At 40.3% G+C, this 72,089-nt stretch overlaps 6 non-coding genes across 6 annotated transcripts; 5 read left to right on the top strand and 1 right to left on the bottom strand.

Annotated features, from left to right (window-relative positions):
• Nucleotides 1–5,226: 5,226 nt before the first annotated feature.
• TRNAV-UAC (transfer RNA valine (anticodon UAC)) lies at nt 5,227–5,299 on the top strand. Its single transcript has one exon. It is a non-coding gene; the product is annotated as a tRNA-Val (tRNA).
• A 7,314-nt stretch (nt 5,300–12,613) lies between these two features.
• On the top strand, nt 12,614–12,687 carry TRNAI-AAU (transfer RNA isoleucine (anticodon AAU)). The gene has a single exon. It is a non-coding gene; the product is annotated as a tRNA-Ile (tRNA).
• A 15,866-nt stretch (nt 12,688–28,553) lies between these two features.
• On the top strand, nt 28,554–28,627 carry TRNAL-AAG (transfer RNA leucine (anticodon AAG)). Its single transcript has one exon. It is a non-coding gene; the product is annotated as a tRNA-Leu (tRNA).
• Nucleotides 28,628–32,067: 3,440 nt separating this feature from the next.
• On the bottom strand, nt 32,068–32,140 carry TRNAI-AAU (transfer RNA isoleucine (anticodon AAU)). Its single transcript has one exon. It is a non-coding gene; the product is annotated as a tRNA-Ile (tRNA).
• Nucleotides 32,141–41,309: 9,169 nt separating this feature from the next.
• Nucleotides 41,310–41,382, top strand: TRNAV-UAC (transfer RNA valine (anticodon UAC)). The gene has a single exon. It is a non-coding gene; the product is annotated as a tRNA-Val (tRNA).
• Nucleotides 41,383–48,498: 7,116 nt separating this feature from the next.
• Nucleotides 48,499–48,572, top strand: TRNAI-AAU (transfer RNA isoleucine (anticodon AAU)). Its single transcript has one exon. It is a non-coding gene; the product is annotated as a tRNA-Ile (tRNA).
• Nucleotides 48,573–72,089: the final 23,517 nt, after the last annotated feature.

The following is a 72,089-nucleotide window of genomic DNA, read 5'->3' as shown; positions in this document are numbered from 1 at the left end:
TACTTATTTTGAAGAAACTGTTGAGCAGCACAATCTCATGCTGGTAAATAGAAGTACCAGATGTCCTTAGGAAAATGAAATGCTAGAAGGAGGAAAGGGGCACCTAAAGTGATCATTATGAGAAATGTTCCCATAGTAATTTAGTTACATTAAAATTGGTGAGTAGAACAACCGATAAAAATCACAGGGTTTTCTCAGAGGAGCACAGAAAAGGGGCATCACCCCCAGTCCTAATGATCAAGAAATTGGTGGCTAAACAACACTTCAGTTAATTAAAAACAAAACAAAACAAAACAATTGAGTTGGTTGAAGAGCAGTTGAATGGAGGGGGGATTCTGATCTTGGGTGAACAGGATAGAGACTAAGTGGAGTAGGAGAGCTTCAGGTGTAGGTTTGAACCAGAGCCCTCAGAGAAGAGAAGGTAAGTGGAATAACAGGTGCAGGAACAGGGAGGTCAGGGAAGGTCCTGTACAGTATGGAGGTTAGATTTCAATCTGAATATGATGAGTAGGAAAGAAGTGACTGCTTTATAGAGGAACACAACATTGCCCATTTGGATCCCAAGGCTTCTTTGGCTTTTGGGTAAACATGGGACAGCCTCAGAACTCAGTCCTTAGACTTCTCCTCTTCTCTATTTATTCTAATATCATAAAAGCTAAGGTCATTATCTTGTGGTTAATCAGCTTATTATCTGAGCATTTTGTATGAAAAGAAGCCAATTACACTGTAGCCAATTCATCAGATATGACACTCACCTAAAATCATTATCTTAATATAGCAAATAAGGTCCATATTTCAAAATTCTACATAAAGAAATAGTCATAGCATGATTATATTCTTAGGGAGTACATTTTTGTATTTTCATTACTTCTGAGAATTTCAAGAATTGGATCAATGTTAGAATTTCTAGTTTCATTTCCATTATTTTTGAGTATTAAGGTTCATGTGCATATTAATCATAAACTGGATATATTGTTTTAATTTTTTTAGGACTCATAAAAATAAAATAAATATTCCAGTAAAATCAACAATCAAAAGAAATACACTACTCATGTGGGCATCAGAGCCTTTCTTCCTGTCAGGATGTCCTGTTGGCGCTACCTCAAAATGATACAACATTCTCGACTACTGAACTGCTACGAATTTGGCCCAAACTACCTGCATTTCTTGTCTGAATTATTGCAGTAGCCTAACAACCTCCCTCCTGCTGGTTATCAGCTGCCTGCTAAGCCTGCCTCCAACCTTGTTCTCTGTGATGTGTTGTGCCACCCAGGTTTCTTCCTTTCAGGACCAAGGCATTCATGTCCCCAGCTGCCAGGAGTGTTGATTCCTCATGGAACAAATTTGAAGCCTGCTCTAGGAATTGCCCTCAGGTGAAAGGAACTGCCTCTGTCAAGGTCATGTCCCCTCTCTGAAAGCAGCCCACACTAATGACTGCTGAATACATGCCTATAAAGGTCTGACTCTCTTGGGTCAACTCTGAAGGGCCATCCTATTTTCAGAGCTCCTTTTTTTTTTTTTCAAGGGATCAGCTCAGGCCTCTGTTGCTGCCTGTCAACTTTTCCCCTTGTAATCGCCCTTCCCTCGCTCCCTCACAGGTGGTGTTCCCATAGCATTCCCGAATAAACTTCCTGTGTACAAATATCTAACCCATTTGAATACAGTTTGTGCCAGGAGTGGTCCAAGAAACCATGCACTAAATGGGATTTTGAAGCTGGATCGCTCTGTATTCCTGTGGCAATTAATATAGTGAACCCATGTTATCCTCTACAAATGTCCAGACAGTCTTACTAGCTACGGACAATATAAGGCTCATTGGAGAAAAGCCTCTTTAGATACTTTCACAGAGGTATTTTGCCTATTACATTTCGCCCTAAATTGTAATTAATCAACTTTAGCTTTCCCGGAACACAGAAAAAGGGCATCTCCCCAGGATTTAGTAGCAGGTGGGGCTGATCCACCTGGGACATTCTGGAGAGGAATCCTCTTGTCCTGAGCTTGGGCCAAATTGAACAAATCCTTCCCAGAGGTCTCTGAATCTTTCTCAAAGGCTTCTTGGGGTAGGATGAAGGAACCCTCTCTAGTGAAAGTTTCTCTCAGATGAATTCCATGAGCTCCAGACCGTCTTTTTGCTGGAGGTACAGTTTTTGTGTTTCTTCTTCTTTTTGCAGGAGTGTGGAAAAGGGAAATAGAAAACATAAAGAGAAACTTGAAAACATGGTGTCATTTAGTAACAATTAAGATTGGGTAAATGAGAGGGTTCGTTTGATGAGTGATGAGGGAGCCAACATACTTAGCAGTTTCTAAATGTAAAATAACTTTTTTACTCCTGGCGGGCTAGTTCAGGTGGTTAGGTTGTAGTAATAAAGACAAGGTCCCTGGTTTGATGCCTGTGCTGGGTCAAGAGAATACATTGCTCTACTCACCTCACACCCAGCTGAACTATTGAAAATAGCCTCTTTGACATAAAACCTAGATCAAACGTCGACTTTATTTCTTTAATCCTAGATAGTGACACCTACCCTCTTTGCTCTACCTCTAAGGGGTGGGTGGGGAGAAGAAGAAATAGGTTTTTGAAACAAGTGACATAAAGCCTTAAGATAGAAATTTCAGGGAAGAAATGATGCTGGGAGTGGGGATGGCCTTGGATATGGGTTGTGTGTCTGATGGCCACTGTCCATCTGACACCTTGATCTCCCTGTCCCTTTTTCAGGGTCTAGTGCACTATATCCATATGACTGTCAAGCACTTTCTCTACCTGATTAACTCTTTACCTGACCTCTTTGGCTTTTGGGTAAACATTGTAAAATCTCAGAGCTCAATCCTCAGGCCTCTTCTGTTTTTTGTTGTCCTTCCCCGGCTAAGCACATCATTTCATGGTTTACATATTCTGTGGTCTTCATTGGAGTACCATTGTGTATCTCTAGCCTGCTGATTATCTCCTCTTAGATGCCTTACAGTAAGCATCTTAAACTTAACATATCCCAAAGTGGAATTCATTGATATCCTCTGAAACTGTTCCAAACATATTGATCTCTATCTCATTTAACTGCAACTTCATCCTTCCATCTGTTTAGGACTAAAATTTGGAATCTTCCCTGACTCCATTTTTGCTCTATTCAGCATATCCAGTCACTCTGAAAATTGTCCTTGCTGGAAATACAGTTTGAACAGATTGAGCTCATTTCAGAGGTGAATGAGGATAAGGAGGCCAGATTAGCAGATGAACTCAATACAAAACTTGGGGTGGCCCACCATCCTTCTGAAAGGTTTGTGTTTCACAACAACTCAGTATGAAGGATTTATTTCTGCATTTCCAGACAAGATAAAGAGCCATATAAAAACCTAAGTCCATTGAGATGCTGCTGGTGTTTCAACTCAACAACTTAACTACTTATCCTTCATACATTTGGGGTAATGTCACTGTTGTTGTTGTTATGTGGTGTTGAGTTGGTTCTGACTCATAGCGACCCTATGCACAACAGAACGAAACACTGCCTGGTCCTGAGCCATCCTTACAATCGTTGTTATGCTTTAGCTCTTTATTGCAGCCACTGCGTCAACCCACCTCATTGAGGGTATTCCTCTTTTCCACTGACCCTGTACTCTACTCTGCCAAGCATGATGTCCTTCTCCAGGGACTGATCCTTCCTCACAACATGTCCAAAATATGTAAGACGCCGTTTCGCCATCCTTGCCTCTAAGGAGCATTCTGGCTGTACTTCTTCTAAGACAGATTCGTTCGTTCTTTTGACAGTCCATGGTATATTCAATATTCTTCACCAACACCACGATTCAAAGGCGTCAATTCTTCTTCAGTCTTCCTTATTCATTGTCCAGCTTTCACATGCATATGATGCATTTGAAAATACCATGGCTTGGGTCAGCACACCATAGTCTTCAAGGTGACAACTTTGCTCTTCAACACTTTGAAGAGGTCCCTTGCAGCAGATTTACCCATTGCCATGCATCTTTTGAATTCTTGACTGCAGCTTCCAGTGCTATTGATTGTGCATCCAGGTAAAATGAAATCCTTGACAACTTCAATCTTTTCTCCATTTAGCATGATGTTGGTCATTGGTCCAGTTGTCACTATCCCAGACCAAAGACAAGTTTAGTTCAATGGACTTTCAAATCAGTGAGGAACTGATTCTGAGAGAAGATTGGATAATGCTTGACCCCCCGAGAATTGCTCCCGAGGGAAAGATTTAATCTTTAGACTAGCCGTAGCTCCGTGGGCCTCACATCACACTAAAATTCTGTGCCTGCCTCACCTCCCCAAGACAGCTGAAGGGTTTCCCCCAACATGTAGCACATACATTGATATAGAAGGGCCCTGGTGGCATTGATGTTACGAGCTCAGCTGCTAACTAAAGTGTTAGCAGCAGCCCCACAGAAACCCTATGGAACAGTGAATTAGCTTGATGGCAACAGGTATTGATGTACTATTGTGTGCCAATCTCTGCCAATACAAAGGTAGCAAAACAGATGTGTTCCCTGACATAATGATGTCTTAGTTTCTTAGTGCTGCTGTGACTGAAATACCACTGGCTCCACTGGGGATCAAACCCAGCATCTTCTGTATGTAAAGCAGATATGCTAACCACTACACCATGCAACCACAACAAGTACAGTCCCATGGACTGCCAGAAGAACTAACAAAATGTCTTGGAAGAAGTACAGCCAGAATTCTCATTAGAAGCGAGGATGGTGAGACCTCCTCTTAGATGCTTTCCACTTGTTATCAGGAGGGACCAGTCCTTTGGGTGGCTTAAAGAACAGGATTTTTTTTGCTTTCTTTTTTTCCACAGTTCAGGAGGCTAGAAGGCCAACTTCAATGTGTGTTTCTTGGGGGAGGTCCTTCCTCACCTAGTTGAACTTTTTGATTTGTTGTGTTTCGGTGCCATGGAGCTGGTTTTGACTCACAGCAGACCCTACAAGAGAACAAAACACTGCCAGCTTTATGCCTTCCCCACAACCATTGTTATGTTTGAGGCCATTGTAGCAGCGCTGTGTCAGTCCATTTCATTGAAGGTCTTTCTGTTCTTCACTGACCCTCTGATTTACCAAACAGAATGTCCTTTTCAAAGGGCTGATCCCTTCTGATATCATGTCATATATGAGAGAAAGTCTTGCCATCCTCACTTCTAGTAAGCATTTTGGCTGTACTTCTTCCAATACAGTTTTGTTAGTTCTTCTGGATGTCCATGGGACTATACTTGTAGTGGTTCCATGGTGTAGTGGTTAGCACATCTGCTTTACACGCAGAAGATCCTGGGTTCAATCCCCAGTGGAGCCAACTTAACCTTTTAGCAGCCTGCAATCCTACTTCCTGTGCTGTTTTATGTGCTTCTACATAGATTCACCTGTGTCCGTTGTCTTCTGGTATCATCTGTCTTCCACCCAGTGTGTGCTCCCTTGTCTCTGAGTCTAATCTGCTGTTTTCATCTCAAGCATTAGTGGATTTAGGACCCACTCTACACCGATATGGCCTCACTGACAGAACAAACAAATCCTATTGCCAAATGGGATTTCGTACACAGATAAAACAGGGGTTAAAATTTTCAACACATATATCTGGAGGATTCAATTTAACCGGTAACAACAATATGTTAAAATTATTATTAACCTTTTTAAAAACAGTCAAACTGTTTTCTAAAGTGGCTGTGTCATTTTGCATTCCCACCAGCACTGTATGAGAGTACAAATTTGTCCACATCATCAGTAACACAGGTTATTATCTATGTTTTCTGGTATAGGCACAGAGTTAAGTGTCAAGTGCTATGTCAATGTGGTTTCATTTATATATCCATGATGACTGAGCAGCACTGGTTGTATAGTGGTTAAGTACTACAGCAGCTAAGTAAAGGTCTGCAGTTCAAATTGACCAGCTGTTCTTTGGGAACCCTATGGGGCACTTCTACTTTCCTATATGGTGGTTATGTGTTAGAACTCGACAGCAAAGAGTTTGGGCTTTTTTCTTTTTCCTTTTTTTTTTCTAGGTTTACAACTATGATGTTGAACATCTTTTCATGTGCTCATTAGCCATTTGTATGTCTTCTTGGGACAAATGTCTATTCAAATCTTCTGTGTGTTTAAATTTGGTTCTTTATCTTAGTATTATTGATTTATAAAATTTCTTTACATATTCTGGATACAAGTCCTTGATGAGATATTCGATTCACGGATATTTCCTCCCAGCCTATGGTTTGTCTTTTCATTTTCCTAACGGTGCCTTTCAAAGTGGAAAAGATTTTAATTTTGATTTAGTCCTGTTAGTCAATTTTTTTCTTTATGGATAGTGCTTTTGGTGTTATATCTAAGAACTCTGCCTAACCCAAAGTCACAAAGATTTTCTTCAGTGTTTACACCTAAAACTTACATAATTTGAGGTCTTATATTTCGGTCTATGATGGATTCTAAGTTAATGTTTGTGTATGGTTTGAGGGAAGGCTCTAAATTCTTCTTTTTGTGTGTGGATGTGCAATTGTCCCAGCACTAATTGTTGAAAAGGCTATCCTTTTCGTCTTGATTTGCCTGGGTATTTTTCTGAAAAGGGTCGCTATGAATCGGAAACCACCACTTGGCTATGAATGAGAAGATTCTAAGCTTCACTCTCACTAGCTAAGTAACTTTGGGGAAAAAATCCATTCCTACTTTTCATTTATATAAGTTGACTTAATTTTCTAAAATAAATATTTTAGGGCATAAAAAATAGTACTACCATAATTTGGTCAATACTTTTCTTTGTTTCATGCTTTAAAATATTTTTAGAATAGTTCATTAGGGACACAGAGTTCTACAGCCTGTTAGGAGAGATTCTGCTTTAGACACTGTCTTCAAAATTGATTTCATCCACAGTCACATGGATTTCCTTGGCACCACTGGCCCTGACAAGTGATAACTAATTCTTTCTTGGGGGAAAAGAAGCCATTAAAAATATATAAATTAATCTTTACCATTTTAAAAGAGAGCAAGCCATTGGCAGAGTAATTAGTTAATCCCACATTCATCTGAAATTATTATCTTAAGCTAGTAATAACTTCCCTATTCAAAATTCTATACAAAAGAAATAGTCATAGCATGATTATAATTTTAGCTATGATGTTTTTCCATTTTCATTGCCTATGAGCATTTCAAGAATTGGATCAATGGTAGAATTTCTAATTTCATTTCCATTACTTTTAGTATTAAGGTTCATGTGCCTATTAATCATAAATTGGATATAATATTGTTTCATGACTCAAGCGGCCTCTAAAATCAAAAGCTGGATAATGAAATGCACTTCTTACCTAGGCATCACAACATCTCGTCCTGTCAGGATGTCCTGTTGGTGCTCCTGCGACATGATACAAAATTCTCAGCTCCTGAACTGCTTCCAGTCTGACCCAATCTACCTGCATCTCTTGCCTGAATTACTGCAGTAACCTAACAACCTTCCTACTGCTGCTTAGCAACTGCCTGCTAAGCCTGCCTCCAGCCTTCTTCTCTGTGTTGTGTGCTGGGTTGTGACACCCAGGTTCCCTCCTTTCAGGACCAAGGCATTCATTTCCCCAGCTGCCACAAGTGTTGCTCACTCATAGAAGAAAGTTGAGGCCCTCTCTAGGAATTGCCCTCAGCTGAAAGGAACTGCCTCAGTCAAGGCCATGTTCCCTCTCTGAACAGCCCACAGTAACGGATGCTCAGTACATACCTATAAAGGTCTGACTCTCTTGCCTTAACTCTGAAGGGCCCTCCCATTTCCAAGGCTCCTCATGGGATCAGCTCAGGCCTCTCTTGCTGCCTGTCAACTTTCCCCCTTCTAACCCTGCATCCCTCACTTCTTTACAGGTGTTGTTCCCATATCATTCCCTAATAAACTTCCTGCACACAAATATCTAATCCACATGAATACAGCTTGTGCCAGGAGTGGTCAAGAATCCATGTACTAAGTGGGATTTAGGAGCTGGGTCATTTTCTATTCATATGGCAATGAATCATATGTCATTAATATATCGAACCAATGTTATCCCCTACAACTGCCCTGAGAATCTAAATATCCATGGACCAGACAAGGCTCAGGAGATCAAAATCTCTTTAGGTGCTTTCACAGAGGTACTCCACCTATTACATTTTGCCCTAAAGTGGAAATTAATCAACTTTAGCCTTTCACGGAGCACAAAGAAGAGGCCGTTTCTCCAGGATATAGGAACGCACAGGGCGGATCCAACGGGGATCCTCTTTCCTGTCTGGAAGGGAATCCTCATGCCCTGATCCACCTGATCCTTTCCAGTGGTCGCAGTACCCTTCTCAATGGCTTCCTGGGGAAGGATGAAGGAGCACTCTCCAGTGAATGTTTCTCTAGGGAAGAAATAGACAGGCTCCAGAATGTCTTATTTTGCAATGGTGGAGCGAAGTTCATTTCTGCTGGAGGTAGTTTTTGTGTTTCTTTTCTTTTTAATTTTACAGGAGTGCAGAAAGGGGAAATAGAGAACATAAAGAGAAGCTTGAAAGAATAGTGTCATCTAGTCATAGTTAAGATTATGTATATGACAGTCTCCTTTGGATGAGTGAGGAGGGAGACAACAGAGATCTATCTGAATGTAAAAAGAGTACTTTTTTTTTTTAAAAAACCAGTTGTCTGGTTAGCTTGTTTGTTTAGAGTGTGGTGTTAATAATTCCAAGTTCCCAGCTTTGGTCTATGTTTGGGCCAGGAAAACAGGATTTCTGTTGATTACAAATAAATATACAGTCTGGAGGGAGGATGGGAGGATAGAGAGGAAGCTGGCAAAATTGTCACGAAAGGAGAGACTGGAAGGGCTAACTCATTAGGGGGAGAGCAAGGGGGAGTATGGAGTAAGGTATATATAAACTTATATGTGACAGACTGACTTGATTTGTAAATGTTCACTTGACGCTCAATAAAAATTAAAATAAATTAATCCATATATAAATATACAAATAACTTTGCACTCAATTCACACCCAGCTAAACTGAGAAAATAGGCACCCTGATATAAAATCTAGTTCAAATGTCAACTGTATGTCTTTAATAATCCTCAGTAGTGACACCTACCCTCTTTGTTCCCCCTCAAAAATGGGCATGGTGAAGAGAAGAAACAAAGAGATTTTTGGAACAAGTGACAGAAAGCCTCAAGATAGAAATTTTAGTGAAGAAAAGGAGTCTAGGAGTGGGGATGGCCTTGGGGATGGGCTGTGCATGGAGGCCATTGTCCATCTGATACCTCGTTCTCCTTGTCCCTTTTCCAGGGTCCAACGCACTGTATTTCCATGGGACTGTCAAGTACTTTCTCTACCTGATTATCTCTGCCACCTGATTGTCACCTCAGCTCTTGCACTGCTCTTTCTTACCGCTGAAACTAATCCCTATAGTTTTATAGTAATCACAGTCAGACACAATGCATATTTTCCTTCTTTCTTTCTTTTTTTTTTTTAAGGTATCAGTAGACTTCCACTCTAATTTCTGTCCATGAAGACATATTTTTTTTTTCTTTTTTCCTTTTCTGGATCTCCAGGACCTAGAATGATGCCAAAGCCAGAGTGAATGTATGAAACCTTTTAATTTTCTCCTGACTTTCATGTTACTGCCATAAATATTCATATATGCTATTTGTCTCCTACCTTAAAATAATGAATTTTGGTACATAATTTGTGGGCAACACATGTTCCAAAAAATGTAAAACTGTACAAACATGCTGCAAAACCCATTTGGTTGCATTGATTTCTCAAATACCACACACACACACACACACACACACACACGCACACACAACCCAAAGCCACCAGGCCTCTCTAACTATGACCCGGGAATCCGTAAATGTGCTTATAAGACTCATCCTGGTGCACAAAAGCCAAAAAAGACAAAAGTTTGACCCAACCAGACTTCCTGGGTGCATTGCCTCATACACTAACATTCCCCAAAGAACTTTTCTTTCATTTTTCAACATTACACCAACCTCCACTGGAGGGCAGCAAATAAGTTCAGTGGAAAAATCCCCTTCCAAGAATCCTAACCAAAAACAAAAAACCAAACCCATGGCCATGGAGTCGATTCAGACTCATAGGGATCCTATAGGACAGAGTAAGAATCCTAAGATCCCCAAAATGTTTGTGGACACTTTCTTTCCAACGTGTCATGAAAGCGTTTTAACTGGGAAATTCACATTGTTTACCCATGAAATTTTTCATTACTATTCAGAAGTTAAAAAAACTTAATAATCTTGATGTATTCTTGATATGTCCTAACTATTTAATATTCCAAGATTATTAGATGTTCTGTCGAAAGCTCTTTGAAATTAATGTTAATCATTAGTTTAAAAATACTTTAAAATTTGCTTTATTTAACCTTACATTAGTTATATAAATAAAAAAAAAAAAAAAAAAAAATTTTTTTTTTTTTTTTTTTTTTTTTTTTTTTATAATTCCCCTAAAATCTTTCACTTTGAAGAATTATCAACGTATTAATGACATCATGTTGATTAAACCAAATGAACAAGACCTTTGAAAAGAAGAAAAAAATTGATGGAGACTCCTAATGACATTTGACTTGACACCGGAAGTCTCTAGGGGTCGATTTCAAAGCGGATAAGCTTTTGAGGTCCTCACTTGACAGAAAACCTGTACATTCCACGCTCTGAATCTGAAGGGAGCCATGTCCACCGGCTCCACGCAGACGGGGATCTTTGGGGCAGGGGCCTTCTCTTGAGACCCGCCTCTACCCTCTTGGAAACCACGGAAACAGAGAGTAAAGGGGCAGGGGAGGCGCTGGCACTGGCTACCGGTGGGCGAAGGCCTGAGTGTCAGAGTCTCTAGGGACAAGATGTACTGTTTTCAAGTCCAGGCCAACACAGAGGGCAGGAGAGTTCTTGCGTTGGTCACAATATATACGCTCTTCTATGTTCGGTTAATGGCAATGGGTGGCTGTTTTTTATATGTTCGGTAAGGAGGAAGGATCTCCGGTACAAAATTAGTTCATTTCTAAGCTCAGAAAACAGATGTTTTCCCACCGTGTTTCATACAAGCAAGGCCTTTCCTGTATCGGGCAAACCCAATCACCGCAATTACGATGAAACTGGCCTTCAGTCTCAAGTTCCCTCTACAGAATAGAGTTTTTCTAGATGCCCCAGGCTGGATAATCTCAAAGCCGTCTTTTCCTCCAGGAAATTCTCCTAGTTACGGTACACTTCTTTCACTCATACTTTTTGCCTATTAAAACGACCAAGCAAACTCCACTATTCACAACAATCAAAGTCTTTCCTCATAGGCCCCATTCCTTTACAAACACAGGCGTGCTAGCGACAGGAAGGGAGCATTTAATTTTAAGAAACTCCTCAGTATTGTCCCATGGAAATTACTCTTGTGTATGCCTCTCTAGGGAAAGAAATTACCCTTTAGGAACCAGAGCCCCAGGCCCTCAGGACCGAACTCTGGAAGCCCGTGAGTCCGCACTAGCGGCTGGGCAGCTAGCTGCAGGGATATGACCTCGGAATGTCAAGCTGTAGCCCAGATACATGGGGTGGGGTGATTTTCAAGACTGGACTCTATATTGTTCATCCCTGGGACATCACACATCTTTATATTCGGCTTCACACAGGCCTAAAAAAAAAATCGACTTACTGGAGGAGAATGAAAACTGTGATATATTTTTCCTTTCTTTCTTCTTCCTGCCGTTTTCACTATCTTCCCTTCACATGCCTTTTTTTTTGCTTGGGTAGAAGGGAGTCGCCTTTTTCCAGGTTTTGCCTTAACCATCGCTTAGTATAGCCGACCCACACACTCAGTACTTAGTTTAGAAATTGCAGTTGCTCCACATCAGTAGGGAGAAGATGGTGGAGTCTGCGCTCTTCCACTCCAGAGGCCATTTTTTTCTGGGGGGTGGCTGGGACAGAGAGAGCAGCTTGAAACCTCCCAAATAATCTGAACGTCAAGACCTCCACTGTTTGAATATTGCAGGTAATGATTAAAAGAATATATTGGCCAGTTAGCAAAAGCTAGAGCCTTGTTTATTTTTCCAAAACCTGATCATCAGCCAAGATGATATTCTGTACGCTTTTTCCAATTCATGAACTGAAATTATTGGCCAACCTACCATGCTGTGCGGGCCCCCGGGACACTAGTAGAAGAATGAGACAACACAGTCCTTGGCATCAGGGAAAGGAAAGAGGACATGAGCGGTTAATGACAATAAAATCGCAAAGTGGACCCACAGAGATCCGTGCCGCAGGGCGTTTTCTTGAACACGGAGAAGGGTCATCTGCCCAGGATTTCGGAACAGGCAGGGAAGATCCACCGGGAGGTGTCTGAATTTTTCTCAAAGCCTTCCTGGGGTGCGCTGAAGGAGCCCTTTCTAGTGAATGTTTCTCTTAGGACGAAATCAAGGGCTCCAGGACGTCTTATTTTCCATAGGAGAAGCGAATTCATCTCTGCTGGAGGTAGAGATTTTGTTTTTCTTTTTGCGGGAGTGAGGAAAGGGGAAATAAAAAACATAGTCATTGAAAAAGGAGTGTCATTTAATCATAGTTAAGGTCATATAAAGCGAGTATCGTTTGGATGAATGAAGAAGGTGATAAAAATCTTCCTAATGTCTGAACATAAAAAAATTTTACCCCTGAGGTGGCCGGTTAGCTCAGTTGGTTAGAGCGTGGTGCTAATAACGCCAAGGTCGCGGGTTCAATCCCCGTACGGGCCAATGGAAAAAGTTCTTTGATTTAAAAAAAAATCTTGCTATCCTCACTGTACACCCAGCTGCACGTTGAAAATAACCTCTGTGACATCAAATCTAGATCAACTGTCGACTTTATTTCCCTAATCCTCAGTAGTGACACCTATACCCTCTTTGTTCCCCCTCTAACGGGGGGAGGCGGGACAGTCTTCTGGAACAAGTGTTATAAAGCCTTAAGATAGAAATTTGAGTGAAGAAAACCAGGGTAAGAGTGGGGATGGTCTTGGAGATGGGGTGTGCCTCTGATGGCCGCTGTGCATTTTCCTTGTGCCTGTCTCAGGGTCCAGCTCACTGTGACTCCTTGACACCATCAAGCACTTTCTCTACCTGATTATCTCCTCTACCTGAGTGTTTATTCATCCCTTATAATGCGCTTTCCAACTCTTGAACATGGTGTTTCTACTTATTAAATAAGGACAGTGAAATATTATGCGTATTTTCATTTTTTTTTAACTTTTATTGAGCTTCAAGCGAATGTTTACAAATCAAGTCAGTCTGTCACATATAAGTTTACAGACATCTTACTCTGTACTCCCACTTCCTCTCCCCCTAATGAGTCAGCCCTTCCAGTCTCTCCTTTCGTGACAATTTTGCCAGCTTCCCTCTCTCTCTATCCTCCCATCCCCTCTCCAGACAGGAGATGCCAACACAGTCTCAAGTGTCCACCTGATATAATTAGCTCACTCTTCATCAGCATCTCTCTCCTACCCACTGTCCAGTCCCTTTCATGTCTGATGAGTTGTCTTCGGGGATGGTTCCTGTCCTGTGCCAACAGAAGGTCTGGGGACCATGGCCGCCGGGATTCCTCTAGTCTCAGTCAGACCATTAAGTATGGTCTTTTTATGAGAATGTGGGGTCTGCATCCCACTGATCTCCTGCTCCCTCAGGGGTTCTCTGTTGTGCTCCCTGTCAGGGCAGTCATCGATTGTGGCCGGGCACCAACTAGTTCTTCTGGTCTCAGGATGATGTAGGTCTCTGGTTCATGTGGCCCCTTCTGTCTCTTGGGCTCTTAGTTGTCGTGTGACCTTAGTGTTCTTCATTCTCCTTTGCTCCAGGTGGGTTGAGACCAACTGATGCATCTTAGATGGCCGCTTGTTAGCATTTTAGACCCCAGACGCCACATTTCAAAGTGGGATGCAGAATGTTTTCATAATAGAATTATTTTGCCAATTGACTTAGAAGTCTCCTTAAACCATGGTCCCCAAACCCCCGCCCTTGCTCCACCGACCTTTGAAGCATTTATTTTATCCCGGAAACTTCTTTGCTTTTGGTCCAGTCCAATTGAGCTGACCTTCCATGTATTGCGTGTTGTCCTTCCCTTCACCTAAAGCAGTTCTTATCTACTAATTAATCAATAAAAAAACCCTCCCTCCCTCCCTCCCTCCCCGCCTCGTAACCACAAAAGTATGTGTTCTTCTCAGTTTATACTATTTCTCAAGATCTTATAATAGTGGTCTTATACAATATTTGTCCTTTTGCCTCTGACTGATTGCACTCAGCATAATGCCTTCTAGGTTCCTCCATTTTATGAAATGTTTCAGAGATTCGTCACTGTTCTTTATCGATGCGTAGTATTCCATTGTGTGAATCTACCACAATTTATTTACCCATTCATCCGTTGACGGGCACCTTGGTTGCTTCCAGCTTTTTGCTATTGTAAACAGAGCTGCAATAAACACGGGTGTGCATGTATCTGTTTGTGTGAAGGCTCTTGTTTCTCTAGGGTATATTCCGAGGAGTGGGATTTCTGGGTTGTATGGTAGTTCTATTTCTAACTGTTTAAGATAACGTCAGATAGATTTCCAAAGTGGTTGTACCATTTGACATTCCCACCAGCAGTGTATAAGAGTTCCAATGTCTCCGCAGTCTCTCCAACATTTATTATTTTGTGTTTTTTGGATTAATGCCAGCCTTGTTGGAGTGAGATGGAATCTCATCGTAGTTTTAATTTGCATTTCTCTAATGGCTAATGATCGAGAGCATTTTCTCATGTATCTGTTAGCTGCCTGAATATCTTCTTTAGTGAAGTGTGTGTTCATATCCTTTGCCCACTTCTTGATTGGGTTGTTTGTCTTTTTGTGGTTGAGTTTTGACAGAATCATGCAGATTTTAGAGATCAGGCGCTGGTCGGAGATGTCATAGCTGAAAATTCTTCCCCAGTGTGTAGGTGGTCTTTTTACTCTTTTGGTGAAGTCTTTAGATGAGCATAGGTGTTTGATTTTTAGGAGCTCCCAGTTATCGGGTTTCTCTTCGTCATTTTTGGTAATGTTTTGTATTCTGTTTATGCCCTGTATTAGGTCTCCTAGGGTTGTCCCTATTTTTTCTTCCATAATCTTTATCGTTTTAGTCTTTATGTTTAGGTCTTTGATCCACTTGGAGTTAGTTTTTGTGCATGGTGTGAGGTATGGGTCCTGTTTCATCTTTTTGCAAATGGATATCCATTTATGCCAGCACCATTTGTTAAAAAGACTGTCTTTTCCCCAATTAACTGACACTGGTCCTTTGTCAAATATCAGCTGTTCATACGTGGATGGATTTATATCTGGGTTCTGAATTCTGTTCCATTGGTCTATGTGCCTGTTGTTGTACCAGTACCAGGCTGTTTTGAGTACTGTGGCTGTATAATAGGTTCTGAAATCAGGTAGAGTGAGGCCTCCCACTTTCTTCTTCTTTTTCAGTAATGCTTTGCTTATCCGAGGCTTCTTTCCCTTCCATATGAAATTGGTGATTTGTTTCTCTATCACCTTAAAAAATGACATTGGAATTTGGATCGGAAGTGCGTTATATGTATAGATGTCTTTTGGTAGAATAGACATTTTTACTATGTTAAGTCTTCCTATCCATGAACAAGGTATGTTTTTCCACTTAAGTATGTCCTTTTTAATTTCTTGTAGTAGAGCTTTGTAGTTTTCTTTGTATAGGTATTTTACATCCTTGGTACGATTTATTCCTAAGTATTTTATCTTCTTGGGGGCTACTGTGAATGGTATTGATTTGGTTATTTCCTCTTCGTTGTTCTTTTTGTTGTTGTAGAGGAATCCAAGTGATTTTTGTATGTTTATGTTATAACCTGAGACTCTGCCAAACTCTTCTATTAGTTTCAGTAGTTTTCTGGAGGATTCCTTAGGGTTTTCTGTGTATAAGATCATGTCATCTGCAAATAGAGATAATTTTACTTCCTCCTTGCCAATCCGGATGCCTTTTATTTCTTTGTCTAGCCTAATTGCCCTGGCTAGGACTTCTAGCACGATGTTGAGTAAGAGCGGTGATAAAGGGCATCCTTATCTGGTTCCCTTTCTCAAGGGAAATGCTTTCAGGTTCTCTCCATTTAGAGTGATATTGGCTGTTGGCTTTGCATAGATGCCCTTTATTATGTTGAGGAATTTTCCTTCAATTCCTATTTTGGTGAGAGTTTGTATCATGAATGGGTGTTGGACTTTGTCAAATGCCTTTTCTGCATCAATTGATAAGATCATGTGGTTTTTGTCTTTTGTTTTATTTATGTGATGGATTACATTAATGGTTTTTCTGATATTAAACCAGCCTTGCATACCTGGTATAAATCCCACTTGATTGCGGTGAATTATTTTTTTGATATGTTGTTGAATTCTATTGGCTAGAATTTTGTTGAGGATTTTTGCATCTATGTTCATGAGCGATATAGGTCTATAATTTTCTTTTTTTGTAATGTCTTTACCTGGTTTTGGTATCAGGGAGATGGTGGCTTCATAGAATAAGTTAGGCAGTATTCCGTCATTTTCTATGCTTTGAAATACCTTTATTAGTAGTGGTGTTAACTCTTCTCTGAAAGTTTGGTAGAACTCTGCAGTAAAGCCTTCCAGGCCAGGGCTTTTTTTTTGTTGGGAGTTTTTGGATTACCGTTTCAATCTCTTTTTTTGTTATGGGTCTATTTAGTTGTTCTACTTCTGATTCTGTTAGTTTAGGTAGGTAGTGTTTTTCCAGGAATTCATCCATTTCTTCTAGGTTTGCAAATTTGTTAGAGTACAATTTTTTGTAATAATCTGATATGATTCTTTTCATTTCAGTTGGGTCTGTTGTGATGTGGCCCTTCTCATTTCTTATTCGGGTTATTTGTTTCCTTTCCTGTATTTCTTTAGTCAGTCTAGCCATGGTTTATCAATTTTGTTAATTTTTTCAAAGAACCAGCTTTTGGCTTTGTTAATTCTTTCAATTGTGTTTCTGTTCTCTAATTCATTTAGTTCAGTTCTAATTTTTATTATTTGTTTTCTTCTGGTGCCTGATGGATTCTTTTGTTGCTCACTTTCTATTTGTTCAAGTTGTAGGGGCAGTTCTCTGATTTTGGCTCTTTCTTCTTTTTGTATGTGTGCATTTATCGATATGAATTGGCCTCTGAGCACTGCTTTTGCTGTGTCCCAGAGGTTTTGATAGGAAGTATTTTCATTCTCGTTGCATTCTGTGAATTTCTTTATTCCCTCCTTAATGTCTTCTATAACCCCGTCTTTTTTCAGGAGGGTATTGTTCAGTTTCCAAGTGTTTGATTTCTTTTCCCTAATTTTTCTGTTATTGATTTCCACTTTTATGGCCTTGTGGTCTGAGAAGATGCTTTGTAATATTTCGATGTTTTGGATTCTGCAAAGGTTTGTTTTATCACCTAATATGTGGTCTATGCTAGAGAATGTTCCACGTGCGCTAGAAAAAAAAGTATACTTTGCAGCAGTTGGGTGGATAATTCTGCATAAGTCAATGAGGTCAAGTTGGTTGATTGTAGTAATCAGGTCTTCCATGTCCCTGTTGAGCTTTTTACTGGATGTCCTGTCCTTCTCCGAAAGTGGTGTGTTGAAGTCTCCTACTGTAATTGTGGAGGTGTCTATTTCACTTTTCAGTTCTGTTAGAATTTGTTTTATGTATCTTGCAGCCCTGTCATTGGGTTCATAAATATTTAATATGGTTATATCTTCCTGGTCAATTGTCCCTTTTATCATTATGTAGTGTCCTTCTTTATCCTTTGTGGTGGATTTAAGTTTAAAGTCTATTTTGTCAGAAATTAATATTGCTACTCCTCTTCTTTTTTGCTTATTGTTTGCTTGATATATTTTTTTCCATCCTTTGAGTTTTAGTTTGTTTGTGTCTCTAAGTCTAAGGTGCATCTCTTGTAGGCAGCATATAGACGGATCGTGTTTCTTTATGCAGTCTGAGACTCTCTGTCTGTTTATTGGTGCATTTAGTCCATTTACATTCAGCGTAATTATAGATAAGTACGTGTTTAGTGCTGTCATTTTGATGCCTTTTTATGTGTGTTGTTGACAATTTCATTTTTCAGTTACTTTTTTGTGCTGAGACATTTTTCTTTGTAAATTGTGTGTTCCTCATTTTCATAGTATTTGACTTTATGTTTGCTGAATCATTACGTTTCTCTTGCTTTTTATTTTGAGTTATGGAGTTGTTATACCTCTTTGTGGTTACCTTAATATTTACCCCTATTTTTCTAAGTAAAACCTAACTTGTATTGTCCTATATTGCCTTCTATCCCTCTTCATATGGCAGTTCTGTGCCACCTGTATTTAGTCCCTTTTTTAAAATTATTGTGATCTTTTACATATTGACTTCAATGATTCCCTGTTTTGAGCATTTTTTTTTTTTTAATTAATCTTAATTTGTTTTTGTGATTTCCCTATATGAGTTGATATCAGGATGCTCTGTTCTGTGACCATGTGTTGTGTTGGTATCTGATATTATTGTTTTTCTGACCAAACAATTTCCTTTAGTATTTCTTGTAGCTTTGGTTTGGTTTTTGCAAATTCTCTAAGCTTGTGTTTTTCTGTAAATGTCTTAATTTTGCCTTCATATTTCAGAGAGAGTTTTGCTGTATATATGATCCTTGGCTGGCAGTTTTTCTCCTTCAGTGCTCTGTATATGTCATCCCATTGCCTTCTTGCCTGCATGGTTTCTGCTGAGTAGTCTGAAATTATTCTTATTGATTCTCCATTGTAGGAGACCTTTCTTTTATCCCTGGCTGCTTTTAAAATTTCCTCTTTATCTTTGGTTTTGGCAAGTTTGATGATAATATGTCTCGGTGATTTTCTTTTTGGATCAGTCTTAAATGGGGTTCGATGAGCATCTTGGATAGATATCCTTTCGTCTTTCATGATGTCAGGGAAGGTTTCTGCCAATAGATCTTCAACTATTCTCTCTGTGTTTTCTGCTGTCCCTCCCTGTTCTGGGACTCCAATCACACAGAAGTTATTCTTCTTGATAGAGTCCCACATGATTCTTAGGGTTTCTCCTTTTTTTTTCAATTCTTTTATCTGATTTTTTTTCAGCTCTATTGATGTTAATTCCCTGGTCCTCCAGATGTCCCAGTCTGCATTCTAATTGCTCGAGTCTGCTCCTCTGACTTCCTATTGCATTGTTTCATTCTGTAATTTTATTCTTAATCTTTTGGATTTCTGAATGCTGTCTCTCTATGGATTTTTGCAACTGATTAATTTTTCCACTATGTTCTTGAATAATCTTTTTGAGTTCTTCAACTGCTTTATCAGTATGTTCCTTGGTTTTTTCTGTAGATTGCCTTCTTTCATTTCTGAGGTCATCTCTGATGTCTTGAAGCGTTCTGTAAATTAGTTTTTTATATTCTGTATCTGGCAATTCCAGGATTGTATCTTCATTTGGGAAAGATTTTGATTCTTTAGTTTGGGGAGTTGTAGAAGCAGTCACGGTCTGCTTCTTTATGTGGGTTGATATCGACTGCTGTCTCCGAGCCATCACTAAGATATTGTAGTGATTTATTCTATATTTGCTCACTGAGTCTTATCTTGTTTTGTTTTCTTTCAATATACATAGATGGGCTACTAGATTGAGCCGTCTTGATTGTTGTAGCCCTTGACTCACTTATGTCCTATTACCAGCTGGTTTGGGCTGTTACTAGATGTATAAGCCTGAGTCCATTCACTATTCTTAGGTAGAATCTGATTTTGGGTCCACCTAGAGAAGCAGTGGTGATAGTTGTGTGCACCAGGCTTCCCCTTGGTTGTTAGTTCTCAGTCTCTGTCACTCAGGTCAACTCTTTAGATCTGTGTTTGAGGGTCAGGGTTCGTAGATTGTCATGTATGTGATCGATTCACTTATTTTTCTGAGTCTTTGTTGCAAGAGGGATCCGAGGTAACGTCTACTTAGTCAGCCATCTTGGCCCCGCCTCCCCACGAGAATTAAAAAAAAAATTGAATATCAAATAAAATAGAAAACAAAGAAACGGGTTTCTCATTGTTAAAAAAACAAAATTTTCCTTGTTTACTGGGCTGTAGATTTAATTTTCTTCTTGTGCAATCTGCCTTAAAAGCAAGAGTTGTAACACAGTAAATTGCTGAATATGGTAATTTGAATATCCTGACTATTTTCAAATCTCATAGAAAGCCAGAAAAGATGTTTCCATTTCATAGAGAAAAATGCTTAAGAATTTTATGAAATATGTTATGAATTACATGAAATATATTGTCATACTGAGAACATTACCACATTTGACCTGAGTTAAAATTTGTGTCATAACTTTATAATTTCAATTTCTGACTTAGTTACAGTTATTGCTTCTTTTAAATCTAATATCATCAAGACCCTATTACTTTATCCTTTGGAAAAAATTTTGGTGCCTTGTGTTTTCAGTAGTGGAAGGCATGTTGAATCAAGAAGTCCTTCTGAATTTAGGTTTTGAATTACAAATTTTGATACATCATTTGTGAGTAACACATGTCCCCCAAAAGTAACACTTTTCGAAAATGAGAAAAGTCCTTTTGGTTGCATTGGTTTTTCAAATATGACACCCACACAAAGTCTAAAGCTTCTAAGATGCTCTAAAGCTGACCAAAAAAGGCCATAAATGTTCTTGGAAGACTTATGAAGGTGTACAAAAGCCAGGAAGTATGACCCAATCACACTTTGTGGTAGAACTGCCTCTTACCTAAGCCTCCTACTGTAGTGAATGTTTGCCAAAGAACTTTTCTTTCCTATTTTCAACATTAATCAAGCCCCCACTGGACGGCAGCAAATACTTTCAGTGGGAAAATTACCCTCCCAAGTAACCTGAGATCCTGAAAATATTTATGGACAGGTTCCATCCCACATGTCATGAAAGGGTTTTAACTGAGAAATTCACATTGTTTATCCAGGAAATTTTCTGTGACTATTCAGATGTTAAAAAACTTAGTAATCTTGGTATAGACTAACTATCTAATATTACGTTCCAAGATGATTATATACCTAAAGCTCTTTGAAATTCAGGTAATTCATTACGTTTAACAATATTTTCACCTAAAGATTTTTTTGAATTGACATTGTTTAATTCTATATTAGTTATCTGCTTAATTTCCATCATGTCCATCACTTTTTATAATTATTATTAAAGTCATCCATAGCCATTTTTAAGTTTGTCATTTGCAAGTAAATTTTACTTTGCTAATTCCCTGAAAATGCTTGACCATAATATCTCAATATATTTTGCCATATTGTACTTATGAAAAGGACCATAGTTAGTTCTCCCCACCATTCCATGTACAACCAAACTCCAAAAATTAAACCTTGGATCTCTTTATCTCAATTTAAGAAAGCCAAAAACATCTCTTTGGGTACACCATCCTTCTGGGGCCTTAAAGATTATATCCAAGGGCCTCAGTCGCCAGAAGCAGACTATATCTAAAGTAGACAACTCCTCCCAAGATCAAGGAATGAGACCTCATGCACGTTACTGAATTTTAAGGATTTTGTTTAGTATTAGCCCATGCCATTGCGAATATTTCTTATTATGACTAGGTAAACACTACAGGGAGAAATGCAACAACATATCAGAAAATTTCACCAAAAAGTTACTTAACTTCATTCAGTGCCTCCTATACCTGATATTCCTTTTCTTCATTTTTTTTTAGTTACCTAATAATATTGGAACTTAGTCGTGTTCTTTCTTACTGGTTGGGTTAATTATCTTAATCATGTAAGCTACTTTTTTAATGTTTCTAATCCAACTCCTATTTTCTCACCAAAGTACAAAAAAAATTCCTAAACAAATTTGTAGGGAAATCTAGTTTCAAACCTTGAGTTAATGTTTTGGAAATGTCAAGTTATTCCTCTAAATGTGGTCTTATTCTGTATGTGCCCCCAACCAGAAGATCACAGAAGCAGAGTATATGAGTTATGGCATGGTAAAGCAGGGGGTCTGTATAGGATATTATAAGTACAGAAGTAAACATCCATAGAGTACATCCACGCAAAAGAAAACAAAAAACACCCAAACCCATTGCTGTTTAGTGAATTCCAAGCCATAGCAACCCTATGAACAGAGTACAACTACCCGATGGGGATTTCAAGGAGCAGCTGTTGGATTGGAACTGCTGATCATGTAGTTAGCAGCCAAACTCTTAACCACTGCACCACCAGGGCTCCAGGGAAAAGAAAGCACTCTTATAATGGGGTCAAGAAACCTCAGTGAAGATCCATCATCAGAAGGGGCATATGCGAAAGAGCACCTTAAAACTGAGGTTACTGCCATGACTGTGACTGACACAGGTTTAAATTGAAACTTTCCTTTGTGCTTTATCCCTTTTTTTCTTCTGCTTTTAAAACATGTGAGCTCCACTTTACGTGAACAACTATGTAGTCATATTATGGCAAAAATTTTATTGGTCTCAGAAAGAACACTTGTTACCGATGTATGACAAAGTTATGGGTTATGCATAAGCAAGTGATAAGAAGGTTCCATACACAACAGAGAACCCCTGAGGGAGCAGGAGAGCAGTGGGATGCAGACCCCAAATTCTCATAAGACCAGACTTAATGGTCTGACTGAGACTGGAAGGACCCCGGTGGTCATGGCCCCCAGACCTTCTGTTGGCCCAGGACAGGAAACATTCCCGAAGCCAACTCTTCAGACTTGGATTGGACTGGACAACGGGTTGGAGAGGGATGCTGGTGAGGAGTGAGCTTCTTGGATCAGGTGGACACTTGAGACTATGTTGGCATCTCCTGCCTGGAGGGGAGATGAGAGGGTGGAAGGGGGTAGAAGCTGGCAAAAAGGACATGAAAAGAGAGTGGAGGGAGATAGGAGGCTGTCTCATTAGGGGGAGAGTAATTGGGAGTATGTAGCAAGGTGTATATGGGTTTTTAGGTGAGAGACTGACTTGATTTGTAAACTTTCACTTAAACCCACCCAGTGCCACTTAAAGCACAATAAAAATTATCTAAAAAAATAAAAGAATGTTCCATAAACTAAAAGGCAAGAATATTCACCAAAAAGATATTTATGTATGCCATTTGCCCCCCAAAAATCTGTGGTCATTAACTGACATGATGTAAGGTTTCTTTGCACCTCATATGTATCTGACGGAGGCTGGGTGGTGCAGTAGTTAAGAACTCTGCTGCTAGCCAAAAGGTCAGTAGTTAGAATCCACCAGCCCTGTCCTTGGAAATGCTATGGGGTAGTTCTATTTCATCCTATAGGGTCACCATGAGTCTGAATCAACTGGACAACAACCGGTTTAGTATCTCATCTGTGGTCCCCAGCCCTCATGCATAAAAATACTTCTCTTCTTTCAGAATTTACAGCACCTCCCAATGATACCCTGACCTGGGTTGTTGTTTTTGTTACCTACTCTGCAATGCAACTATCATTTCTCTTCTTAGAAAATTCTCCTTATTTTTACACGTTGACAGGCCTAACAAGCCTCCACTCGATTTGTTTGCTCCTATTACTCTCTCCACGTTGCTCACTCTGCTGCAGTTACAACTGACTTCTTGATCCTCCTTGCATACAGCAGCTACACTGCAGTCTCAGGACCCTTAACTCCAAATGCTGTGCTGAGAACTGATGGGGTCCGCACCTCCTCCTATGGCTAGCTAGTGCAGCGGGTGTAAGATATTTTCTAACCCAATGGATAACCGAGGACCTGACAACCTGCTGTGGTGGATAAGGAGGCAAGTCGGCTATGCTATTCTGATAATTTAAAGTCTGGGGCTGCAAAGACAACGGGAGGGTTAAGGGCTTGCTTGAAACGTAAGCGTATACAGGTGAAGAGCTTCTGGAGCAAATCGAGAATTCACGAAAAGAACGACCAGTTTGTTTCCGTTCGGTTTCGAACCGGGAATCTTTACGGTGTTAGGCGGAGTGGATAACCACTACACCACGTGATAACCACTACACTAAGGAAACTTCTTTGTGATAATGCCTTTGGGCTTCAGAGATGCTTCATCTGAAATCTGTGCCATTTTTCCAGGATCTGTTCATGGATGAAGAGCATTTTTTTTTTCCCCACTTACGCTTTCCGATTCTTACAATCGACAACATCGAAACAAGATAAATCACAGCCAAGCAAATACTACTCCCAGGGACTCAATTACTTCACAAGCACCAGGTAGAAAAATCTCGGGCGAGTTCCAAGGAATTTTTTCTCGATAAGTTCTAGGCTCATTTCTCTGGCGGTGCAAGACGCAATTATCTTCATCTCCAGGTGACCGAACTTGAAACCTTCGGAACTAGTAAGAAACATCTGAGCTCAGTAGGGCTTCCGCACTTTGTGCCCCGATAGTAGGGGGAGCGATTGAGGGCCACAGGGTAAGGGTGTCAGGCTGTGCCCAGTTCCGTGTTGTGAGCGTGGTGTGGACTTTGTGGAAGTGAAACCTGTGGCGAGTGAGTCTATTAGACGTCAAATGAACTTTTCTTCAGTTCTGTATCACTCATATCCGATAAACTCGGTGTCCGCCGATACCTTTCAAACTGTTTTACAGCGGGTAAATGACCTTCATGATGTACCTGACTCTTCTTTGTTCTTCATTCCATTTTAACTGCCTTAAATCACTGTCCTACTCCCAGTATTGGAAACAATGGACTTTCTACTAGATTCTAAATGAAACTTTCCCAAGGCAGAGTCCTGGCGAAAGTGCTGGCCAGTGAATATATGCTTGTCCGGGAAGTATTAGAAACTCTTGACAAGAGACATTTCTCAGCCTCTGAGAAAGGTCACTTAATGTCTCCTTCTGTGGCAGCTAAAGCACGAACTGATGAAAATATTGTGGGTAAAGGAGGGGAAAAGCATGTTTCTTTCTTATTAACACCTTCTCAACCCTGACTCTATTTTGTTTTGAGGTAAGATCAGCAGGATAAACAGAGATCCCATTTAAGACATACATTAGTTTGTTAACTTTTCTCAAAACTTTGCTTTAATATTTATTTCAAAAAAACTATTGAGCAGCCCAATCTCATAGTGGTCACTGGAAGTACCTGATGTCCTTAGGGAAATGGCAAACTAGAAAGAGGGAAGTGCCCCTCAACTGATCATTATGACAAATGTTCTCACAGTAATTTAGTTATAACAAAATTGCTGAGTAGAATGACACATAAAAATCTCAGGGTTCCCTCACAGAAGCACAGAAAAGAGGCATCAATACCAGTCCTGAGGATCCCGACTTGCTGGGGAAATTGGCGGCTAATCTATACTTTATTTGATTAAAAAAATAAGTGAAGTTGCTGAAGAGCAGTTGAATGGAGGGGGATTCTGGCCTTGGGTGAAGATGGAATAGAGAGGAAGTGGAGTGTGGGGAGCTGCACTTGGAGGTTTCAGTCAGACTGTGCAGAGAGGGAAGGTAAGTGGGATAATATGCCCAGGATCAGGGAGGTCAGGGAGGGTTCTCGAGAGTAGGGAGGTTAAATTTTGACCTGAATGTGGTGAGTAGGGAAGAAGTGACTGTTTTAAAGAGGAACATGGCATTGCCCGTTTTGATCCAAAGACGGCTTTGGCCTTTGCATGAACACTGGAACATCTCTCAGAGTTCAGTTCTTAGACCTCTTCTCTTCTCTATTGATTCTAATCACCTGGCGAGGCACCATCTAATGGTTTACATTTTACATGGTCTTCATCTGAGGACCACTGTGTGCCTCTAGCCTACTGGATATCTCCTGTTTGAAGTCTCACAATAAATATTTTATAGTTAACATATTCCGAACTGGAATTCATATGTATCCTCTGAAACTGATCCAACCGTATTGATCCCTGTCTCACTTAGCTTCAACTCTCTTCCTCCAGCTGTTTAGGACTAAGAATTTGGGATCTTCACTGACTCCATTTTTGCTCTATTCCCCCATCCAATCACTCAGAAAACTTCCATTGCTTTATCTTTAAAATATATCTGGAATTTGACCACTTCTCCACACTTTAACTCTTACTAACATTCCCCAATCCATAATACTCTCTGAAGTGGAATATTATTGGTGTTTCTTAATATGTTTTGCGGTTTCCTCCATTTCCTTTAACATGATGGTTTCTACAGAATGTTTAAGGGGTCCTTTTTAAAACCCCAAAAGGACTCCATATTGTATTCATTGCTTAAAATCCAGCAATGGCTCATTACTGCACTCAAAATAAATAAATAAGAAAGAAAAAATTAAATTCTTATAATGACCTGCAAATCTCTACACAATCTCCCTGATCCCTACTCATTTTCCTCTCTGACCTTTTCTCCTAGGACTCTCCCCATCGCACTATGCTGCAGTTACTATTGAATTTCTTGCTCTACTTTAAATACAGAGACATCATTCTATTATATAATGCACCAGACGTCTTTCTCACTATATTAATAACATCATGTTAATTAGACCAAATGAACAAGACATTTGGCAAGAAAAGAAAAACTGATGGAGACTCGTAATGACATTTGTCTTGACCCTGAAGGTCCTAGAGTTTGGTTTGGAAGGGAGCCCTTTCCTTCTAGAATTTGAAATCTTCACTTGCCAGAAGGCAGTAAATCCAACTCCCTGGATTCTGAAGGAAGCCTGACCCACTTTACCTTGCAGACTGGTGTTTAAGGGGCATGCACCTCATTCCATTGACACCCTCCTCCACCCACTTGGAATACATGGAAACAGAGAGAAATGGGGGAGGGGAGGGGCTGGCCCACACTGGAGGTGGGGCGAACACCCAGGTCTCAAGGCCTCTAGGGAAACAAAGCCATGCTTCGAAGCCCAGGAGTGGGGGCAGGGCATGAGCTTTTTTGAATGTTGGTCAAAATATATTCACTCTTATATGTTGGGGTAGGAGGGAAAATCTCCCATACAAAATCAATTCAATTCTAACTTTGAAAAAACAGACATCTTACCACTTGCTTTCAAAGCAAGGCCTTCCCTGCATTGAGCAAAGGCGATAACCTCATCTACAATGAAACTTGTCTTCAGTCACAAGTTGCCTCCACAGGATAACACAGAGTTTTCCTAGATACCCCAGGCTGAATAATCTTGAAGCCGTCTTTTTCTCAAGGAAACTGTCGCAGTGACGGTACGTTTCTTTCACTCATACTATTTGTGTATTAAAATTAACATTCAAACGCCATTATTCATAACAGTCAAAGTCTTCGCTCAAGTCCCCAATTCCTTTACAAACACAAGCAGGCTGGCAAGAGCGAAGGATTTGATTTCAAGAAACTCCTCAATATTATCCCTTGTCAGTTTCTCTTGTGTATGTTTTCTAGTGAAAGAAAATGACCCTTTAGGAAGCAGGGCTCAAGGTCCTCAGAACTGAACTCTGGAGGCCTGTGAGTCCACACTTGGGGCTGGGCAGCTGGAGGGATATGACCTGGGAATGTCAAGCTCCAGGGCCAGATGCATGGGGTTGGGGTGGTTTCCTAGACTGGACTGTATATCGTCCATCTCTGGGATGACAAACATACTTAGATTTTGCTTCACACATGCATAATTCTTTGAATTGTGTCTGCAGTTTTCTTGTACCACTTATTTGATTTACTGGGTGAGAATGAAAACTCTGATATATTTTTCTTTTCTTTCTTGTACCCTCCCTTTTCACTATCTTCCCCTAACATTTCTTTTCTTTCTTTTGGTTAGCTAGAAGCTAGCTGCCTTTTTTCAGGTTTTTCCTTAAGCATCACTTGGCATGGTGGACCCACACACTTTGGCTGAGTTTAGAGATGGCAGTTGTCCCCAGAGCAGTGGGAGATGGTGGTGATGTCTGTGCTTCTTCGTCTCAGAGTCCCTTTTTGTCCGGGGGTGTCTGGGACAGAGACAGGAGGTTGACACCTCCGAAATAATCTGAGCGTCTTGAACTCCACTGTTTGAATATTGCAGGTAATGATTGAAAGAATGTATTTTCAGGTTAGCAAAATGTAGAGCCTTTTAATTTTTCTAGGACTTGATCATCAGCAAACATGATTTTCTGTACGCTTTTTCCCGTTCGTGAACTTCAATTATTGAGTCAACCACCATGCTGTGTGGGCACAGGGACTACTGGAGGACGAAAGAATAAGTCGACACAGTCGTCGTCCTCCAGGAAAGGAAAGAGGAACATAGGCAGTTAATGACAATAAAATCGCAAAATAGACCAACAGAGATCCACGCGGCAGGGCGTTTTCACAGACCACAAAGAAGGGGCATCACCACAGGATATAGGGAGACGCTGGTCAGATCCACGGGGGATGTTCCTTCCCGTGTGGAAAGAAATCCTCACGCCCTGAGCGGGGACCAAATCCACCAGATCCCTCCCGGAGGTGTCTGCATCCTTTTCAAAGGCTTCCTGGGGTAGGATGGGGGAGCCCTCTCAAGCGAATGTTTCTGTAGGGACGAAATCGACGAGCTCCAGAACGTCTTATTTTCCATAGGAGGAGGAATTCATTTCTGCTGGAGGTAGAGTTTTTGTTCCTTTTTCTTTTTGCGGGAGTGAGGAAAGGGAAAACGGAAAACCTAAAGAGAAGTTTGAACACAGTGTCATTTGATCATAGCTAACATTATGAAAAAGTGAGTATCCTTTGGATGGATGGCGAGGGAGTGAGCAATCTTCGATCTTTTCAAATAAGAAAGAATCTCTTACGCGAGAGGCCGGTTATCTCAGTTGGTTAGAGCGTGGTGCTAAGAACGCCAAGGTGGCCGGTTCGATCCCTGTACGGGCCAAGGAAAGGAGTTCGTTTTTGTTTAAAAAAAACCTTGCGGTGTACCTAGCTGCAGTTTGAAAATAACCTCTGTGACACCAATTCGGGATCAAACTTCGACTTTATTTCCTTAATCCACAGTAATGGCGACTCGCTCCCCTCTAAAGGTGGGTGGGGCGAGAAAAAAGGGTTTTCTGGAACAAGTGACATTAAGCCTTAAGATAGAAATCTTAGTGAAGAAAACCAGGCTAGGAGGGAGGATGGTCTTAGGGATGGGGTGTGCGCCTGATGGCCGCTGTCCATAAGAGCGTCCCATTCTCCTTGTCCCTTTTTCAGTGTCCAGCGCACTGTCTACCATGTGGCCCTCAAGCACTTTCTCTGATTATGTCCTCTACCTGACTCACAACTCATCCCTTGCACTGCCCTTTCATAATGTTGAAATTGATACTTTCAGCTGTTAAAATAATCGCAGCCAGACTTAATGCATATTTTTCTTTTTTAAAATTCTGTCTACCAGTTGGCCTTCACCATATTTGTCTGCAAAGTCAGATTTTTTTTTCTCAATTACCATTACCTAGAATTGTGCCAAAGTCAGATTAAATGTGTGAAACCTCTCAACTTGTGCCTATTGTATTATTCCCATGAACATTCAAATATGCTATTTGTCTCCTTTTTTAAAAGGGTTTCTCTTGACCCAACATACCCCTCTAGGTATTACCCTGTTTCTCAGATGGCCTTATAAAAATCACTTCTAAAGTGTTATCCAGATTTACTGTCTCCAATTCCTCTCCTTGTGTTTTTAAATCCACTACATTCTGGTTTTTTTTTTACACCATCAGTTCATGGAATCTCCTTGTCAAGATTACTAATGTATTCTTGTCACTTTTTCAAGACCTTATCTTCCTTGACTTCAGTTACAAATTCAATTATGTCTCTCCAAAATATGTGATAGAATCTAAACCTCCGTACCTGGAGATTTAATCCCATTTTGGAATCAGTTTTATTTTTATGTTAATGAGGCCATATCAGTGTAGGGTACCTCTTATATTTAATCACTTTTGAGATACAAAAAGAGCAGACTGGCACTGAGATAAGAGAGCACAAACTGAGGAAGACAGAAACACACCGGATGATTACTAAGGAACCAGGAACTCTGGGGGTATAGAAACGAAGAGAAAGATTTTTTCCCAGGGCTAAGAGGGAGAGAGCATTTTCCTACAGTAGTGCCCTGAATTTGGACTTCCAGCTTCCTAAACTGTGAGAAAATAAATTTCTATTCCTTAAAGAAAACCACTTGTGGTATTTCAGTTACAGCAGCACTAAGAAATTAAGACAACTTCTCAGTGTCAATAAACATACTTACTGTCTTAAAAGTTTTTTTCTTTTTTTTAAATTTGTCTTCCAAAACCCTACTGTCCTGACTATCTTTCTACCTTGCTGGCTCAACCTTCTCAATGTCCTTTGTTTCTTTCCCCTCTCCTCACCCATTCTATATTAGAAAGTCCCACAGATTGGTCCTCGAACCTGTAATTTATATACACTCACTCCCTGGGAATCTCATCCATTCTCATAGCTTAAATCATCGGTATGCCTACATCATCTCCTAGTAACCTTATAGGACAGAGTAGAGCTGCCCCATAGGGTTTCCAAGGCTATGATCTTTACAGAAGCAGACTGCCACATCTTTCACTCATGGAGTGGGTGGTGGGTTTGAACTGGTGACCTTTCGGCTAGCAGCTGAGCCCTTAACTTCTTCATCAAAATGGGTTTGGCTTTTTGGTTTATATACCTGCAACTCACGAATTTGTATCTGCAGTCTAGAACACTCCATTAACCTTGTGTCTTGTATATACAACTGATTCCTTGGCATTGCCACTTGGATGTTTTGTCCTAGGCATCTAAAAGTTAGCAAGCCTAAAACTGAACTCCCACTTTTCTCTAATAATCCTACTACATCCAAGCTTCACCATTTCAGTTAATGACAGCTCAGTTCTTCTTGTCTTTGAGGCAAAAAAAACCCTCGAAGACATCATTTATTTTACTCTTTCTCTCATACCTCACACCCAGTATGTCAGAAATTTTTATTTTATCTTCAAAATATATCCAGACTGTGACTATTTCTGGCTCCCTTGACAGCCACCATCTTGTCTGTCATAGGAGAAAATGACCCCACAGTCAAATGCAATCAAAAGAGATTTTTATTAAACAAGGACAAAGATGATCATTGCCACGAGGACTTTGCCAGTGTGTGCTGGGCACAAGAGACTAGGAGAATCCACTGATTCACAGTCAGGGAGTCTCCAATATACTGTTACAGAAGGAAGTAAATTAAGAAAAGTTACATGATTGTCAAAGGTGGGAAACATCACCTATGGGAATACATGATTGATTTAAGGAATCTTTGTTGGCTAGATTCCATTTCCTTGGGAACAGCCTGGCAACATCTGTTCTTGGTTTGGTGACTTTCAACAGGTTCTCAGGGCAGTCAAAAGGAAATTACAATAAGCTCCTTTGTGAGAGCATAACTTCCCTGTGGCGCAGTTCTTTGTTGGCTAAGATACAGTACCCTTCATGGAACAGTCCACCCATAGGTAGGGAAACAATGAAAATAATGAGTTTCAGCTTGTACTGTTATTCCTTCCTGGAACTTTCCATACTGATTTTAACAAACACTCACACATAGTGGTTTCCAGCATTAACTACGACCGCTTACCAAACTTGTAAATAAAAATAGATTTTAGTCTATGCGGCCTGCTTCAGCCTCACTACTTTTGGCCAAGCACGTGCATACCTTTAAGGTCGCCTATTTCATGTCCGGAAAACCTGGTGATGTAGTAAGGTGCTATGACTGCTAACCAAAAGCTTGGCAGTTCGAATCCACCAAGCGTTCCTTGGAAACTCTGTGGAGCATTTCTACCCTGTTGTATGGGGCTGCTATGGTCAGAATTGATTCCATGGCAATTGGCTTCTTTTTTTTTTTTTTTTTTTTTTAATTTGTTTTATTTCTTGTCCAGAGCCTTGGTGGCGATTTGCTTAACAGCTTGGTTGTTATCTGAAATGTCAGCAGTTCGAGTCTAAGATCTCCTGTAGGAAAATTAATGGGGCCGTTATGCTGAGTCCCATAGCGTCTCTGTGAGTCGTAAGTGACCTGACAGCAACTTTTTTTTTTTTTGTATACAGCAGCCACTCTATTGTCTCAGGACTCTTCACTTTGAATCCTGTGCCAGAGAACGATGGAGACCTCGCCTTTCTACCGGGTGCAGAAACTTTTGTAACTCAGCGGGAAATGGAAAACCTGACAAGCGTCCGGGGCCGGGCGAGGAGGCAAGTCAAGCACATTATTCTTTTAATTTAAAGTCAGGTGCTACAAAAGGAAAGCGAAGGTTAGGGGATTCGTTGAAGCATGTTCGGATTAAGAGTTTGTGCAGTGAAAATCAGAACTCACAAAAGTAATGCCCAGTTTGTTTCTGCCCGGTTTCGAACCGGAGACCTTTTGCGTATTAGGCGAACGTGATAACCACTACACTACGGAAACTCGCTTGTGTACATTTGTTTCCCGTTTGTAATTGATTAATAGGCAATATGTGCTTTCCTTCAGGATATTTTCAGGTTGAGAAACATTTTTTCCCCTTGTACTTTCCCATTCTTATAATCAGCAGTATCAAAACTCGAGAAATCATAGTCAAGCGAATGCTACTCCCAGGGTCCCAATTCCTTTACAAGCACCAGGAAAATCACCGGCAAGTTTCAAGAAATTTCTTGATAAATTCTGATCTCATTTCTCTGCTGGTGCAAGACGCAATGATCTTCATCTCCGGATGACTGAACATGAACCCTTAGGAAACAGGACGAAAGGGCTGGTTTCAGTAGGCCCTCGGCAATTTGTCCCTCGGCACTAGCGAGAGAGACCGAAGAGCAGAGGGCGTGGGTGTCGGGCTGTGCCCAGTTTCCTGCTAACCGAGGGTCGCGAGGGTGGTGGCGATCTATGGAAGTGTAATCTGTGGCGAGTGAGTCTATTAGACGTGAAATGAAGCTCTATTCTGAGCATCAAAGGAAGTTCTATTCTGTATCACTCATCTTTTCTGTTCTGGAACGTGTAAACTCTGTGTCCGAAACCCTTAAATCTGTTTTATAGCAGGAAGATGACCATTGTGATGTACCTGACTCTTATTTGTTATTCATTTCATGTGAGTTGTCTTGAATCACTGTCCTTCCCTCGGAGACTGGAAGCAATCTGCCTTCTGTTGTTCCTGTCAGGTGCAGCCCTGTCGTTTCTGATTCACACGGACCCTATAGGACAGAGTAGAACTGTCCCATAGGGTTTCCAAGGAGCCGCTGGTGGATTTGAACTGCTGAGTTTTTGCTCAGCAGCTGAGCTCTTAACCACTACACCACCAAACGAAAAAGCCAAACCCCTTGCTGTCGAGTAGATTCTGACTGATAGAGACCCTATAGGACAGAGTAGAACTGCCCCATGGAGTTTCCAAGGAGCGCCTGGTGGATTTGAACTGCTAATCTTTCTGATTAGCAGCCCCGGCCTAACCAATAAACCACCAGGGCTCTAAAATTAAACTTTCCAAAGGTCGCGTCTAGGTCCAGGTGTTCAGCAGCGAAAATGCGCTTGTCCCCAAGTATTAGAAATTTTTGACTAGAGAGATTTCTCAGTCTCTGAGAAAGATCACATTATGTCTCCTTCTTTGGCAGCTAAAAAAACAACGTGATGAAAATACTGGGGGTAAAGGAGGCGAAAAGCATGTTTCTTATTAGCACAATCTCAAGCTTGACACTATTTTCAGATCCGATCTGCAGGTTAGACAGCGATTCCATTCAACACCTATGTTTGTTCGTTAACCTTTCTCAAAAATGTGCCTTAATACTTATTTTGAAGAAATTATTGAGCAGCGCAATCTCATGCTGGTGAATAGAAGTACCAGATGGCCTTAGGGAAATGGAATGCTAGAAGGAGGAAAGGGGCACCTAAAGTGATCATTATGACAAATTTTCCCACAGTAATTTAGTTACAGTAAAATTGGTGAGTAGAACAACCGATAAAAATCACAGGGTTTTCTCAGAGGAGCACAGAAAAGGGGCCTCACCCCCAGTCCTAATGATCACCACATTGGTGGCTAAACAACATTTCAGTTAATTAAAAAAAAAAAAAACTGAGTTGGTTGAAGAGTAGTTGAATGGAGGGGGGATTCTGATCTTGGGTGAACAGGATGGAGAGTAAGTGGAGTACAGAGACCTTCAGGTGTAGGTTTGAATCAGAGCCCTCAGAGAAGAGAAGGTAAGTGGAATAACAGGTGCAAGAACAGGGAGGTCAGGGAAGGTCCTGTACAGTATGGAGGTTAGATTTCAATCTGAATATGATGAGCAGGAAAGAAGTGACTGCTTTAAAAAGGAGCACAACTTTGCCCATTTGGATCCCAAGGCTTCTTTGGCTTTTGGGTAAACATTGGACAGCCTCAGAACTCAGTCCTCAGACTTCTCCTCTTCTCTATTTATTCTAATATCATAAAAGCTAAGGTCATTATCTTGTGATTACTCAGCTTATTATCTCAGCATTTTATATGAAAAGAAGCCAATTGCACTGTAGTCAATTCATCTACTATGACGTGCACCTAAATCATTATCTTAATATAGTAAATAACGTCCATATTTTAACATTCTACATAAAGAAATAGTCATAGCATGGTTATATTCTTAGGGATTATATTTTTCTATTTTCATTACTTCTGAGCATTTCAAGAATTGGATCAATGGTAGAATTTCTAATTTCATTTCCATTATTTTTGAGTATTAAGGTTCATGTGCATATTAATCATAAACTGGATGTATTGTTTTATGACTCATGTATTCTGTAAAATAAAAAATCAAAAGAAATACACTTGTCACGTGGGCATCACAACCTTTCTTCCTGTCTGGATGTCCTGTTGGCGCTACTTCAAAATGATACAACATTCTCAACTACTGAAGTGCTATGAATTTGGCCCAAACTACCTGCATTTCTTGTCTGAATTATTGCAGTAGCCTAACAACCCTCCTCCTGCTGGTTATCAGCTGCCTGCTAAGCCTGCCTCCAACCTTGTTCTCTGTGACGTGTTGTACCACCCAGGTTTCCTCCTTTCAGGACCAAGGCATTCATGTCCCCATCTGACAGGAGTGTTACTCCCTCATGGAACAAATTTGAAGCCTGCTCTAGGAATTGCCCTCAGGTGAAAGGAACTGCTTCTATCAAGGCCATGTCCCCTCTCTGAAAGCAGCCCACACTAATGACTGCTCAATACATGCCTATAAAGGTCTGATTCTCTTGGGTCAACTCTGAAGGGCCATCCTATTTTCAGAGCTCCTCAAGGGATCAGCTCAGGCCTCTGTTGCTGCCTGTCAACTTTTCCGCTTGTAATCGTGCTTCCCTCACTCCCTGACAGGTGTTGTTCCCATAGCATCCCCTAATAAAATTCCTGTGTACAAATATCTAACCCATTTGCATACAGTTTGTGCCCGGAGTGGTCGAAGAAACCATACACTAAATGAGATTTTGAAGCTGGATCGCTCTGTATTCCTGTGGCAATTAATACAGTGAACACATGTTATCCTATACAAATGTCCAGACAGTCTTAATAGCCATGGACAATATAAGGCTCATGAGATAAAAGTCTCTTTAGATACTTTTACAGAGGTATTTTGCCTATTACATTTTGCCCTAAATTGTAATTAATCAACTTTAGCCTTCCCAGAACACAGAGAAGGGGCATCTCCCCAGGATTTAGTAGCAGGTGGGCTGATCCACCTGGGACATTCTGGAGAGGAATCCTCATGTCCTGAGCCAGGGCCAAATCCAACAAATCCTTCCCAGGGGTCTCTGAATCTTTCTCAAAGGCTTCTTGGGGTAGGATGAAGGAACCCTCTCTAGTGAAAGTTTCTCTCGGATGAATTCCATGAGCTCCAGAACGTCTTATTTTGTGACGGAGGAGCGAAGTTCGTTTTTGCTGGAGGTGCAGATTTTATGTTTCTTCTTCTTTTTGCAGGAGTGTGGAAAAGGGAAATAGGCAACATAAAGAGAAACTCAAAAACATAGTATCATTTTGTAATAGTTAATATTGGGTAAATGAGAGGGTTCTTTTGATGAGTGATGAGGGAGTCCACATACTTAGCAGTTTCTAAATATAAAATAACTTTTTTACTGGTGGCGGGTTTGTTCAGCTGGTTAGGAGGTGCTAATAAAGACAAGGTGCCCAGTTTGATGCCCATGCTGGGTCGAGAGAAGATGTTGCTGTACTCACTTCACACCCAGCTGAACTATTGGAAAGAGCCTCTTTGACATAAAACCTAGATCAAATGTCAACTTTATTTCTTTAATCCTAGGTAGTGACTCCTACCCTCTTTGCTCTCCCTCTAAAGGGGTGGGTGAGGAGAAGAAGAAAGAGGTTTTTGAAACAAGTGACATAAAGCCTTAAGATAGAAATTTCAGTGAAGAAAATGATGCTGGGAGTGGGGATGGCCTTGGAAGTGGGTTGTGCGTCTGATGGCCACTGTCCGTCTGACATCTTGTTCTCCCTGTCCCTTTTTCAGGGTCCAGTGCACTATATCCATATGACTGTCAAGCACTTTCTCTACCTGATTATCTCCTTATCTGACCTCTTTGGCTTTTGGGTAAACATTGTAAAGTCTCAGAGCTCAATCCTCAGGCCTCTTCTGTTTTTGTTGTCATTCTGTGGCTAAGCTCATCATCTCATGGTTACATCTTCCATGGTCTTCATTGGAGTACCATTGTGTATCTCTAGCCAACTGATTATCTCCTCTTAGAAGTCTTACAGTAATCATCTTAAACTTAACATATCCCGAAGTGGAATTCATATCTACCCTCTGATACTGTTCCAAACATATCGATCTCTATCTCATTTAACTGCAACTTCATCCTTCCAGCTGTTTAGGACTAAGAATTTGGGATCTTCACTGACTCCATTTTTGCTCTATTCAGCATATCCAGTCACTCTGAAAATTGTCCTTGCTTTATCTTCAAAATATATCTGGAATATGGCCAGTTCTCAGATACTCCCATTACTATTAGCTTGGCTCTAGCCATAATATTCTCTAATGTAGAATATTATTACCTGTTGCCATGGAGTTGATTCCAACCCAGGGTAACTCTATAGAACAGAGTTGAACTGCCCCATCGGGTTTCCAAGTAGCTGGTGGATTCTAACTGCTGACCTCTTGGTTAGCAGCCAACGAGCTCTTAACCATGCACCACCAGGGGTTCAGAATATTGTCAATATTTCTTATTTTGTCTTGAGTTTGCTTCCATTGCCTTTAACAAGATACTGACTACAGAATATTTAAAACCCGACAATGGCTCCTTATGGTTCTCTGTACTAAAAATGCATCATTAGATCCTTACTGTACTCAGAGGAAAAAAAAAAAAAAAGCCAAAATCCTTATAATAATCTGCAAGGCTCTACATAATGTCCCTGCTCCCTAATCAATTTCCTCTCTGACCTTTTCTCCTACTGCTCTCCCCCTTGCTCACTCTGCTAAAGTTATCATTGACCTTCTTGTTGTACTTTAAATACATTAGACATCTTTCTGCCTCAAGACCTTCGTACTAACCACTGCCTTTGCTTTCAACACTCTATTCCAGATACGTGCACTAACTCATCTTCTTGAAATATCACATTATTAGTGAATCCACTGTGGACTTCCAGAGTTTCACTCTTCCTGAATGCCTTATCCTCATTCCTGATTTTTTTCGTCAATATATTTATGTACATCTAATAAACTATGTAATTTACTTAATCATTTTGCAATCTACCTTTCTTTATCACCGGAACGTAAGGTCTATGAGGGAAAATACTTTTTTGTGTGTTTTTAAAAATGTGTATTGTGTTTTAGGTGAAATTTTACACACCAAATTAGGTTTCCATTTTACAATTTTTGTACAAATTTTCCATGACATTGGCTACAGTTTTTGCAAGGTGTCAGCATTCTCATTATTTCCATTCTATTTGTTTTATGTCCATTTATCTAGCTTCCCTACCCATTTTTGCCTTCTGGTGTTTGGGTAAATGTTGACCATTTGGTCTCGTGTAGTTGATTGTTTAAGGGAACACATTCCTCACAGGTGATATTTATTTTATAAGCCAATCTATTATTTGATTGAAAGGAGGCCTCTGGAGGTGAGTTCAGTTCCAAGTTAAAAGGGTGTCTTAGGTCAATAGTCTCAGGGATTCCTCTAGTCTCTATCAGTTCAGTAAATCTGGCCTTGGTTAGGAATGCCGGTTTTGTTCTACATTGAGGGAAAACTCAAAAGACTTTTTTTTATTCGTTTACTACTGTAGCATTTGTTATTAGAACCGTGTCTGGCACAGAATGTAGTTGTTGTTGTTAGGTGCAGTCTTATAGTGACTCCATGTACAATAGAATGAGACACTGCTTGGTCCTGCACAATCCTGACAATCATTGCTATGTTTGAGCTCTTTGTTGCAGCCACTGTGTCAATCCATGTCATTGAGGGTCTTCCTCTTTTTTGCTGACTCTCTACCTAGCATGTGACCTTCTCCAGGGACTGGTCCCTCCTGAAAACATGTCCAAACATATAAGACAAAGTCTCAACATCTTCCCTTCTGAGGAGTATTCTGGCTTAATTTTTCAACTAGCAAACGATGAAAATGAGATCTAGAAAGATCACTGATTTTCCCTTTTCTGTAACAATGTAATAAATATTATATGGAAACAGATGTGACTGGATGTCATACCTCGAGTTCCTTCTACTATACCAAGGTTATTGACCTCCAATAAGTGTGCTGGCAGAAGAGGTGAACGGACACGGTGCTCATGACCTAGGAGTTGAAATTGGGGCCATTATTCCCTGTCCGTTAGTATGAAGTGACCTAGCTGGAGCTGGACTCACAAGGACACATCAACTGTTCGTGAGGTATAAAAACAATAGCTAGGGAAACCTAGAAAGCATCCTTTAGGGAAAGTTTCATATAAACAAATCTTAGACAGAGCACAAAAGATCCACGTATTTTCCACTCTTTTCTTCGTCTTTTAGCATTTAGTAAATAGTAAGATGTGTTGAACCAGTGAAGACCTTCCTGACTGCCATTACTCAAATCTGAACCAATGCTTCTGAAGAAAGACAATTCAAAATGTAGAATCATGTATATTTAGCAGTTTTTAGCCAGTTTGAAAAGGTGAAACTTTGAATGATATTACCCATTTGTAATATTGATATATACTCGATTCTGTAACATTCCTTGAACTCTGGCAGACATGGCACTGGCAGTTTGCTTGTCTATTTTCCATTTTTGCCTCTTTGAACATTTGTGGAATAGACTCTTTCTTCTTGCTTTTTTGTAACTTTGTGATGATTTCAGCCCAGGACATCCCTCACTTCCATGTTAGTTTCTATTATCAGAACGAGAGTTTTAACCTTCACACTGTTTGGGGTCAGCTTTCCCATCAGCAGCTATCAAGTGTAACAACTTCATCATATCACAGCCAGCATTTCTGAACATGAAGGCTCTACTATGTGGGGAGGCTAGGCTGAATTAGCACCCTGTACATCAGGAGTTCACAGATTTCTTTGACCTAAAAGTACACAATAAAAGTGCCAAAGCTTTAAGGGTGCTGGAAATACAGTTTGAAGAGATTGAGCTCATTTCAGAGGTGAATGAGGATAAGGAGGCCTGATTAGCACAGGAACTCCATACAAAACTTGGGATGGCCCACCATCCTTCTGAAAGGTTTGTGTTTCACAACAATTCAGTATGGAGGATTTATTTCTGCATTTCCAGACAAGATAAATAGCCATATAAAAACATAACTCCATTGAGATGCTGCTAGTTTTTCAACTCAACAGCTTAACTACTTATCCTTCATACTTTTGGGGTAATGTCACTGTTGTTGTTGTTGTTATGTGGTGTTGAGTCGGTTCTGACTCAAAGCGACCCTATGCACAACAGAACGAAACACTGCCTGGTCCTAAGCCATCCTTACAATCGTTGTTATGCTTTAGCTCATTGTTGCAGCCACTGTGTCAATCCACCTCATTGAGGGTCTTCCTCTTTTCCGCTGACCCTGTCCTCTGCCAAGCATGATGTCCTTCTCCAGGGACTCATTCTTCCTGACAACATGTCCAAAGTATGTAAGATGCATTTTCGCCATCCTTGCCTCTAAGGAGCATTCTGGCTGTACTTCTTCTAAGACGGATTTGTTCGTTCTTTTGACAATCCATGGTATATTCAATATTCTTCACCAACACCACAATTCAAAGGCGTCAATTCTTCTTCAGTTTTCCTTATTCGTTGTCCAGCTTTCACATGTGTATCATGCGATTGAAAATACCATGTCTTGGGTCAGCACACCTTAGTCTTCAAGGTAACATCTTTGCTCTTCAACACTTTGAAGAGGTCCTTTGCAGCAGATTTACCCAATGCAATGCATCTTTTGATTTCTTGACTGCTCCTTCCAGTGCTATTGATTGTGGATCCAAGTAATATGAAATTCTTGACAACTTCAATCTTTTCTCCATTTATCATGATGTTGGTCATTGGTCTAGTTGTCACTATCCCAGACCAAAGACAAGTTTAGTTCAATGGACTTTCAAATCAGTGAGGAACGGATTCTGAGAGAAGATTGGACACTGCTTGGCCCCACGAGAATTGCTCCCGAAGTAAAGACTTAACGTTTAGACTAGCCATACCTCCGTGGGCCTCACATCATACTAAAATTCTGTGCCTGCCTCACCTCCCCAAGACAGCTAAAGGATTTCCCCCAACATGTAGCAGATACACTGATACAGAAAGGCCCTGGTGGCATTGAGATTAAGAGCTCAGCTGCTAAGTAAAGTGTTAGCAGCTGCTCCATAGAAACCCTATGGAAGAATGAATTGGCTTGAAGGCAACAGGTATTGATGTACTATTGTGTGCCAGTCCTTGACAATACAAAGGTAGCAAAACAGATGTGGTCCCTGACATAATGATGTGTTAGTTTCTTCGTGCTGCTGTGACTGAAATACCACTGACTCCACTGGGGATCAAACCCAGGCTCTTGTGCATGTAAAGCTGATATGCTAATCACTACACCATGGAACCACAACAAGTACAGTCCCATGGACTACCAAAAAAACTAACAAAATGTCTTGGAAGAAGTACAGCCAGAATGCTCATTAGAATCGAAGATGGTGAGGCCTCCTCTTAGATGCTTTCCACTTGTTATCAGGAGGGACCAGTCCTTTGGGTGGCTTAAAGAACAGGATTTTTTTTTTTCTTTCTTTTTCACAGTTTAGGAGGGTAGAAGGCCAACTTCAGTATGTGTCTCTGGGGGGAGGTTCTTTCTCGTCTAGTTCAACTTTTTGATTTTGTTGTTTTTCGGTGCCATGGAGCTGGTTCTGACTCACAGCAGACCCTACAAGAAAACAAAACGCTGCCAGCTCTTGTGCCATCCCCACAACCATTGTTATGCTTGAGGCCATTGTAGCAGTGCTGTGTCAGCCCATTTCATTGAAGGTCTTTCTGTTCTTCACTGACCCTCTCATTTACCAAACAGAATGTCCTTTTCAAAGGGCTGATCCCTTCTGATAGCACGTCATATATGAGAGGAAGTCTTGCCATCCTCACTTCTAGTGAGCATTCTGGCTGGACTTCTTCCAATACAGATTTGTTAGTTCTTCTGGATGTCCATGGGACTATACTTGTAGTGGTTCCATGGTGTAGTGGTTAGCACATCTGCTTTACACGCAGAAGATCCTGGGTTCAATCCCCAGTGGAGCCAACTTAATCTTTTAGCGGCCTGCAATCCTACTTCCTGTGCTGCTTTATGTGCTTCTAAGTAGATTCACCTGGGTCTGTTTTCTGGTAGCACCTGTCTTCCACCCAGCGTGTGCTCCCTTGTCTTTGACTCTAACCTGCTGTTTTCATCTCAAGTGTTAGTAGGTTTAGGACACATTCTACAGGGATACGGCCTCACTGATAGAACAAACAAATCCTATTGCCAAATGGGATTTCATACACAGATATAGGGGTTAAAATTCTCAACACATATTTCTGGAGGATTCAATTTAACCTGTAACAACAATATGTTAAAATTATTATTAACCTTTTTAAAAACAGTCAGACTGTTTTCTAAAGTGGCTGTGTCATTTTGCATTCCCACCTGCACTGTATGAGAGTTCAAATTTGTCCACATCATCAGTAACACAGGTTATCATCTATGTTTTCTGGTATAGGCACAGAGTAAGTGTGAAGTGCTATGTCAATGTGGTTTAATTTATACATCCATGATGACTGTGAGTAGCACTGGTTGTATAGTGGTTAAGTACTACAGCGGCTAAGTAAAGGTCTGCAGTTCAATTCTACCAGCTGGTCTTTGGAAACCTTATGGGGCCCTTCTACTTTCCTATATGGTGGTTATGTGTTAGAACTCGACAGCAAAGAGTTTGGGCTGTTTTCTTTTTTGGTTTTATAAGTATGGTGTTGAACATCTTTACATGTGTTTACTAGCCATTTGCATGTCTTATTTGGACAAATGTGTATTCAAATCTTCTGTGTGTTTAAATTTGGTTCTTTATCTTAGTATTATTGATTTATAAAATTTCTTTACATATTCTGGATTCAAGTCCTTCATGAGATATTTGATTCAGGGATATTTTCTCCCAGCCTATGGTTTGTCTTTTCATTTTCCTAATGGTGTCTTTCGAAGTGCAAAAGATTTTAGTTTAGTTCTGTTAGTCAATTTTTTTCTTTATGGATAGTGCTTTTGGTGTCCAAGGTCACAAAGATTTTCTTCAGTGTTTTCACCTAAAACTTTCATAATTTGAGGTCTTACATTTCAGTCTATGATGGATTCTAAGTTAACGTTTGTGTATGGTTTGAGGGAAGGCTCTAAATTCTTCTTTTTGTGTGTGGATATCCAGTTGTCCCAGCACTAATTATTGAAAAGCTATCCTTTTTGTCTTGATTTGCCTGGGTATGTTTCTGAAAAGGGTCTCTATGAATCGGAAAGCACCACTTGGCTATGAATGAGAAGATTCTATGCTTCGCTCTCACTAGCTAAATAACTTTGGGGAAAAAATCCATTCCTACTTTTCATTTATAGAAGTTGATTTCATTTTCTAAAATAAATATTTTAGGGCATAAAAAATAGTACTACCATAATTTGGTCAATATTTTTCTTTGTTTTATTCTTTAAAATATTTTTAAAATAGTTCATTAGGGACACAGAGTTCTACAGCCTGTTAGGAGAGATTCTGCTTTAGACACCGTCTTCAAAATTGATTTCATCCACAGTCACGTGGATTTCCTTGGCACCACTGGCCCTGACAAACATTCCTAATTCTTCCTTGTGGGAAAAGAAGCCATTTAAAATTTACATAAATTAATCTTTACCACTTTAAATGAGAGCAAGCCATTAGCAAAGTAATCAATTAATCTAATCCCACATTCACCTGAAATTATTATTTTAAGCTAGTAATAACTTCCATATTTTAAAATTCTATATAAAAGAAATAGTCATAGCATGATTATAATTTTAGCTATTATGTTTTTCCATTTTTATTACCTATGAGCTTTTCAAGAATTGAATCAATGGTAGAATTTCTAATTTTGTTTCCATTACTTTTTAGTATGAAGGTTCATGTGCCTCTTAATCATAAATTGGATATAATATTGTTTCATGAGTCAAGTGTCCTCTAAAATCAAAAGCTGGATAATGAAATGCACTTCTTACCTAGGCATCACAACATTTCTTCCTGTCCGGATGTCCTGTTGGTGCTCCTGCGACATGATACAAAATTCTCAGCTCCTGAATTGCTTCCAATCTGGCCCAAACTACCTGCATCTCTTGCCTGAATTACTGTAGTAACCTAATAACCTTCCTACTGCTGCTTAGCAGCTGCCTGCTAAGCCTGCCTCCAACCTTGTTCTCTGTGTTGTGTGCTGGGTTGTGACACCCAGGTTCGCTCCTTTCAGAACCAAGGCATTCATTTCCCCAGCTGCCACAAGTGTTGCTCCCTCATGGCACAAAGTTGAGGCCCTCTCTAGGAATTGCCCTCGGCTGAAAGGAACTGCCTCAGTCAAGGCCATGTTGCCTCTCTGAGCAGCCCACAGTAATGGATGCTTAATACATACCTATAAAGGTCTGACTCTCTTGCCTTAACTCTGAAGGGCTCTCCCATTTTCAAGGCTCCTCACGGGATCAGATCAGGCCTCTGTTGCTGCCTGTCGACTTTTCCCCTTCTAACCCTGCATCCCTCACTGCTTTACAGGTGTTGTTCCCATATCATTCCCTAATAAACTTCCTGCAGACAAATATCTAATCCACATGAATACAGCTTGTGCCAGGAGTGGTCAAGAAACCATACATTGAATGGGATTTTGGAGCTGGGTCATTCTCTATTCATATGGCAATGAATCATATGTCATTAATATAGTGAACCAACGTTATCTCCTACAAGTGCCCTGAGAGTCTAAATATCCATGGACCATACAAGGCTCAGGAGATAAAAAGTCTCTTTAGGTGCTTTCACAGGGGTACTCTGCCTATTACATTTTGCCCTAAATTGGAAATTAATCAACTTTAGCCTTTGAGGGAGCACAAAGAAGAGGCCGTCTCTCCAGGATATAGGAACGCACAGGGCGGATCCAACGGGGATCCTCTTTCCTGTCTGGAAGGGAATCCTCACGTCCTGATCCACCTGATCCTTTCCAGGGGTTGCAGTACCCTTCTCTAAGGCTTTCTGGGGAAGGATGAAGGAGCACTCTCTAGTCAATGTTTCTCTAGGGAAGAAATAGACAAGCTCCAGAACGTCTTATTTTGCAATGGTGGAGCGAAGTTCATTACTGCTGGAGGTAGTTTTTGAGTTTCTTTTCTTTTTCTTTTTGCAGGAATGCAGAAAGGGGAAATAGAAAACATAAAGAGAAGCTTGAAAAAATAGTGTCATCTAGTCATCGTTAAGATTATGTATATGAGAGTCTCCTTTGGATGAGTGAAGAGGAAGACAACAAAGACAGATCTATCTGAATGTAAAAGAGTAGTTTTTTTTTTTTTTTTTTTTTTAAACAGTTGTCTGGTTAGAATGTTTGTTTAGAGTGTGATGTTAATAATGCCAAGTTCCCAGCTTTGGTCTATGTTTGAGCCAGGAAAACAAGATTTCTGTTGATTAAAAATAAACACAGAAATAACTTTGCACTCAATTCACACCCAGCTAAACTGAGAAAATAGGCACTCTGATATAAAATCTAGTTCAAATGTCGACTGTATCTCTTTAATAATCCTCAGTAGTGACACCTACCCTCTTTGCTCCCCCTCAAAAATGGGCATGGTGAAGACAAGAAACAAAGAGATTTTTGAAACAAGTGACACAAAGCCAGAAGATGGAAATTTTAGTGAAGAAAAGGAGGCTAGGAGTGGGGATGGCCTTGGGGATGGGCGGTGTGCATGGAGGCCATTGTCCATCTGACACCTCGTTCTCCTTGTCCCTTTTCCAGGGCTCAATGCACTGTGTTTCCATGGGACTGTCAAGTACTTTCTCTACCTGATTATCTCTGCTACCTGATTGTCACCTCAGCCCTTGCACTGCTCTTTCTTACCGCTGAAACTAATCCCTATAGATTTATAGTAGTCGCAGTCAGACACAATGCATATTTTCCTTCCTTCTTTCTTTTTTTTTTTTAAGGTATCAATTGACTTGCACTCTAATTGCTGTGCATGAAGAGAGATTTTTTTTTTTCCTTTTCTGGATCTCCAAGACCTAGAATGATGCCAAAGCCAGAGTGAATGTATGAAACCTCTTAATTTTCTCTTGACTTTCAGGTTACTTCCATAAATATTCATATATGCCATTTGTCTCCTGCCTTAAAATAATGAATTTTGATACACTTCGATACATAATTTGTGGGCAACACATATTCCAAAAAACGTAAAACTTTTCAAATATGTTGCAAAATCCATTTGGTGGCATTGATTTCTCAAATACTCCACACCCCCCGCCCCCAAAACATAGACACACACACTTGCACAACCCAAAGCCACCAGGCCTCTCTAACTATGACCCAGGAATCATAAATGTGCTTATAAGACTTATCCTGCTGTACAAAAGCCAAAAAAGACAAAAGTTTGACCCAACCAGACTTCTTGGGTGCATACTTAAGCTAATATTCCCCAAAGAACTTTTATTTTTCAACATTACACCAACCGCCACTGGAGGGCAGCAAATACTTTCAGTGGAAGAATCCCCTTCCAAGAATCCTAACCAAAAACAAAAAACCAAACCCATGGCCATGGAGTCGATTCTGACTCATAGCGACCCTATAGGACAGAGTAAGAATCCTAAGATCCCAAAAATGTTTGTGGACACTTTCTTTCCAACGCGTCATGAAAGCGTTTTAACTGGGAAATTCACATTGTTTACCCATGAAATTTTTCATTAGAAAAAATTTAATAATCTTCATATATTCTTGGTATGTCCTATTTAATATTCCAAGATTATTCTATGTTCTGTCGAAAGCTCTTCGAAATTAATGGTAATCATTATGTTTAAAAATACTTTAAAATTTGCTTTATTTAGCCTTACATTAGTTATATAAATAATTCCCCTGAAGTCTTTCCCTTTTAAAAATTATCAACATATTAATGACATCATGTTGATTAAACCAAATGAACAAGACCTTCGGAAAGAAGAAAAAAATTGATGAAGACTCCTGATGACATTTGATTTGAACCCGGAAGTCCCTAGGGGTCGATTTCAAAGCGGATAAGCTTTTGAGGTCCTCACTTGACAGAAAACCTGTACATTCCACGCTCTGAATCTGAAGGGAGCCAGGTCCACTGGCTCCACTCAGAGGGGGATCTTTGGGGCAGGGGCCTTCTCTTAAGACCCGCCTCCACCCTCTTGGAAACCACGGAAACAGAGAGGAACTGGGCAGGGGAGGCGCTGGCACTGGCTATGGGTGAGGGAAGACCTGAGTGTCAGCCTCTCTAGGGAGAAGATGTACTGCTTTCAAGCCCAGACCAACACAGAGGGCAGGAGAGTTCTTGCGTTGGTCACAAAATATACGCTCTTCTATGTTCGGTTAATGGCAATGGGTGGTTGCTTTTTATATGTTCGGTAAGGAGGAAGGATCTCCGGTACAAAATTAGTTCATTTCTAAGCTCAGAAAACAGATGTTTTCCCACCGTGTTTCATAGCAAGCAAGGCCTTTCCTATATTGGGCAAGCCCAATCACTGCAACTACGATGAAACTGGCCTTCAGTCTCAAGTTCCCTCTACAGAATAGAGTTTTTCTAGATGCCCCAGGCTGGATAATCTCAAAGCCGTCTTTTCCTCCAGAAAATTCTCACAGTGACGGTACACTTCTTTCACTCATACTTTTTGCCTATTAAAACGACCAAGCAAACTCCACTATTCATAACAATCAATGTCTTCCCTCATAGATCCCATTCCTTTACAAACACAGGCGGGCTGGCGACAGGAATGAAGCATTTAATTTTAAGAAACTCCTCAGTATTGTCCCATGGAAATTACTCTTGTGTATGCCCCTCTAGGGAAAGAAATTACCCTTTAGGAACCGGAGCACCAGACCCTCAGGACCGAACTCTGGAAGCCCGTGAGTCCGCACTAGGGGCCGGGCAGCTAGCTGCAGGGATATGACCCTGGAATATCAAGCTGCGGGCCAGATACAGGGAAGGGGTGATTTGCAAGACTGGACTCTATATTGTTCATCCCTGGGACATCACACATCTTTATGTTAGGCTTCACACATGCCTACTTCTTTTAAGTTAGTCTACAGTTTCTTGTTGCATTTACTTGATTTACTGAAGGAAAATGAAAACTGTGATATGTTTTTCTTTTCTTTCTTCTTCCCACCGTTTCGCTATCTTCCCTTAACATTCCCTTTTTTGCTTAGGTAAAGGGAGTCGCCTTTTTCCAGGTTTTGCCTTAAGCATCGCTTAGTATAGCGGACCCGCACACTCAGTACCTAGTGTAGAGATGGCAGGTGCCCCCAGATCAGTAGGGAGAAGATGGTGGTGTCTGCGCTTCTCCATTCCAGCGTCCATGTTTTATGGGGGTGGCTAGAAAAGAGCAGCTTGAAACCTCCGAAAAAATCTGAGCGTCAAGACCTCCACTGTTTGAATATTGCAGGTAATGTTTACAAGAATATATTGGCCAGTTAGCAAAATCTAGAGCCTTTGTTTATTTTTCCAAAACCTGATTATCAGCCAAGATGATATTCTGTACGCTTTTTCCAATTCTCGAACTGAAATTATTGACCAACCAACCATGCTGTGCAGGCACCTGGGACCCTAGAGGAGTGAAGAGCGAGACAACACAGTCCTCGTCCTCAGGGAAAGGAAAGAGGGACATGAGCGGTGAATGACAATAAAATCGCAAAATGGACCCACAGAGATCCACGCTGCAGGGCATTTTCTCGAACACAGAAGAAGGGTCATCTGCCCAGGATTTCAGAACAGGCAAGGAAGATCCACCGGGATGTTCCTTCCTGTCAGGAGGGGAATCCTCAGGACGTCAGCAGGGACCAAATCAACCAGGTCCTTCTCCTGAGGTGTCTGAATCGTTCTCAAAGGTTTGCTTCCTGGGGTAGGCTGAAGGAGCCCTCTCTAGTAATGTTTCTGTTGGGATGAAATCGACGGCTCCAGAACTTCTTGTTTTCCACAGGAGAAGCGAATTCATCTCTGCTGGAGGTAGAGATTTTGTGCCTGTTTCTGCGGGAGTGAGGAAAGAGGAAATAAAAAACATACAGAGAAGCTTGAAAAAGGAGTGTCATTTATTCATAGTTAAGATTATGTAAAAGCAAGTATCGTTTGGATGAGTGAAGAAGGTGTGAAAAATCTTCCTAGTGTGTGAACATAAAAAAATTTTCTCCCTGAGGTGGCCGGTTAGCTCAGTTGGTTAGAGCGTGGTGCTAATAACGCCAAGGTCGCGGGTTCAATCCCCGTACTGGCCAAGGGGAAAAGTTTTCTGATTAAGAAAAAAATCTTGCTATCCTCACTGTACACCCAGCTGCACGTTGAAAATAATCTCTGTGACATCAAATCTAGGTCAATTGTCGACTTTATTTCCCTAATCCTCAGTAGTAACACCTATACACTCTTTGTTCCCCCTCTAACGGGGGACGGGGGAGGGGACAGTTTTTTGGAACAAGTGATATAAAGCCTTCAGATAGAAATTTGAGTGAAGAAAACCAGGGTAAGAGTGGGGATGGTCTTGGAGATGGGGTGTGCGTCTGATGGCCGCTGTGCATCTCAGTATCTCATTTTCCTTGTGCCTTTCTCAGGGTCCAGCTCACTGTGACTCCTTGACACTGTCAAGCACGTTCTCTAACTGATTATCTCCTCTACCTGAGTGTTTATTCATCCCTTATAATGCGCTTTCCTACTCTTGAACATGGTGTTTCTACTTATTAAATAAGGACAGTCAAATATAATGCAAATTTCCATTTTTTTAACCTACAAGTTGGCTTCTGTCCATGATACAATTTCTGTCCATGAAGACAGATTTCTTTTTCTGGATCCCCAAGACCTAGAACGGGGCCAAAGTCAGATGAACACGGGAAACCTCTGAATAGTCTCCTGACTATTGTGTTATTTCCACGAATATTCACATGTGCTGTCTCCTAACTTAACAAGGTTTCTCTTGACCCAACATATCCCTCTAGCTACTACCCTGTTTCTCAGATGGCTTTATAACATCCCCTAGAGAATTATCCAGATTTCCTAGCTCCAGTTCTGAAATCCACTACATTCTGGTTTTTGACACCACCAGTTCATGGAAACTTCTTGTCAAGATTACCAATGACTTCTCACTTTTTCAAGACCGTCTCTTCCTTGACTTCTGTTAAGGATTCAATTGTGCCCCCCTAAAATTTGTGTTGAAATCCAAACCCCTATACCTGGGAATTTATTCCCATTGGGGAACCAGTTTTCTTTGTTCTGTTAATGAGGCCATAATCAGTGTAGGATATGTTTTAAATGTAATAACTCTTGAGATACAAAAAGAACAGATTAGGCCCTGTGACAAGGGAGGACAAACTGAGGAAGACAGAAGCACATGTGAGGATCAACAAGGACCCCAGGAACTCTGAGGCTATGGAAACTGAGGCAAGGATCTTCCCCCAGGGCCAACAGAAAGAAAGAATTCCCCTAGAGCTGTGCCCTGAATTTGGACTTCCAGACTCTAGCCCGAAGGAAATAAGACAACTTCTCAATGTCAGTAAACACTATCTTAAAACTTCTTTTTTTTTTTTTTTTGAATTCCAAGACACTGCTGTCCTGACTGCCTTTCTACCTCACTGGCTCATCCTTCTCAATAGTTTTTGTTGGTGTCACCTCTCCTCACCCATTGTATAGGAGCATGTCCCACAGACTGGTCCTTGAACATTTTCTCTATATGTACTCCCTCCCTGGTAATCTCACCCATTCTCATTCTTTCAATCATCAACACATTAGAGCTGCCCCATAGGGTTTCCAAGGTTATCTTCTTTCTGGAAGCAGACTGCCACATCTTTCTCCCATGGAGTGACTGGTGGGTTTGAACTGGTGACCCTTTGGCTAGCAGACAAACCCTTAACCACTTGATGAAAACGGGTTTGGTTTTTTGGTTTATATGCCTACAACTCACAAATGTGTATCTGCATTCTAGACCACTCCATGAACCTCACATCTTGTATATACAACTGATTCTTTGACGTTACCACTTGAAAGTTTTATACTAGGCATTTAAAAGTTAGCATGTATAAAACTGAACACCCATTTTTCTCTAATAATCCTACTATATACAGTCTTTCAACTCAATTCTTCCACTCTTTCAGGCTAAAAGACCTTGAAGTCATCATTTATTTTTTTCTCTGTGTCATATCTCACATCCAGTTTGTGAGGAATTTCCCTTCTCTCTATCTTCAAAATACATCCAGACCCTGACTACTTCTTACTACTCTTGACAGCCACCATCTTGTCTGGCATTGGAGAAAAAGACCCCAGAATCAAATTTGATGAAAAGAGGTATTTATTAAGCAAATACAAAGGTGATCGTTGCAATGAGAGATGTGCCAGTGTGCACCAGACACAAGAGACTAACAGAAGCCACTGAATCACAATCAGGGAATCTCTAATATACTACTACAGAAGGAAGTAAATTAAGAAAAATTACATTATTGCCAAAGGTCAGAAACATATCATATGGGAATACATGATTGGCTTAAGGAGTCTTCCTTGACTTTATACCCATTTAGTTAGTAGGGAGATGTTTCATTGGGAACAACCTGGGAACATCCACTCTTGCTTTAGTGACTTGGAATGGGTTGTCAGGTCAGTCACGAGGAAATTGCACTACGCTGCTTTGTGAGAGCGTAATTTTCCTATAGCATAGCCTCTTTGTAGGCTAAGATAAAGTACCTTTGGTGGGACATCCTTCCCCTGCGTATGGGAAACGATAAGTTTCTGTGTGTGCTGTCTCTCATTTCTTTCTGGAACTTTTCATAATGATTTTAACAAATGTTCACACAAAACAGATTCCAGCATTAACTACTACCCCTTAAGAAACTTTTGTATAAAAATAGATTTTAGCCCCTGGACTTTATTCAGCCTCGCTACTTCTGGCAAGGCACCTATATAAATTTTAGACTCCCTAGTCATGTCCAGCACCCTGGTGGAGCAGTGGTTAAGAGCTATGGCTGCTAACCAAAAGGTTGGCAATTTGAATCCACCAACACTCCTTGGAAACTCTATTGGGGGCAGTTCTGCTCTGTCGTATAGGGTCGCTACTTGGCTGAGTCAACTCCATAGCAATGAGTTTGACTTTTTTTTGGGAGGGGGGTTGTCACATTCAAGCCATTGTCATTTGTTACATGTAGCATGAGGAAAGGGACTTAACAAATCTCCTTGTATTTATTCTTCTTTGTGTAAAAAACATTCTCCACAGAACTGGCAAAGGGACCTTTTAAAAACATAATCACATGGAGTTACTTCACTGCTTAAAACCCATCATCCACTCATTTTATCAGAATAGAAGTGACCTTAAAAAATGGCATGTAAAAAGGTCATGGAAGCTCCTTACAAATCCAAACTCCCTGAGGGACTGAATTGCTGAGCTGAGGGCTGTGGGAACCATGGTCTGCGGCTACATCTAGCTAAATTGGCATAACATAGTTTATAAAGAAAATCTTCTATGTTCTACTTTGGGTATTAGCATCTGGGGTCTTAAAAGCCTGTGAGCAGCCATCTAAGATACACCGCTGGTCTCGCCCCTTTGGGAGCAAGGAAGAATGAAGAAGACTAAAACAAGACTGATTAACCCCAAGGACTAACGGACCACATCTACCACCAGACTGAGTCCACTACAGCTAGATGATGCCCGGCTACCACCACTGACTGCTCTGACAGGGATCACAATAGAGATTCTGGGACAGAGCTGAAGAAAAATGTAGAACAAAATTGTAAATCACAAAGAAGACCAGACTTACAGGCCTGACAGAGACTGGAGAAACTCTGAGAGTATGTCTCCTGAAATCCTTTCTGCTCAGTAATGCAGTCACACCTGAGGTTCACCCTTCAGCCAAAGATTAGACAGGCCCATGAAACAAAACAAGACTAAAGGGGCAGAACAGCACAGAGGCAAAGACTAGAAGGCAGGACGGGACAGGAAAGCTGGCAATAGGGAACCCAAGGTGGAGAAGGCAGAGTGTAACTGACACAGATTTGAATCCACACTTCCCTTTGTCTTATGTCCCCTTTGTCCTCTTCTTTCAGCATATGTGCACCCTCCACCTCTTTAGTGAACAACTATGTAGTCATACTATGATAAATATGTTTTGTTCTCAGAAAGAACACTTGTAGCTGATGTATGACAAAGTCGTAGTTCATGAATAAGCAAGCAATAGAATGTTCCAGGAAGGTAATGTCCATATGCTCCCTAGAAAGCTGTTTATGTACACACTTTGCTCACAGAAAGTCTATGATGATTAACTGAGCTTGTGAAAACTTTGTGACTCATATGTGACACATGTGTAACACCCAGCCCTCATGTATAAGAACCTTCCTCACTTTTCAGAGATTGGAGCACCTCCCAGTGCTACTGCAACATGGGTGCACTTCTCAGTGCTGCCTCCAAACTGGGCTGTTGCTTTGGTTGTTTTCTATTCTACAGTAAAATCTATCTTTTCTCTCCTTACAGAGTTTTTGTTAGCTTGCACTTTTACTTATCTGGTGTCACAAGTGGGATTTGATGGTGCATTATCTTTTAGGCAACTGAGATGCTGAGGACCCAGACCCTGGTCTCCAATGCCATGATTTCTCAGAGTCTGCTTAATAACTTCTTGAAAACGAGCTCTGCTACATCAAAATTTTTTGAGTTTTAGTATAGGTTTCTTCTGGTTCTTGAAGTTTTTATTGTTTGTTGGGTTCTTGTTTAGTTTTTTGTTCTTGTTGTTTTGATTCTTGCAAGTCAAAGTTTTTATTTGGATTTTTATTTGAGCTCCCCCTAGACAGTTTTTGTTTTTTGGTTTTACTTTCTTGCAAGACACTGTCTCTAAGTTACTAAACAGAATAAAAAATTGCAGAGTTAAATTTCAACTCCTACTCCCCTCTGTTGAATTGCCAGCTGCTCCTCCTTTTGGTTCTGATAACAAAGCTGATTGAACTTACTTTCTTTTCAATGAAACTAGGCAACAAACCTCTCTTTCAAGTGCCTTCTAAAACCCATCCTAATACACTAATTGAGAATTTCAGGGATCACTTTGGGAAAATGAGTTCCTACTTGCAATTGTCTTTTCTTTCCTCTGGGCAACCTTTTGTTTAATTTTCAGCTTTAGTCAAAATATCTGAATAAAATCCATCCAACTAAACATGCATATGAGGCAATTGAAAAGAACATGGCTTCAGTCAGGTGCACCTTAGTCCTCAAAGTGACATGTTTCCTTTTGAACACTTTAAAGATTTTTCATAGGGCTTTCTAAAATTTCAGCTCATTTCTCTCTTACTCCTGTTTCATAATCTCGGCTTTTAATAACTATCCTAAGAATCTTTGGTATCAATGGCTCTGTTTAAAAACACACCTGAAAATAAAATAAGTTATTTTAATTGGTGTAGCAAAGTCTTAAAAAAGGACAAATTATTTGTCTAAAGATCCTACACTGCATGCCAAAGACAACATTATGAAAATACAATAATTTCCAACCTCCATATGGTATTACTAAATTAGATTATAATATTTCTTCACAGAACTTACTGTGATTGGTTTGATGATAAATGAGCATCTACAGAAATTGAGTAATCTTAATATTTTTAATATTCCCAAGAATTAATGAAAGGGAACTTGTTCTGCAGAATTTTTACGTTTTGTCATATGTGAATTTAAAAACAGTTTCCAACATTTCCTTAAGTAACTAAGGCTAGATTAAATATATGAAATGTGTTTCAGTAAAAGAATTTGGATGGATATAGAAAGTTGTAGAAGGCTAGAGGGAAGGTGTAGAAAATTACCGAGATGAAAAAGAGGTAAGGATGGAAAAAGAATTTAGATGATTATTCAGCGTTATAGAATGTTGAAAGAAGGTCAAATAGAAAGCTAGTATGCTACAGAAAAAAGTATATTATGTGTATTGAGGGTTTGAGTTTGTGTACTGAAGGATTATAAAATGAGAAATACATCCCAAAGGCAAGAAATTTGAAAGTTTTCTTAAAGAAGGAATTTGATTGATGTGGTCTGTGTTTTTATACTGCTGCAGCTAAAGTTTGATGAGTTAATCCATGAGAATTTTTTTCCCCTCGTATTTTCTTTCTTTTTTTATTATAATTTTCATTGAGCTTTAAGTGAATGTTTACAAATCAAGTCAGTCTGTCACATATTAGCTTATATACAGCTTACTCCCACTTACTCTCCCCCTAATGAGTAATGAGTCAGCCCTTCCAGTCTCTACTTTCGTGACAATTTTGCCAGTTTCTAACCCTCTCTACCCTCCGATCTCCTCTCCAGACAGGAGATGCCAACACAGTCTCAAGTGTCCACCTGATACAAGTAGCCCACTCTTCATCATCATCTCTCTCCTACCCATTGTCCAGTCCCTTCCATGTCTGATGAGTTGTCTTCAGGAATGGTTCCTGTCCTGGGCCAACAGAAGGTTTGGGGACCATGACCGCCGGGATTCCTCTAGACTCAGTCAGACCATTAAGTATGGTCTTTTTATGAGAATTTGGGGACTGCATCCCACTGATCTCCTGCTTCCTCAGGGGTTCTCTGTTGTGCTCCCTGTCAGGGCAGTCATGGGTTGTGGCCGGGCACCATCTAGTTCTTCTTGTCTCAGGATGATGTAAGTCTCTGGTTCATGTGACCCTTTCTGTCTCTTGGGCTCATAGATATCGTGTGCCCTTGGTGTTCTTCATTCTCCTTTAATCCAGGTGGGTTGAGACCAATTGATGCATCTTAGATGGCCGCTTGTTAGCATTTTAGACCCCAGACGCCACATTTCAAAGTGGGATGCAGAATGTTTTCATAATAGAATTATTTTGCCAATTGACTTAGAAGTCCCCTTAAGCCATAGTCCCAAACCCCCGCCATTGCTCCGCTGACCTTTGGAGCATTCAGTTTATCCCGGAAACTTCTTTGTTTTGGTCCAGTCCAGTTGAGCTGACCTTCCATGTATTGAGTATTGTCCTTCCCTTCACCTAAAGTAGTTCTTATCTACTAACTAACCAGTAAATAACCCACCCTACCTCTCTCCTCCCCCCCATAACCACAAAAGTATGTGTTCTTCTCAGTTTATACTATTTCTCAAGATCTTATAATAGTGGTCTTATACAATATTTGTCCTTTTGCCTCTGACTAATTTCACTCAGCATAATGCCTTCCAGGTTCCTCCATGTCATGAAATGTTTCACCGATTCGTCACTGTTCTTTATTGATGTGTAGTATTCCATTGTGTGAATATACCACAATTTATTTAACCATTCATTGATTGATGGACACCTTGGTTACTTCCAGCTTTTTGCTATTGTAAACAGAGCTACAATAAACATGGGTGTGCATACATCTGTTCGTGTGAAGGCTCTTATTTCTCTAGGGTATATTCTGAGGAGCGGGATTTCTGTGTTGTATGGTAGTTCTATTTCTAACTTTTTAAGAAAATGCTAGATACATTTCCAAAGTGGTTGTACCATTTTACATTTCCACCAGCAGTGTAAGAGAGTTCCAATCTCTCCGCAGCCTCTCCAACATTTATTATTTTGTGTTTTTTGGATTAATGCCAGCCTTGTTGGAGTGAGATGGAATCTCATTGTAGTTTTAATTTGCATTTTTCTAATGGCTAATGATCGAGAGCATTTTCTCATGTATCTGTTAGCTGCCTGAATATCTTCTTTAGTGAAGTGTGTGTTCATATCCTTTGCCCACTTTTTGATTGGGTTGTTTGTCTTTTTGTGGTTGAGTTTTAGCAGAATTATATAGATTTTAGAGATCAGGCGCTGGTCAGAGATGTCATAGCTGAAATTTTTTTTCCCAATCTGTAGGTGGTCTTTTTACCCTTTTGGCGAAGTCTTTAGATGAGCATAGGTGTTTGATTTTTAGGAGCTCCCAGTTATCTGGTTTCTCTTCGCCATTTTTGGTAATGTTTTGTATTCTGTTTATGCCTTGTATTAGGGCTCCTAACGTTGTCCTTATTTTTTCTTCCGTGATCTTTATGTTTTAGTCTTTATGTTTAGGTCTTTGGTCTACTTGGAGTTAGTTGTTGTGCATGGTGTGAGGTATGGGTCCTGTTTCACCTTTTTGCAAATGGATATCCAGTTATGCTAGCACCATTTGTTAAAAAGACTATCTTTTGCCCAATTAACTGACACTGGGCCTTTTTCAAATATCAGCTGCTCATATATGGGTGGATTTATATCTGGGTTCTCAATTCTGTTCCATTGGTCTATGTGTCTGTTGTTGTACCAGTACCAGGCTGTTTTGACTACTGTGGCTGTATAATAGGTTCTGAAATCAGGTAGAGTGAGGCCTCCCACTTTCTTCTTCTTTTTCAGGAATGCTTTACTTATCCGGGGCTTCTTTCCCTTCCATATGAAGTTGGTGATTTGTTTCTCCATCACATTAAACAATGTCATTGGAATTTGGATCGGAAGTGCATTGTATGTATAGATGGCTTTTGGTAGAATAGACATTTTTACTATGTTGAGTCTTCCTATCCATGAGCAAGGTATGTTTTTCCACTTAAGCAGGTCCTTTTTAGTTTCTTATAGTAGTACTTTGTAGTTTTCTTTGTATAGGTCTTTTACTTCTTTGGTAAGATTTATTCCTAAGTATTTTATCTTCTTGGGGGCTACTGTGAATGGTATTGATTTGGTTATTTCCTCTTCGATGTTGTTTTTGTTGATGTAGAGGAATCCAAGTGTTTTTTGTATGTTTATGTTATAACCTGAGACTCTGCCAAACTCTTCTATTAGTTTCAGTAGTTTTCTGGAGGATTCCTTAGGGTTTTCTGTGTATAAGATCATGTCATCTGCAAATAGAGATAATTTTACTTCTTCCTTGCCAATCCGGATGCCCTTTATTTCTTTGTCTAGCCTAATATGCTCTGGCTAGGATCTCTAGCCCAATGTTGAATAAGAGCGGTGATAAAGGGCATCCTTGTCTGGTTCCCTTTCTCAAGGGAAATGCTTTCAGGCTCTCTCCATTTAGAGTGATGTTGGCTGTTGGCTTTGTATAGATGCCCTTAATTATCTTGAGGAATTTTCCTTCAATTCCTATTTTTCTGAGAGTTTTTATCATAAATGGGTGTTGGACTTCGTCAAATGCCTTTTCTGCATCAATTGATAAGATTATGTGGTTTTTGTCTTTTGTTTTATTTACATGGTGGATTACATTAATGGTTTTTCTAATATAAAACCAGCCTTGCATACCTGGTATAAATCCCACTTGGTCTTGGTGGATTATTTTTTTTTGATATGTTGTTGAATTCTATTGGCTAGAATTTTGTTGAGGATTTTTGCATGTATGTTCATGAGGGTTATAGGTCTGTAATTTTCTTTTTTTGTGATGTCTTTACTTTTGGTTTTGGTATCAGGGATATGGTGGCTTCATAGAATGAGTTAGGTAGTATTCCGTCATTTTCTATGTTTTGAAATACCTTTAGTAGTAGTGGTGTTAACTCTTCTCTGAAAGTTTGGTAGAACTCTGCAGTAAAGCCATCTGGGCCAGGGCTTTTTTTTGTTGTGAGTTTTTGGATTACCGTTTCAATCTTTTTTTTTTTTTATTATGGGTCTATTTAGTTGTTCTACTTCTGATTGTGTTAGTTTAGGTAGGTAGTGTTTTTCCAGGAATTCATCCATTTCTTTTAGGTTTGCAAATTTCTTAGAGTACAATTTTTCGTAATAATCTGATATGATTCTTTTAATTTCAGTTGGGCCTGTTGTGATGTGGCCCATCTCGTTTCTTATTCGGGTTATTTGTTTCCTTTCCTGTATTTCTTTAGTGAGTCTAGCCAATGGTTTATCAATTCTGTTAATTTTTTCAAAGAACCAGCTTTTGGCTTTGTTAATTCTTTCAATTGCTTTTCTGTTCTCTAATTCATTTAGTTCAGCTCTCATTTTTATTATTTGTTTTCCTCCGGTGCCTGATGGATTCTTTTGTTGCTCACTTTCTATTTGTTCAAATTGTAGGGACAGTTCTCTGATTTTGGCTCTATCTTCTTTTTGTATGTGTGCATTTATCGATATGAATTGGCCTCTGAGCACTGCTTTTGCTGTCTCCCAGAGGTTTTGATAGGAACTATTTTCATTCTCGTTGCATTCTATGAATTTCTTTATTCCCTCCTTAATGTCTTCTATAACCCAGTCTTTTTTCGGCAGAGTATTGTTCAGTTTCCAAGTGTTTGATTTCTTTTCCCTAATTTTTCTGTTATTGATTTCCACTTTTATGGCCTTGTGGTCTGAGAAGATGCTTTGTAATATTTCTATGTTTTGGATTCTGCAAAGGTTTGTTTTATGACCTAATATGTGGTCTATCCTAGAGAATGTTCCATGTGCGCTAGAAAAAAAAGTATACTTTGCAGCGGTTGGGTGGAGAGTTCTGTACAAGTCAATGAGGCCAAGTTGGTTGATTGTAGTAATCAGGTCTTCCGTGTCCCTGTTGAGCTTCTTACTGGATGTCCTGTCCTTCTCCGAAAGTGGTGTGTTGAAGTCTCCTACTATAAATGTGGAGGTGTCTATTTCACTTTTCAGTTCTGTTAGAGTTTGTTTTATGTATCTAGCAGCCTTGTCATTGGGTGCATAAATATTTAATATGGTTATATCTTCCTGGTCAATTGTCCCTTTTATCATTATGTAGTGTCCTTCTTTATCCTTTGTGGTGGATTTAAGTTTAAAGTCTATTTTGTCAGAAATTAATATTGCTACTCCTCTTCTTTTTTGCTTATTGTTTGCTTGATATATTTTTTTCCATCCTTTGAGTTTTAGTTTGTTTGTGTCTCTAAGTCTAAGGTGTGTCTCTTGTAGGCAGCGTATAGACGGATCGTGTTTCTTTATCCAGTCTGAGACTCTCTGTCTCTTTATTGGTGCGTTTAGTCCATTTACATTCAGTGTAATTATAGATAAGTATGTGTTTAGTGCTGTCATTTTGATGCCTTTTTTTGTGTGTTGTTGACAATTTTATTTTTTCATTTACTTTTTTGTGGTGAGAGGTTTTTCTTTGTAAATTGTGTGTTCCTCATTTTCATAGTCTTTGACTTTATGTTTGCTGAGTTGTTACGTTTTTCTTGCTTTTTATTTTGAGTTATGGAGTTGTTATACCTCTTTGTGGTTACCTTAATATTTACCCCTATTTTTCTAAGTAAAAACCTAACTTGTATTGCCCTATATCGCCTTGTATCCCTCTTCATATGGCAGTTCTGTGCCACCTGTATTTAGTCCCTCTTTTTAATTTTTGTGATCTTTTACATGTTGACTTCAATGATTCCCTGTTTTGAGTGTTTTTTTTTTTTTTAATTAATCTTAATTTGTTTTTGTGATTTCCCTATTTGAGTTGATATCAGGATGTTCTGTTCTGTGACCTTGTGTTGTGCTGGTATCTGATATTATTGGTTTTCTGACCAAACAATTTCCTTTGGTATTTCTTGTAGCTTTGGTTTGATTTTTGCAAATTCTCCAAGCTTGTGTTTTTTTGTAAATGTCTTAATTTCACCTTCATATTTCAGAGAGAGTTTTGCTGGATATATGATCCTGGGCTAACAGTTTTTCTCCTTCAGTGCTCTGTATATGTCATCCCATTGCCTTCTTGCCTGCATGGTTTCTGCTGAGTAGCCTGAACTTATTCTTATTGATTCTCCCTTGTCGGAGACATTTCTTTTATCCCTGGCTGCTTTTGAAATTTTCTCTTTATCTTTGGTTTTGGCAAGTTTGATGATAATATGTCTTGATGATTTTCTTTTTGGATCATTCTCAAATGGGGTTTGATGAGCATCTTGGATAGATATCCTTTCGTCTTTCATGATGTCAGGGAACTTTTCTGCCAACAGATCTTCAACTACTCTCTCTGTGTTTTCTGTTGTCCCTCCCTGTTCTGGGACTCCAATCACACGCAAGTTATTCTTCTTGATAGAGTCTCACATGATTCTTAGGGTTTCTTCATTTTTTAAAATTCTTTTATCTGATTTTTTTTCAGCTATATTGATGTTAATTCCCTGGTCCTCCAGATGTCCCAGTCTCCATTCTAATTGCTCGAATCTGCTCCTCTGACTTCCTATTGCATTGTCTAATTCTGTAATTTTATTGTTAATCTTTTGGATTTTTGAATGCTGTCTCTCTATTGATTTTTGCAACTAATTAATTTTTCCACTATGTTCTTGAATAATCTTTTTGAGTTCTTCAACTGCTTTATCAGTATGTTCCTTGGTTTTTTCTGTAGATTGCCTTATTTCATTTTTGAGGTCATCCCTGATGTCTTGAAACATTCTGTAAATTAGTTTTTTATATTCTGCATCTGGCAATTCCAGGATTGTATCTTCATTTGGGAAAGATTTTGATTCTTTAGTTTGGGGAGTTGTAGAAGCAGTCATGGTCTGCTTCTTTATGTGGTTTGATATCGACTGCTGTCTCTGAGCCATCACTAAGATACTGTAGTGATTTATTCTATATTTGCTCACTGAGTCTTATCTTGTTTTGTTTTCTCTCAATATATGTGGATGGGCTACTAGATTGTGCTGTCTTGATTGTTGTAGCCCTTGACTCACTGTCCTATTACCAGCTTGTTTGGGCTGTTACCAGATATATAAGCCTGAGTCCATTCACTATTCTTAGGTAGAATCTGATTTTGGGTCCACCTAGAGAAGCAGTGGTGATAGTTGTGTGCACCAGACCTTAGGCCCCCAATGCAAGTACCTCTACAGATTGGTAGGTGTCACCCTCCTTAGACCCCTGAGGCAGGAGGCTAGCTGGTCTGAGGGGAGCTTCAGCCCTCAGTTCCCTGTTGTGGGTCAATGAGGGTTCTGTTGAATATGCAGAGACATCAGACCTGGGAAACTTGTCTTTCCAGTAAAGTCGCTAAAACAAACGCAGTCATATCCCTATCAGAAATGCCCTTGCATTATAACAGCCACCTTGTTCCCTGTAGGGATGAAAGCCTGAGACTGTGGATCACATATGCTTGGCTGGAGCTGGTTCTGTGTTTTTAGTCCAATTAGGGAAGGATTTTTGGTCCCTCGGTTTATTTGGTTGCTTCTCTCAGGCCAGAAGAATGGGTTAGGAAAAGACCAAAAAAAAAAAAAAAAAAAGGAAAAGAAAAACCGTGGAGCGGTTCTCCCTCTGGCTCAGGAAATTCCAATGTTAATGAAGCCACCTGGGAAGGGGAGAGGAGGGTTCAGAGAAGCAGGAGAGAGGAGCACCCCAGAATGTCGACAAAGTTACTTATCTTGCTTGGGATGACTGTTATATCTGAGATTCCCTAGGGGCGCGTGGACTGTGTGCTCTGGGTGGGTAGAGATTGTCCCCGATGGTCAGGCCTGCCATGCTTGCACTGTCTAAGATGCCGCGGTTAGTTCCTCCGCTCCCAGTCCAAAGCTCAGCGCCAAGATTCCCTGGCTGTGACGCTGCACTCCCGGCTCCAAAACCAGTCGCTGCCTCCTGGTGACTCCTCCTCCTGTCAGTCTCGTTGCTGTGCTGCCTGCATGCACTGGCTGGGCTTCCCCCGAGGTCAGTTCAGGGGTCTAGGGCTGTGCCCCGTTTTTGCGCCCTCTCAGGATGCAGTGCTCAGCTCCCCTGCGCCCGGTCCAAAGCCCGGCGCCAAGCTTTCCTGACTGGGACGCTGGCTCCAGGCTCCAAAAACGGTCGCTGCTTCCCCTTGGTTGTTAGTTCTCAGTCTCTGTCACTCAGGTCAACTCTTTAGATCTGTGTTTGAGGGTCAGGGTTCGTAGATTGTCATGTATGTGATCGATTCACTTATTTTTCTGAGTCTTTGTTGCAAGAGGGATCCGAGGTAGCGGCTACTTAGTCAGCCATCTTGGCCCCGCCTCCCCATGAGAATTAAAAAAAAAAAAATATCAAATAACATAGAAAGCAAAGAAACGAGTTACTCATTGTTAAAAAAAAATTTTCCTTGCTTACTGGGTTGTAGATTTAATTTTCTTCTTGTGCAATCTGCCTTAAAAGCAAGAGTTGTAACACAATAAATTCCTGAATATGGTAATTTGAATATCCTGACTATTTTCAAATCTCATAGAAAGCCAGAAAAGATTTGTTTCCATTTCATAGAGAAAAATGCTTAAGAATTTTATGAAATATGTTATGAATTACATGAAATATATTGTCATACTGAGAACATTACCACATTTGACCTGAGTTAAAGTTTATGTCATAATTTTATAATTTCAATTTCTGACTTCGTTACAGTTATTGCTTCTTTTAAATCTAATATCATCAAGACCGTATTATTTTAACCTTTGGAAAAAATTTTGATGCCTTGTGTTTTCAGTAATGGAAGGCATGTTGAATCAAGAAGTCCTTCTGAATTTAGGTTTTGAATTACAAATTTTGATACATCATTTGTGAGTAACACATGTCCCCCAAAAGTAACACTTTTCAAAAATGAGAAAAGTCCTTTTGGTTACATTGATTTTTCAAATATGACACACACACAAAATCTAAAGCTGCCAAGATGCTCTAAAGCTGACCAAAAAAGGCCATAAATGTTCTTGGAAGACTTATGAAGGTGTACAAAAGCCAGGAAGTATGACCCAATCCCACTTTGTGGTAGAACTGCCTCTTACCTAAGCCTCCTACTGTAGTGAATGTTCGCCAAAAAACTTTTCTTTCCTATTTTCAACATTAATCAAGCCCCCACTGGACGGCAGCAAATACTTTCAGTGGGAAAAGTACCCTCCCAAGTAACCTGAGATCCTGAAAATATTTACGGACAGGTTCTATCCCACATGTCATGAAAGGGTTTTAACTGAGAAATTCACATTGTTTATCCAGGAAATTTTCTGTGACTATTCAGATGTTAAAAAACTTAGTAATCTTGGTATAGCCTAACTATCTAATATTATGTTCCAAGATGACTATATATCTAAAGCTATTTGAAATTCAGGTGATTCATTACGTTTAACAATATTTTCATCTAAAGATTTTTTTGAATTGACATTGTTTAATTCTATATTAGTTATATACTTAATTTCCATCATGTCCATCACTTTTTAGAAGTATTATTAAAGTCATCCATAGCCATTTTTAAGTTTGTCATTTGCAAGTAAATTTTACTTTGCTAATTCCCTGAAAATGCTTGACCATAATATTTCAAGATATTTTACCATATTGTACTTATGAAAAGGACCATAGCTAGTTCTCCCCACCATTCCATGTATAACCAAACTCCAAAAATTAAACCTTGGATCTCTTTATCTCAATTTAAAAAGAAAGACAAAAACATCCCTGTGGATACACCATCCTTCTGGGGCCTCAAAGATTATATCCAAGGGCCTCAGTGGCCAGAAGAAGACAATACTTGAACCTGACAACTCCTCCAAAGATCAAGGAATGAGACCTCATGCACGTTACTGAATTTTAAGGATTTTGTTTAGTATTAGCCCATGCCATTGCGAATATTTCTTATTATGACTAGGTAAACACTACAGGGAGAAATGCAACAACATATCAGAAAATTTCACCAAAAAGCTACTTAACTTCATTCAGTGCCTCCTATGCCTGATATCCCTTTTCTTAATTTTTTTTAGTTACCTAATAATATTGGCTCTTAGTTGTGTTCTTTCTTACTGGTTGGGTTAATTATCTTAATCATATACACTACTTTTTTAATGTTTGTAATCCAACTCCTATTTTCCCACCAATGTACAAAAAAAATTTCCTAAACAAATTTGTAGGGAAATCTAGTTTCAAACCTTGAGTTAATGTTTTGAAATGTCAGGTTATTCCTCCAAATGTGGTCTTACTCTGTATGTGCCCCCAACCAGAAGATCACAGAAGCAGAGTATATGAGTTATGGCATGGTAAAGCAGGGGGTCTGTATAGGATATTATAAGTACAGAAGTAAATATCCATAGAGTACATCCATGCAAAAGAAAAGAAAACAAAAACACCCAAACCCATTGGTGTTCAGTGAATTCCAAGCCATAGCAACCCTATGAACAGAGTAGAACTGCCCGATGGGGTTTCCAGGGAGCAGGTGTTCGATTGGAACTGCTGATCATGTAGTTAGCAGCCAAACTCTTAACCACTGCACCACCAGGGCTCTAGGGAAAAGAAAGCACTCTTATAATGGTGTCAAGAAACCTCTGTGAAGATCCATCATCAGAAGGGGCATATGCGAAAGATCACCTTAAAACTGAGGTTACCGCCATGACTGTGACGGACACAGGTTTGAACTGAAACTTCCCTTTGTGCTTTATCCCTTTTTTCTTCTGCTTTCAAAATATGTGAGCCCCACCTTAAGTGAACAACTATGTAGTGATATTACGACAAAAATATTATTGGTCTCAGAAAGAACACTTGTTACTGATGTATGACAACATTATGGCTTATGCATAAGCACCTGATAAGAATGTTCCATAAAGGGAAAGGTGAGAATATTCACCGAAAAATGTTTATGTATGCCATTTGTCCCCCAAAAATCTGTGATCATTAACTGACATGAAAGTTTTATTTGCACTTCATATGTATCTGATGGAGAGTGGGTGGCGCAGTAGTTAAGAACTCTGCTGCTAGCCAAAAGGTCAGCAGTTATTATTCCACCAGCCCCCTCCTTGGAAATCTTATGGGGCAGTTCTACTCTGTCCTATAGGGTCACCGTGAGTCTGAATCAAATTGAAAACAAGAGGTTTAGTATCCCACGTGTGGCCCCAGCCCTCATGCATAAAAACACTTCTCTTCTTCAGAATTTGGAGCACTTCCGAATAATATCCCAACTTGGGTTGTTGTTTTTGTTACCTACTCTGCAATGCAACTATCATTTCTCTTCTTAGAAAATTCTCCTTATTTTTACACTTTGACAGGCCTAACAATCCTCCACTCGATTTGTTTGCTCCTACTACTGTCTCTCCCCCCACGTGTCTGTCAGTTTGTCGTACTGTGGGGGCTTGTGTGTTGCTGTGATGCTGGAAGCTATGCCACTGGTATTCAGATACCAGCAGGGTCACCCATAGGGAACAGGTTTAAGCTGAGCTTCCAGACTAAGAGAGACTAGGAAGAAGGACCCAGCAGTCTACTTCTGAAAAGCATTAGGCAGTGAAAACCTTATGAATAGAAGCAGAACATTGTCTGATATACTGCTGGAAGATGAGCCCCCCAGGTTGGAAGGCACCCAAAAGATGACTGGGGAAGAGCTGCCTCCTCAAAGTAGAGTCAACCTTAATGACGTGGATGGAGTAAAGCTTCCGGGACCTTCATTTGCTGATGTGGCACGACTCAAAATGAGAAGAAAGAGCTGCAAACATTCATTAATAATCAGAACCTGGAATGTATGAAGTATGAATCTAGCGAAATTGGAAATCATCAAAAATGAAATGGAATGCATAAACATCGATATCCTGGGCAGTAGTGAGCTGAAATGGACTGGTATTGGCCATTTTGAATCAGACAATCATATAGTACTACGCTGGGAATGACAACTTGAAGAGGAATGGTGTTGCATTCATCGTCAAGAAGAACGTTTCAAAACCTATCCTGAAGTACAATGCTGTCAGTGATAGGATAATATCCATACGCCTACAAGGAAGACCAGTTAATACGACTATTATTCAAATTTATGCACCAACCACTAGAGCCAAAGATGAAGAAATAGAAGATTTTTATCAGCTGCTACACTCTGAAATTGATCGAATATGCAATCAAGATTCATTGATAATTACTGGGGATTGTACTGCAAAAATTGGAAAAAAAGGAGAAGGATCAGTAGTTGGAAATATGGCCTTGGGGACAGAAACAATGCCAGAGATTGAATGATAGAATTTTGCAAGACCAACGACATCTGCATCACAAATACCTTCTTTCACCAACATAAATGGCGACTATGCACTTGGTCCTCGACAGACGGAACACACCAAAGTCAAACTGACACATCTGTGGAAAGAGACAACGGAAAAGCTCAATATCATGAGTCAGAACAAGGCCAGGGGCTGACTGTGGAACAGACCATCAATTGCTCATATGCAGGTTCATGCTGAAACTGAAGAAAATCAGAGCAAGTCCACGAGAGCCAAAATATGACTTTAAGTATATCCCACCCGAATTTAGAGACCATCTCAAGAATAGATTGGATGCATTGAACACTAATGACCACAGACCACACGAGCTGTGGAATGACATCAAGGACATCATCCATGAAGAAAGCAAGAGGTCACTGAAAAGACAGGAAAGAAAGAAAAGACCGAGGTGGATGTCAGAGGAGACTCTGAAACTTGCTCTTGAGCGTCGAGCAGCTAAAGCAAAAGGAAGAATTGATGAAGTAAAAGAACTGAACAGAAGATTTCAAAGGGCGACTTGAGAAGACAAAGTAAAGTATTATAATGGCATATGCAAAGAGCTGGAGATGGAAAAACAAAAGGGAAGAACTCACTCAGCATTTCTCAAGGTGAAAGAACTGAAGAAAAAATTCAAGCCTCGAGTTGCAATAGTGAAGGATTCCATGGGGTAAATATTAAAGAATGCAGGAAACATCAAAAGAAGATGGAAGGAATACACAGAGTCATTTTACCAAAAAGAATTAGTCGATATTCAACCATTTCAAGAGGTGGCATATGATCAGGAACCGATGGTACTGAAGGAAGAAGCCCAAGCTGCTCAGAAGGCATTGGTGAAAAACAAGGCTCCAGGAATTGATGGAATATCAATTGAGATGTTTCAACAAACCGATGCAGCGCTGGAGATGCTCACTCATCTTTGCCAAGAAATATGGAAGACAGCTTCCTGGCCAACTGACTGGAAGAGATCCATATTTATGCCTATTCCCAAGAAAGGTGATCCACCTGAACGCGGAAATTATAGAACAATATCGTTAATATCACGTGCAAGCAAAATTTTGGTGAAGATCATTCAAAAACGGCTGCAGCAGTATATCGACAGGCAACTGCCAGAAATTCAGGCTGGATTCAGAAGAGGACGTGGAACCAGGGCTATCATTGCTGATGTCAGATGGATCCTGGCTGAAAGCAGAGAATACCAGAAGGATGTTTACCTGTGTTTTACTGACGATGCAAAGGCATTCGATAACACCGTAAAGAATGGGAATTCCAGAGCACTTAATTGTGCTTATGAGCAACCTTTACATGGATGAAGAGACAGTTGTTCGGACAGAACAAGGGGATACTGATTGGTTTAAAGTCAGGAAAGCTGTGTGTCAGGGTGCTATTCTTTCACCATACCTATTTAACCTGTATGCTGAACAAATAATATGACAAGCTGGACTATACGAAGAAGAATAGGACATCAGGATTGGAGGAAGACTCATTAACAACCTGCATTATGCAGATGACACAACCTTGCTTGCTGAGGGTGAAGAGGACTTGAAGCACTTACTAAGGAAGATCAAAGGCCATAGCCTTCAGTATGGATTACACCTCAATATAAAGAAAACAAAAATCCTCACAACTGGACCAATGAGCAACATCGTGATAAACGGAGAAAAGATTGAAGTTGTCAAAGGTTTCATTTTACTTGGATCCACAATCAACAGCCATGGAAGCAGCAGTCAAGAAATCAAAAGACGCATTGCATTGGGCAAATCTGCTACAAAGGACTTCATCAAAGTGTTGAAGAGCAAAGGTTCGTGTGACCCAAGCCATGGTATTTTCAATCATATCATATGCATGTGAAAGCTGGACAATGAATAAGGAAGACCGAAGAAGAGTTGAAGCCTTTGAATTGTGGTGTTGGCGAAGAATATTGAATATACCATGGACTGCCAAAAGAAGGAACAAATGTGTCTTGGAAGAAGTGCAGACAGTATGCTCCTTAGAGGCAAGGATGGCGAGACTGCGTCTTACATACTTTGGACATGTTGTCAGGAGGGATGAATCCCCAGAGAAGGACATCATGCTTGGCAGAGTACATGGTGGTGGAAACGAGGAAGACCCTGAGGAGGTGGGTTGACATGGTGGCTGCAAGAATGAGCTCAAGTATAACGATTGTGAGGATGGCGCAAGACCAGGCAGTGTTTCCTTCTGCTGTGCATAGGGTCGCTATGAGTCGGAACCAACTTGACGGCACCTAACAACAACAACAGTACTCTGTGCACCTTGCTCACTCTGCTGCAGTTACAATTTGCTTCTTGATCCTCCTTGCATACAGCAGCCACACTGCAGTCTCAGGACCCTTCACTCTGAATGCTGTACTGAGAACTAATGGGGTTCTCACCTCCTCCTGTGGCTAGCTACTGCAGCAGGTGTAAGATATTTTCTAACCCAGGAGATAACCGAGGACCTGACAGCCTGCTGTGGCGGACAAAGAGGCAAGTTGGCTACGCTATTCTGAGAATTTAAAGTCTGGGACTGAAAAGGCAACGGGAAGGTTAGGGGCTTGGTTGAAACGTAAGGGTATACAGATGAAGAGTTTCTGGAGCAAATCCAGAATTCTCGAAAAGTACGACCAGTTTTATTTCCGCCCTTTTTTCAGCCAGGAATCTTTCAGGTGTTATGCGGACTTGATAACCACTACACTACGTGATAACCACTACACTTCGTGATAACCACGAAGCCACGTGATAACCACAACACTAAGGAAACTTCTTTGTGATAATGCCTTAGGGCTTCAGAGATGCTTCATCTGAAATCTGTGCCTTTTTTCCAGGATGTGTTCATGGATGAAGAGCATTTTTTTTTTTCACTTACACTTTCCGATTCTTACAATCAACAATATCAAAACAAGATAAATCATAGCCAAGCAAATGTTACTCCCAGGGACCCAATTCCTTCACAAGCACCAGGTAGAAAAATCTCGGGCGAGTTCCAAGGAATTTCTTGAAAAGTTCTAGGCTCATTTCTCTGGCGGTGCAAGACACAATCATCTTCATCTCCTGGTGACCGAACTTGAACCTTTAGGAACTAGTAGGAACCATCTGAGCTCAGTAGGGCTTCCGCACTTTGTGCCCCGGTAGTAGCGGAAGCGATTGAGGGCCAGGGGGTATGGGTCTCAAGCTGTGCCCACTTCTGTGTCGTGGGCGTGGTGTGGACTTCGTGGAAGTGAAACCTGTGGCGAGTGAGTCTACTAGACCTCAAATGAACTTCTCTTCAGTTCTGTATCACTCATATCCGATAAACTCGGTGTCCCATACCTTTTAATCTGTTTTATAGCGTGTAAATGACCTTTATGATGTACCTGACTCTTCTTTGTTCTTCATTCCATTTTTACTGTCTTAAATCACTGTCCTAACTGCCGGTATTGGAAACAATGGGCTTTCTACTAGATTCTAAATGAAACTTTCCCAAGGCAGAGTCCTGACGAAAGTGCTGGCCAGTGAATATATGCTTGTCCGGGAAGTATTAGAAACTCTTGACAAGAGACATTTCTGAGCCTTTGAGAAAGGTCACTTAATGCCTCCTTCTGTGGCAGCTAAAGCACAAACTGATGAAAATATTGTGGGTAAAGGAGGGGAAAAGCATGTTTCTTTCTTATTAGCACCATCTCAACCCTGACTCTCTTTTGTTTTGAGATAAGATCAGCGGGATAAACAGAGATTCCATTTAACACATATGTTAATTTGTTAACTTTTTTCAAAACTTTGCTTTAATATTTATTTCAAAGAAACTATTGAGCAGCCCAATCTCATAGTGGTCACTGGAAGTACCTGATGTCCTTAGGGAAATGGCAAACTAGAAAGAGGGAAGTGCACCTCAACTAATCATTATGACAACTGTTCTCTCAGTAGTTTAGTTGTAATAAAATTGCTGAGTAGAATGACACATAAAAATCTCCGGGTTCCCTCACAGAAGCACAGAAAAGAGACATCAACACCAGTCCTGAGGATCCCGACTTGCTGGGGAAATTGGTGGCGAATCTATACTTTTTTTGATTAAAAAAATAACTAAAAAGTGGTTGAAGAGCAGTTGAATGGAGGGGGATTCTGGCCTTGGGTGAAAATGGAGTAGACAGGAAGTGGAGTGTGGGGAGCTGCACTTGGAGGTTTCAGTCAGACTGTGCAGAGAGGGAAGGTAAGTGGGATAATATGCCCAGGATCAGGGAGGTCAGGGAGGGTTCTTGAGAGTAGGGAGGTTAAATTTTGATCTGAATGTGGTGAGTAGGGAAGAAGTGACTGTTTTAAAGAGGAACATGACATTGCCCATTTTGATCCAAAGACGGCTTTGGCCTTTGCATGAACACTGGAACATCTCTCAGAGTTCAGTTCTTAGGCCTCTTCTCTTCTCTATTGATTCTAATCACCTGGCGAGGCAACATCTAATGGTTTACATTTTACATGGTCTTCATCTGAGGACCACTGTGTGCCTCTAGCCTACTGGATATCTCCTCTTTGAAGTCTCAGAATAAACATTTTATAGTTAACATATTCCGAACTGGAATTCATATGTATCCTCTGAAACTGATCCAACCGTATTGATCCCTGTCTCACTTAGCTTCAACTCTCTTCCTCCAGCTGTTTAGGACTAAGAATTTGGGATCTTCACTGACTCCATTTTTGCTCTATTTCCCCATCCAATCACTCAGAAAACTTTCATTGCTTTATCTTTAAAATATATCTGGAATTTGGCCACTTCTCCACACTTGAACTCTTACTAACATTCCCCAATCCATAATATTCTCTGATGTGGAGTATTATTGGTGTTTCTTAATATGTTTTGCGGTTTCCTCCATTTCCTTTAACATGATGGTTTCTATAGAACGTTTAAGGGGTCCTTTTTAAAACCCCAAAAGGACTCCATATTGTATTCATTGCTTAAAATCCAGCAATGGCTCATTACTGCACTCAAAAAAATTAAAAAGGAAGATAAAATTAAATTCTTATAATGACCGGCAAATCTCTACACAATCTCCCTGCTCCCTACTCGTTTGCCTCTCTGACCTTTTCTCCTAGGACTCTCCCCATCACACTATGCTGCAGTTACTATTGAATTTCTTCCTCTACTTTAAATACAGAGACATCATTCTATTATATAATGCACCAGACGTCTTTCTCACTATATTAATAACATCATGTTAATTAGACCAAATGAACAAGACATTTGGCAAGAAAAGAAAAATTGATGGAGACTCCTAATGACATTTGTCTTGACCCTGAAGGTCCTAGAGTTTGGTTTGGAAGGGAGCCCTTTCCTTCTAGAATTTGAAATCTTCACTTGCCAGAAGGCAGTAAATCCCACTCCCTGGATTCTGAAGGAAGCCTGATCCACTTTACCTTGCAGACTGGGGTTTAAGAGGCATGCACCTCATTCCATTGACACCTGCCTCCACCCACTTGGAATACACAGAAACAGAGAGAAATGGGGGAGGGTAGGGGCTGATCCACACTGGAGGTGCGGCAAACACCCAGGTCTCAAGGCCTCTAGGGAAACAAAGCCATGCTTTCAAGCCCAGGAGTGCAGGGATGGCATGAGCTTTTTTGAATGTTGGTCAAAATATATTCACTCTTACATGCTGGGTTAGGAGGGAAAATCTCCCATACAAAATCAATTCAATTCTAACTTTGAAAAAACAGACATTTTCCCACTTGCTTTCAAAGCAAGGCCTTCCCTGCATTGAGCAAAGGCGATAACCTCATCTACAATGAAACTTGTCTTCAGTAACAAGTTGCCTCCACAGGATAAAATAGAGTTTTTCTAGATACCCCAGGCTGAGTAATCTTGAAGCCGTCTTTTCCTTAAGGAAATTGTCGTGGGGACGGTACGTTTCTTTCACTGATAGTATTTGTGTATTAAAATTAACAACCAAACGCCATTATTCATAACAGTCAAAGTCTTCACTCAAGTCCCCAGTTCCTTTAAAAACACAGGCAGGCTGGCAAGAGCGAAGGATTTGATTTCAAGAAACTC

Source organism: Elephas maximus, chromosome 1 (assembly GCF_024166365.1).
Source record: "Elephas maximus indicus isolate mEleMax1 chromosome 1, mEleMax1 primary haplotype, whole genome shotgun sequence".
NCBI lineage: Eukaryota > Metazoa > Chordata > Mammalia > Proboscidea > Elephantidae > Elephas > Elephas maximus.
Note: the sequence above shows the minus strand (reverse complement) of the source record. Positions and strands in the feature narration are given on the sequence as shown.